The sequence below is a fragment of the Cupressus sempervirens genome, chromosome 9 (assembly GCF_028749045.1).
Source record: "Cupressus sempervirens isolate cs-2001-9-10 chromosome 9, ASM2874904v1, whole genome shotgun sequence".
In the NCBI taxonomy this organism is placed as follows: Eukaryota; Viridiplantae; Streptophyta; class Pinopsida; order Cupressales; family Cupressaceae; genus Cupressus; species Cupressus sempervirens.
In genome coordinates, this window is record NC_143126.1 from 690,555,920 (window position 1) to 690,628,008 (window position 72,089).

A 72,089-nucleotide genomic window follows, 5' to 3' on the forward strand; every position below is an offset into this window, starting at 1 on the left:
TTCCAAACTGTATGATGTTACCAAGTACACTAAGGAAATAAAAGAAAAACTAAATAAGATAGATGAGGATCTGGAGGCTAGTGCTCAAAAGTTGCAGCTTGACCCTAGCTCAAGTTCATACATCACATAAGGTTCAAATTCCTATCTAATATGTAGGCTGACTTGTTGAGAGAGGAAGCAAGGATCAGGTCTACACTTATAGACATCCAAAAAATGATCCTTCCAATCATGGACACAATGCAAAAGTACATTGCCTATTCAAAAACATTGATCCATGATAACAATTTTTCAATTGCAGATCATATGATTGAACTCTTAGCAGAAGTTCAAGTGGCACTTCATACCTACAAAATTTTGCAAGAAAACTAGGATAAGACATTATCTCTTATTCTTAAGGTACATTTTGAGTTTCTCTCACATTTTAGTGTCTCTGTGTAAGCATGTTGTGTATAAATGTTTGACATTATTGTAAAAAAGGGGGAGAATGAGATATTTGTGGAGAGACATATGTACAATACTGAATAAAAAGGGAGAGACTTTTAAGAGAGAAGAAATATTTGTATAAACACTCTGCATGATATTATAATATGTACATGGTATGGAGGAGATATGTGAAAATATATATACAATAGAATTACAAATATAAATTTTAAAAAATCAAAATCAAAATCAGCATGACACTGTACATAAGTTTTGGCTAATAAGTATTTTTATCACTAATGCCAAAGGGGGAGATTGTTGGCATTAATTTATGTTTTTCATTAGTGAAAAAAATTATTCATAATTCTATATGGTTACCAAGTTCATCATTTAGTCTCTAGTGTTTGCTGAGAAATTCAATGGTTACCAAGTTTGACAGTTCACACTGAGCAATTCAATGGTTACCAAGTGAGTTTAGCAAGCTAGTAGTTTAGACTGAGCACTTAGTGGTTACTAAGCTTCACAGTGTCTACTGAGTCATAAATTTCTATGATGTGAAGCTAGTGTCTACTGAGTGATGGGATGAGCAGTGTTTACCAAGTGCAAGCAAGGTGAACATAGTATTCAGTTCTTACCGAGTTACACTATATCTACCGAGTCTCCAATGTTCATCGAGTTTGAGGCTACATTGAGTGATTAGTATCTACTAAGCCTCTACTTCTACCAAATGCATGATGATGCCGAGTAATGCAGTGGATGCCAAGTATCAAAAGGTCACTAAGTCAACTTACAAAACCAGAGTTTCTACATTTGGGCCAACTTATTAATATTGGTGTTATCTTGTGTTTTGTCCAACCTTGTAAATATGAGAATTGGGATGGTATATATGTAATGTATTGCATAATACCCAAGTATAAAAAAATAAGAAGTAATGTTTTGAGAAGAGTGAATGCGAATGTGAATCAGTAGTAGAGGAGAGTATTCAACAAGGTCAAATAAGGACCAATCAAGTTAAATCTTTCACAAAGTTGTGATCAGAATTTCAAGGATCTAATCAGCAATTAAGTTATAAGTTAGATCTACTATTTCATTCTAATAGGTGAATTAGATTCAAATCCTTTAACAAGGTAGACTTAATAGTCTTTTCTTTAAATCTCTTAATAGAGTGCATACTTCATTGTTTGTTTGTAAAACCTCTAACAAGGTGGACCTAGCCATCCTAATTGCTCCTAATAGGGCAGATGGTCAAAAGTGATCATTGTAAGCCTTAATAGGCCAAATTTATACTATAGTATTGAAGTTTTGTGGGTATCATCCCCACCCTAGTTTTACTTTCTATTTGGAAGGTTTCTGAGTCACCAAATATTGTGTTCATGTGTCGTGAATGTTTATCTTTTAGTTTCTCATGCATGTAGTAGATTAGATCAATTAATGGTGAATGGATTATGTTAAGTTCTAAATTTGTTAAAAGTTTTGAGGTTACTGATTCACCCCTCCCCTCTCAGTAACCTAGCTAGTCTTGATTATTTCCAACACAAAGAGGTAGAGGTAATAGAGCTTTCAAAAGTAGGGACAACTTTGACAAAGGACAAGGACCAATTAGGCCAAAAGAGAATTAGGAAAATGATAATGGGGGCATTTAATACATGAACACATTTCAAAGAGGGGGATATAGAGGAAGAGGATCACCTAGAGGTAGGTTCCAATCCCAAGGTATGGGAACTTCAAGTTTCATTGGAAAATGTTATAATTGCAATCAAGTTGGCCACACTATGGGTAGATGTCCTAAGAAGGTTTCCACCTCATCCATGGAGGAAAGGAGAAAATAATTGGTACAAGAGGATGAAACCCAAAGTATCACATCACCTATTTCCAAAGAAGGACCATTATTGGATGGAGAGAATTCAATATTGAGAAGGACTTTTTTAAGGTACCTAATGTGGTTGAGCCACCTCAAAGAAAGAGATTGTTTAAGACTAGTTGCAAGTCGCATGGGAATATTTTTAGAGTGATAGGGGACTCTAGTTCCATCAGAAATATAGTATCCATAGAGATGTACATAAATTGAACCTCAAGAGAATACCTCATGCCACTCCCTATAAGGTGTCTTAGCTGAATAAGGGTTAACAAATTCTGGTGAATGAACAAACCTCTATGGAATTTGAGATAGGGGAATATAATGACCAGGTTCTATATGATATAATGCCTATGGATTCTTGTCATCTCTTGTTAGGATGTCCATGACTGTATGATGTGAAGGCTATACATGATGGGGAGAAGAATAGTTATGTGATCACCAAGCAAGGTATGAAGTTCTAGATGGACCCTTTGATTAAACCTAAGGAGAAACATGTGGGGGAAAGTGAAATTTTATTGAGTGGGAAGGATTTCCTAAAGACTATGAAGAAGGAGAAAAGATTTTTTTGTGTAGTAGTGGTATGACCTAGAGAAGAAATAAAGGAGAAGGACTAGGTACCTCAAGAGGTGTAGTAATTATTAAAGAAGTACCATGAAATAGTGGACAATGGGCTACCTAGTGCATTACCACCTATGAAAGAGTTAAGTCATCAAATAGACCTTATACCAGGAGCAAATCTACCTAACAAGGAAACTTACAAGATGACTCCAAGTCAGAATGCTAAGATTGTAAAACAAATAGAAGATTTGTTGGAAAAAGGCCTAATCAAGAGGAACTTAATCCCTAGTGCTATATGAACTATTCTTGCACCTAAGAAGGATGGAACATGTGTACTAGCTCTAAGGAAATAAAAAGATCACCATTAGATATAGATTCCTTATACAAATGATTCAGTTTTTGTTAAATAAGTTGGGAGGATCCTACTACTTGTCCAAGGTGGACTCGAAATCAGGGTATTAGAAAATTAGAGTTAGGCCTAGTGATGAATGAAAGATATCCTTCAAGATAAATAAAAGGCTATATGAATAACTAGTAATGCCCTTTGTCTTGAAAAATGTGTTAGAAATAGATAATACTGAGAGGGGGTGGGGGTTGAATTATTATTCTACAAACATTTTCCCACAACTAAATATTGTTAATTACTTTATAACTTGCATATGAAAGTAAACCAATGATTCTAAACGATAAATATAACCATACATATAGATAGCTCATAACACCATTATTTGTTAACAAGCAAAAACCCCGGTGGGGATGACCCTATTAGGAGTCTATGAAGTACATATTGTGTTTGGAGTCCCTGTTAGGAGACTAGGCCTTGTTAGAAGCCTCAACCCTATTAGGAGTTGGTGGAACTAATACAATGTATGAAAGAAGAGCTCATTTCCCTAACATGAAATTATTCAATTTAGTTCCTCACAAGAATAGATATTCATACAATACTTCTTGTCTCTTGTACTTTTCACTTGTTCTAGTCATACATAAGAATTTGTGTCACACAAGGGCCACAAATATTTCAAGCTCTCTATACACTAATTCACATCACATAACACTTGCTCATCTATCATAGATAACACACTTATTTGCACAAGATAAGATATTTACTTATACCTTGCATAATTACAAAACTTTGCTTAATTGGCCTTCATGTGTTTACATGCTTGACATAATATAAGATACCTTATGGAATAATATCAACATAGTTAGCTCATCGTAACTTACTAATTATTTAGTGACCTAAATAATTGCAAAAATTGTACTATCCAATTCTTTGCTATGATCTGTTTTGCACTGTTAAATAGCTGTACTGATATTTTAATCATAAATCATGTTGTACTATCCATACACATTTATGCACTAGCACACATCATCATGATACTATCATGAATATTTCCTCAACTCTACATGATAACTCTCAACGTGTCATCTGTACACTAAACATTTGTTCTTTGTGTTGTTGTAAACTGTCTAACACTTAGACAATTTCCTAATTCTAAATACATAAATGAAATGTTGAATGTATGTTTCCATAAATTAAAATCATCAAGAAACCTATCTAACTATATTTCCAACAATCTCAACATTTGGGAAAATTGGCTAAGTCCCAAAATGATGTCATACATAACAAAAAAAAAAAAGTAACTACACACAATTGCTTTCAAAACATAACAATTTTATTCATTTTTTGATGGATCATACATACATAAGCTCCCCCTTACATATACATTTACATCTATACATTTTTCCTTCTACATAATACTCCCCTTTTGACATCAATAAAAAAGGTGTCAAAAACTGTATATATAAAATTTTGTTACCATTGGTTTAATCACTAGTCATTCTGGAAATGCAATCTACAAAATCGTGTTTCAAATTGTCAACGTCCTTCTAATAGTTTACTTTGACTATATCAAATATATTGATGAGTGGAAAAAGTGCATAAGATGAAACTCCAATTGTGCTCAAGTTAGTATAGAAAAACTTTTCATAGGATGTCTTAGCTACAAAACACTCCTCCAACTGCCTTTGCAAAATGACAACTTTGGATGACAGGTGTTCTCTGAAAAAAAAGAACCTCCTTAATACCTTTTCCTTGTCAAAATCAATGCTTCTGATAGCATTGTCGATATTTTTTATCTCATCTTTGAAATTTTTAATTTTGGCCTTTGGTTGTTACAATTTTTTAGTGAGTATATGAAGCTCAATCATTTGGCCTTTGATCTTGTTATAAAAATCTAATGGGTAATTGTACAACATTGCACATTGTCCATGCAAATTATTACCTTCATCTATGCTTCACCACAAATCTTTGATGCAAACATCTAAGGTTATCAGATCATTTTTGACATTTTTGCCTACTATATGAAATAGTGATGCATCATGCTTCACATGTGCTGGCTCTGAAGCTACTTTTGCTAGAGTTGTGAATTCCCCATTAAAGGTCTTCACCAACTCTTTGGCCTTTACCTGCAAGTCTGGATTGACTATAGTTGTGGTAACTATCTTTTTCATATGATCAAAGTCTTTAGTTAGAGTCTTCTCCAAAGACTTCATATATTTTTTCATTTTTAATAGCTTTCTTAAGGTGTTCATCAAACCCTTCTGATAATCATCATCATCAGATGGTATTGCTAGTGTTATTGATGTTGTTGTTGTTGTTACTAGAGCTATTGTAGGAAAGAGTGGTGTATATGCAGAATGTGGCCTCAAAGTTTACACACACACTTCAACATGGTCCTTATATGTGGATTCATCCTAGAATTAACATGAGATTGTTCACCCAAGATGAGTCCTACAAGGCAACTTGTTACCTTCTAGCTAGGTGGATTTTCCCTGCTTATTCTCTCAGATTTGAGGTATAAGCAATTAGATCATGCTAGAACAAAGGGTTTAAAATGATTAATCTATATGAATATGAAAGTAATCTAAATTTTATGCAAGAATTTATCTAAATAATAAAAGAAATTAAGCTATATGTAATTCATTGTTTAATCTAAATGAATACTAAGATGTTTAAGAAAAAGCACATATAAAGCTATGAAAGTGGGTATGCAATCCAACATCAATTCAATAGCATAAAAATCCAACCTTTGTAATGAGGAATTATGAGTCCCTTAAATAGAATCTAGCAATGAATCAATGGCCATGATCAACCTTGATGAATGGTTAGGATTAAATAGAACATTCAGTTGAAATGGAAACTTCCTTGTGTAGGTGAAGTTAATTATTTCTTATCTAAGTGTAATAAGTAGTTAATTAAACTTGTCATAAGTGTGAGAGCAAGTTAACTACATTGTTTCCAATTTTGAGAAGTAGTTCACTTAGAGTTTCCATTTTAGAACTGAAGAAATGATTTTGAAGATATTATTTAATTTAATAAAGTGAGATATGATCTCATAAATGCATTCTCTATTTAATTGAATAATCATATTCAATTAATTAAAACAAGCATACTTATTAAATTAAATAAATTTAATCCCTAGTACATTAGTCTTAGGATATAATTTAATTTAATTAAAGTATAAATACTTTAAATTAAATTAAATCTTAATCAGTAGGTTTAATGTGACTAATATGAGTCAATACTTTGGGAATTAAATAAAGAGTATGATTAATGCAGATTAGGGTTTTTTGCGTTTGACAATTAAGTCAAGTAGCGAATATCAGAATAAGAATTTCCTATTGAGATAGGACTTTAGGATTGATCAGAATAGACTAGAATTGGTGATCATGGCAATGAGCCAATTTTGGGGTATTATATTTTTCCCCTCTTTGAATGAATGCGCAAGCAACATGTTCAATTCAAAGAAAATCAAAAAACATGATGTGAAGATTAAGAAATGAGATTGGTTTTGAAACTAATTATATGGAGACCAATTGATAAGCTTTTAAGGACCATCTCAAGAATGAAGATTAATCCCAAGAATCCAAGCAGAGCACCTAGATACCCAAAATGATAAGCATTCTAAAGGTTTTCATTAGAATGAAGTTTATCCTTTAAGGATCTAGAAAGAATGTCTAGATACCCAAGATCAATAGCATTTAAAAGTTTGTTTCCAAAATAGAGCTTAATCTTTAAGGATCTAGATAGAACATCTAGATACTTGAGATTGATAGCATTTAAAAGATTGTCTCTAGAATGAAGCTTAACCTTTAAGGATCTAGATAGAACATCTATATACCTAAAATTGATAGCATATAAAAGATTGTCTCTAGAATGAAGCTTAATCTTTAAGGATCAAGAAAGAACATTTAGATACCTAAAATTGATAACATTTAAAAGATTATTTCTAGAATGGAGCTTAATCTTTAAGGATCTAGATAGAACATCTAGATACCTGAAATTGATAGCATTTAAAAGATTATCTCCAAAATGGAGATTAATCTTTAAGGATCTAGATAGAACATCTAGATACCTAAGATTTGATAAAAGATAGCACGATCAAATTATGAGTCTCAGAATCATCCCCAGAATGAGGCTTGATCCTTAAGAGTCGAGGTTTGGATAATCCTAATACCTATAATCGACCAATTGCAAGATGAAATAGATGCCAAAAGAGGGAAACAAGTTGCCCCTAGTGATGAGATGCCTTGAATGATGAGGACATAAGATGGGAATGAGATGCCTTGAGCAATAAGGATTCAATGATGTAATCATCTTGCCCCCTCAGGAGTGAAATCAAAAGATGACAGACTAGAAATATGATGTAAAGCAATATGTTGAGAGATAGAGAAGAAATCCAAGATTTAGCAGAATGTAGAAGAGATTAGAATGATCAAAAGAAAATTCAGAGTTGATTTGAAATGATTTAGAGGTCCAGAAGACCAAGTTTGACCAAAAGTTTACCAGATTTGATTGGAGTTGACTTCTTGTCAGATTTTGGGATGAAATATGAAGAAATTTGAGGTGAAAAGATTCCAAGAGTCACCAAGTATCAACAAAAAATTGGACTACACAAGCATTGGATTGCGTTGGTCCCAAAAAAAATTAAATGCATTTTTGAGCTGCTTAGGTGTTGTAGATTTCAAATTCGATCCCAAAAATGGATTCAAAATGGTCAAATTAGCTAGGGGTGATTTTTACACAAATTGGAGCACTTTGTAAAATTAGGTCAAACCCTATATAAGGGCCCAAGGGGTCATTTTCAAATCATTTGAACCTTTTTTCCTATGTGAATAGGAGCTCTAAGAGGAAGATGGTAGTGAATGTAAGATATCACCGTTTTGAGTGCTCCTGACGACACAGCCAGCTGTCAGACTATGGACCACTGGTGAGTGATCAATAATCATCCTTCATACTTTCATTTTCATGCATTTTGAGGTCATTTATTACATTTTTAGAACATGTTTAGGAAGCCCCAATTGGTCTTCGTGTGAGACTATCCTTTCTTGTGTGAAGGTGGTCTCTTCTCATGTGAAGATTTATGAACCTGGTATATCTTCGTACACATTAGTGGGGGTTATTTTGTTGGATATACCAACTTCTTATGAAAAGAATGTGAGAATTTTGCATATGTGGTTGTCGCCTTTCACACAAGACTATCTCTCTTTGCATGAAAACTTTTTTCTTCGTGCGACAGAGTCTCTCTTCACGTGGGGTTTTGATCACTCACGTGGGCTCGCATTTTGTCACGCGAGGAATTTTTTCCTCACACAAAGATGCATAATCTCACATGAAGAAATGAATTCTTGTGCAAGGAAATGAATCATTGTGTGAAGATCCATGACAACAGATTGTTGAAAAATTGTGTTTTTTAACATTTTAGCATGAATTTTGTATTCATTTGTTCATTGGTCTAATTTGTTGATCAATTATTGACCATTTTATTGTTGCTATTGTTGTTCATGTGTGTAGGAGGTATTTGGTGATGTTTCATTCATATCCCATTATCTATCATATGGGGCTTTGTTGTAGAGTCTAGATGCGGCTGACATGGCTCATATTGATAGATTGGGGCTCACTTCTCTTTGTCAGATCCCAACATTGCTAGTGAATCACGGCCTACTGACTACCTTGGTGGAGCATTTCCAGTCAGAAATGAACACCTTCCACCTACTTCAGGGAGAGATGACTGTGACTCTCAAGGACATATATAGAATTCTATGCATACCATTCCATGGATCGAGGGTATCTTATGACATAGTGCCCCAGGAAGGTACAGAGGCCTTGTGTGCCTTTTTTAAGAGGGATCTAGCTATTGGACAAACTATTACCTAGGATGAGCTCATCCAAACATATGGGTAGATGGATACATTGGCTATGGTTTTAGCCATATTCATTAGTTGCTTCTTAGTACCTGATAGAGGATAGCACAGGTTGGAGTGTGGATAGGGGATTATGCTTCAGAGGATGTTGGATTCTCTAGAGAGATTCAAATGGGGCTAGTACATGCTCACCCATATATTTTACAAGATGCATGAGATTGTATACCATGAGTAGAAGAGTATGGCCACTGGTGTGTATGTTCTATAGGTGTGGGCATGGGAGCATCTGCTAGTCACACAACCTATTTTTGAGAATGCTCGAGAGCCTACAAAGCCATATATTTGTAGATATCGAGCGTAGATTACCCAAGTAGGCCTAGGTAAGATGGAGCACTAGTGGGCCCATCTTGATGACTTGGTCTCCTTCGTATGGTGGCCCTAGTGAGAGATAGAGGATTGGGATGATGCTCCTAGGGAGCTACGATGGATGTTTTGTTTGTAGCTATTGGTGGGGAGGATGACATGAATTATTGAGTGGTTCACCATTACTATGGTATCGAGATAGTATGGGAGGTAGTAGGACATCTCCCAAGAGTTTTGTGCCTATGTACGAGTTGCGAAGGATCCGACACGGGGATGGTCGATGAGGTTAGATGTAGGGTAGTCTATGATCAATGTTTGCAACTTAGTTGTGACACTGTGGGACTACCATCTAGAGGTAGCAAATGCAGGGGTGATGCCAACATATTAGGCATATCTTATTAGTCACCTGTTCCCATGATTCATAGATCCCTTGGGGGGAGCAGCACCAGCCCTACAACAGGCACTAGCACAGTAGTGTAGGCTCTCCTACAATAGGCACCAGAGGTATGACAATGACTTAGATAGGTGCAGAAACCTACATGATAGATGGGGTTAGACCCTAGTGCAGGAGGCAGTGGTGGAGAGTAGAGATGACAATAGAGGGCGAGGGTGGAGGAGAAAGCACCCATAGAGTAGGCACCTGAGATGCTCGATGAGGAGATGTAGGAGCAGCCTACCACAAGATCCTAGGATGTGTTTTAATGATAGAGGGAGAAAATCTAGCAGGCTTCCTAGCAGATTAGAGAGCTACAGATCGTGGTAGTAGTGAGGGATGCACGACTAGCTAAGGGGGATTAGGAGATCCTAAGACTATAGGAGTAGATAAAAATAGCTAAGCAAAGAGCAGAGATGCTATAGGATGAGGTCAAATTACAGATGGCCTGACCAGCTTACTACTTTTTAGCATACTCTATAGTTGTGCCTCATAAGGCTTAGCAGGTGCCGCAATTATCCTAATATGCCTGAGATTTTGGGGGTGCACATCCTCCTGCTAGACGAGATATGCCAAATCCTCCCCCTCCTCAAGCTGTTGGGGGTGATGGTGTAGGTCATAGTTAGGTACTGATTTCTTGTGCCCCCAATTTTGATTCTAGCTATCTATCCATTGGTTTGCAAGCATCATTTTGTATCATTTTGATCAACAATGCTTAAGTAGCACCCATTTTTTTGTACTGACACATTTTTGATATACATATATATGATATTTTGAGCCAAGTATTCCTATGTACATGTCATTGTTAGTGTCTATTCTTTACTTTAATGTACATGAGATGTTTATGTGATGATTATGAGATGCATGTGTTATGTTATGAATGCATGTTTGATTTGATATGATGCGATTATGTAGTGTTGCATATTTTTTCTTGACAGTAACAGATACCCCCTCAAGGAGTGCAAAAATACAAACCAAAGAACCAAATGCTTGTGCAACCATGGAGAATCCTGATACATTTTTAGAGATCCATAATCCCCCATCATGAAGGATGAAATAGAGTTGCAATTGAATCACATGCTTATGCAAATGAAGTATGCAATGTGTGACTATGTTAAGTGCAACCCTAGGTCTGATTACCAAGCCTTGACCATTTACCATCACTAAGTATAGGATGAAATCCCATATGTCATACAATTCCCACTAACATTGCAATCATGTTAATATGAATAGGACATACATTGTAATTTTGTCAAGATTAAATGTAAGAATTTGAGGCACGAGAAACCAGAATGACTAGAACATTTGTCCCTTTTATTGTAGCAAGTTAACATAAGCATAAAAACATAAATGTTAGGATGACTAGAATTTTTCTTGCATGTTAGAAACACCAAACACATGAGAGATCCATCGTATGCTAAGTATTTAGCAAGTATTTTGTCCACAATGACCCTTTCTTTTGTAACCTGAGACAAAAGTGTGCTAGGTATACTCATAGTGACCCATACATTCACTTAGTAGGATGAGTATTGGTTTGGACTATAGCATGAAGAGTTCACTCTAACAAACAAGGAGAATAAAAAACATTATTTATATATTAATGTAAAAGGAGTCGAGGTACACCCGACCATCCAATATGATATGGAGGCTCTTATAGTGGACACCCCTCTTATAGGAATTTGTCAACTAATTGGAACTAAACTATAGATAGAAAAAAAAAAAAAGACCTTGCCCCTAGTCATTACTTCTCTAATGAAAAATGACATCATCAAGTTTCTTGAAGGGACATGATAAAGCAAAAAAAAAGAAAAAAAAGAAAATGCTCAACATATCCAAACAAGTATGTCATTTTGAGTTCATTTTTGGGATTGATGTCAAGTGTTAGTGTCTAGAACATGTTTGAAAGAAATCTCTTCAGTAGGGTGACAATAGTAGGCAGACATAGTTAGAATGATTGGTGACTAAGGTCAAGGAGGAATCTTTGAGATGAAGAACCTAACAGGATTGAGTGACAATAGACAGACACAGCTAGGACAACTAGTCACTAACGCAAGAGAAATCTTTCATAAAAGAATCTGGAGATGTGACCCAAGTAATAGTAGGTAGACATAGCTGAAACAACTGGTGACTATTGCAAAAGAGATTCTATAAGGAGAATCTCGAAAAGAGTGATATTGGTGATAGTAGGTACACAAAGTGAGGACCAGTGGTGACTGTCACACAAGAGATTCTGTGAGGAGTATCTCAAATAAGAGTGACACTAGTGATAGTAGGTAGATGCAGTGAGGACCACTAGTGACTGTTGTGTAAGAGATTCTATGAGGAGAATAAAAAATAAGAGTAAAACTAAAGGGGAATGCCCCTGAGCTATGAGAAGACTCAATCCATGGATACATGAGTAGAAAGTAGGAAAAGCAGTAAAGAAACTATACAAAAAGCCAGAAGATGCACAACAAGATGGAGCATTGGGAACAAGAGGTGCCTATTTGCCAAGTTTTCACCTTCTTGGTAGAGCTTTCATTTTTTTGCTACCATGATGCCTATTTCCAGGTTTTCACCAATGACACTTTTATGTTTTTCAATTTTTTTTGTATTTTTCTCTCTTTTTTTTTTTTTTTGTATTTTTTTGGATTTTTCAATTTTTTTGGTATCACCAAGGCACCTATTGCTAGGTTGTAATGATTTTTTAAGGACTTTTTGCAATTTTTAGATTTTTTCATAATATTTAAATATGTACAAAGAGCTATTGATATCAAATCAACTATAAAACTGCTTTAGGTGGAGAGTGTTGACAGGTTCCTTGAGAACTTCTCTTTAGTTGTGGAAATCTGATAAGCATTGGATCCATATACTAAAGTAATGATGTAAGGACCAAGTCAGTTTGGTTCAAACTTCCCTTTTTGAATTCATTGTTATTGATTCTTAGGGTTCTCTCTCAGGACGAGATCGTCCAGCTGGAAGTCACATGGCCTAACTTTTTGATTGTAGCTTCTTGACATTCATTGTTGATAGGCTCGTAGATGATCACATGCCACTTGTTTACATTCATCTAGTAACACTAGTTCTTGAAGCCGAGCTACCCTATAATCTTCATTAGTAATAAGGCCCTTAGAGAGATTCTCAAGGTAGGAATCTTGACCTCTATTGGAGAACAACATCCACTCCATAAACCAAAACAAAGGGCATCATACCTATTGGAGTCCTAATGTGTGTCCTATATGCCCACATGGTTGGATTAATCTAGAGATGCCAATCTCTCCTAGATTTTCTAATAGTTTGATGAAGGATTTTGAGGATTACCTTATTGGATGCCTTAGCCCAGACATTACCCTAGGGGTAATAGATGGAAGACCAATGCTGTGTGATTTTGAATTTCTTGCATAGTTCCTTGAGGTCTGTGTTCTTGAATTGTCCTCCATTGTCAGTAATGATTGAGGATAGTACACCATATTTGCAGATGATGTAGTTTGTTATGAAAGGAGCTACAGTTTTGCCATTGGTGACTATGAGAGGTACTACCTCTACCCACTTTATGAAGTAATATGTAGCTATGATAATGAACTTATGTCTATTAGAAGAGGTTGGGTGAATCTGACCCACCAAGTTGAAGACCCATTGTTGAAATGGCCATGTTGTAGTAGAGGGAATTAGCTCTCTAGCTGAAGCATGGATTAGATTCCCATGAAGCTAACACTACTTGGAGGACCTAGTGTACTTAATAGCTTCTTGCTCCATTTTAGGCCAATAGTAACCAACTCTAAGGAGTTTGTGAGCTAGTGTCAGGCCATTTGAGTGGGATCTGCAAATGCCCTCATGAACGTCAATTAGTGCATGTTTGGACTCTTTAGATTCTAAACACCTAAGGAGTGTTCCATTAAGACCTCTCCTATACAGATCATTAGCAATAATGACATACTATGAAGAATTATAGATTAGGTAATGTTTCTCATTTTGGGTTAGACCTTCCAAAATAGTTTGATTGTAGAGATAGGAATAGATGTGATGGTAGCAAGATGACTCTTGTCCTACAATAGAACAAATCATCCTAGAATCAGATGTGTCATAGGTTGGCTAGCATAATGCTTCCACCAAGAACTCATGTCAGAGATCATTTTTAGGCATTTGTAGCAGGGAGGCCAAAGTAGCCATGGCATCAATTGCTTTATTATCTACTCATGGAACTTGCTGGAAGGTAATGTGTGCAAAATACTTCTTCAAGTCATCAACCATTCACTTGTACAAAATTATTTTCTCATCCTTTTTTTGGTACACATCATTAACTTGATTGATGAAAAGTTGAGAGTCGCCAAAGATGTCTAATTGATCCACTCTCCATTCAGCTACAATTTTCATGCCATTAATCAAAGCCTCATATTTAGCAATGTTATTTGTACAAGGAAACAAAATCTTGTACGCTTTGGGTAATGATATCTCTATGGTGTTATGAAAAGTAATCCAACACTAGATCCCTATTGTGTTAAGGACCCATCAAAGAACATGACCCACATTTGGTGTGCAAGTGCCAGGATTGACTTATCAAGGAAATCAATGTTCATTGGTGGGAGACTCTGCATAGGTGCATCAACCAACTGATCTACAATTGCTTGTCCCTTAATAGCTTCATGTTCAACATATTAGATGTAAAATGCATTGAGTATCATAACCCACTTAGCAAATCTTCCTATGAGAGCTACCTTACTAAGCAAGTACTTTAATGGATCTATTTTAGCCATGAGCTGCATAGTGTGGGCAAGCATGTAGTGTCTCAACTTCTGAGAAGCAAAGACAATTGGCAAGTAGGATTTCTCAATGATGTTGTAGTTCCTCTCATAAGAGATTAGTTTGTGACTCAAGTAGTAAATAGCTCTCTCTTTGTTTTCATTATCTTCCTGGGCCAATAAGATTCCTAGAGATGTTTTAGTTGTTTGAAAATACAAAAGCAAAGGCTTCCCATGGATAGGAGAAATTAGGATTGGCAGATTGAAAAGATATTGTTTGATCTATGTGAAGCTTTGTTCACAATCCTGGCTCTAATTGAATTTCACATCCTTATGTAAAGTCTTTGTGAAGGATTGTGATCTATCTGCCAATTGTGAGATAAACTTGTGAATAGATTGGAGCCTACCTGTCATGTCTCCTTTTCAAACAATTAAAAAATAATAATATTTTCTAAGGCAAGCAAGCCAAAAAAGGTGAAGTTTCAAAAAAAGGGGATAATCTTTGGAAGATAATGGACTAATAAATAAAAATTATTATTAAAATATGTTTTATTAACCCCTCTTGGACATGATTTAGGGTTATGCCCTCTTTTAAGGAGTTTGGAGGCATTTTGGGTTGATTCCAGAACTTGATTTTTGCTCATTTCTTTGTTATTCTTCAGAGGCTGCCAAACTTGTGGAGAAGGAGACCCAAGAACGGGAGTTTGCAGGTTTCCAAGGAGACCCAAGAATGCGAGTTTGCAGGTTTACAAGAAGGCTAAGGATGGGATTTTGAAGCCATTCCATGTGCATGCTCATGCAGAGTTTGCCTTTGTGCTGAACAGTGCAGATTTGTGAGTTTTCGGGTGTATATTTTGTAAGAGTTTGGTGTTTCCAGTTGAGTATTTCATATCAGTTTGGGTTGCTGCTGTATATCAGAATTTTAAATTTTAAAATAGAGTTGAATATATGTATTTGAATATGATTATACTTCTGTGATAGATTATTAAGTTTTTGTGGTGATTCTGGGCTATTTTGTGCTATTTTCGGGAGCCCGATGAGCATTGTTTTTGTCCTCCATTTGGGAGCTATTGTGTGCATGTTATATAGATCTGGAAATGTAATTTTATAGGCTGTTATGCTGAATTTTTTTTTTTTAAAATTTCCACTTTCAAATTTATTAATAATAGGTGAAGCTGTGAAGCTTTTGGCACCATTTTTTGCATACCCGATTTGGGGTTTCTTGAGAAATTTGGTGGATCTTTGTGAAATTAGTTGTTTGATCTTGAAAATCTGATTAGAGGTTGGAAATATCATACAAAATCAGAAAAGGGACATTTTAGTGGTATCAGAGCCATGATCTTGCCAGCCTAAGGGTTTGTAGAAGTTTGCATGTCAGTTTTGACAACTACTGAGATCTTGCATGTCAGTTTTGACAACTACCCAGATCTTGCATGTCATAATTTATGGTTGCATGTTGCTTCTAATCAGATGCATGTCAAAATTTATGGTTGCATTCTACTTCTAATCATTTTCATGTTAGTTCTTGGTGAATTTGGTGGTTGCATGTTGCTTCTAATTAGCTACATGTCAAAATCTATGGTTGCATGCTACTTCTAATCAATTGCATGTTAGTTCTTAGTGTTTGAAGAAACTATAACCTATTTGGGTTACACTCTACTTTATTTAGAATGGACAAGTATAGTACAGAGTCTTAGAGGACACGATCTTGGACAATTGATATCCAAAGTTAGAATAGTAGAAAGGATGGTTATTTAGACATTCGAGATAAACTTAAGAAAATAAGCCATGACATGTCTGAATAGTTGGTTGAGCACCACCGTATGATGAATGACATGTTTTCCAACCCAGCTAAGGTGGATAAGTTGACTAGATTTCTATTTGGCAAATTTTCTCACAGGGCAGATGACACAATTACCAAGAATTTGCATGAGGAGTTTGATAAACTAGCTTATAGCCAGGCAGGGGTTTCAGATTCTACTCCACCATAGGAGGTAGTGAGAAAAGATACTACACCGATTGATAGTAATGCTCAACTTGATACTCAAATTGAGACAATTATATACAAGTCGTTAAAGGGTGATATCATAGGTATTCAGGATGGTATAGTTACAATAGGTAGTGACTATAGTGTAGTGGGTTTAGATGATGATTATGAGGATATTGTTGTGCATGATGGTGAGATACCTGGTAGAGATGAGAAGACATTGAGAATTCATGACTTTTTTGAGAAAGAGTACTAGGCATAGTTAGATGCTTCATCACATGAGGTTGAGGCTAGTAGTACTTCACACGATTTGTCCAACTAGCTGAAAGTGAACAAAGACAGTATTGTGACTTCATTATCTCATCATGATAGGTATGTGGAGTTAGTTGGTATTGGTCATATTACTCAAGTGAGGATTTTACTTGAGTTACCAGCTGATTCTAGTTTATAGATATGGACTCAAGATTGTTATATTGGCGTTTGGGATTTAGTTGACTAGAGATCTTTAACACTTTTTGGTAGCAGTGCTTGTTTGGGTGCTATCATGGATTTGATTAGCAGATTGCATGATATTGTCTTTTCTTGTGCTAGCAGCTTGTCCGATGTTGGTATTAGTTTTTATACACTGGTGTTGGGCTTTGTTCATATATCCAGTCAACCATACTTTCTAGAATGTGTTGATGATCTTTCATATTTGGCAGTGTATATAGATGAGTCCTAGGATCATATTGGCATTGATGACATCCAGGAGGATGCAGTGGGCAGTTTTGAAGACTTAGTTTCCTTGGGTACAAAGGAGTTGGACAACAGTGCTACAATTTTTGATACTCCGTATGTTGATATGAGCTTTAGAGTTGATTCACAGGATATGGATGGTAATACTCTAGAGACTAGTAACTTTGAGGATACTCCTTAGACAGTGCATCAGAGGAGGTTTGTAGGAGACAGTCAAGCCAGTGCCATCATGTGTCTAATCAATTGAGAGTTAGTGAGCGAGACATTGCTATTGCTTACAAAAATTTTGATGTTGCTCGTCAATTATTATTAGTTTATGGATGGGGTTCTCCTACTAGTGATGAGCAGGGAGGCAATCATCTTTCCTTGACAGAGTTCCACTCTTTATGGGAGGCTTTCCAAATTCTAAGACAAGATTATATGCAGTTGGTAGCTGATAGAGATTATCTTATGGAGTGGGGCAGTACAGCATATGATGCATTGTTGGCCAAGGAAGATGAGGTGAGTGAGCTTACTGAGTAGCTTGAGGTGACTTCTGAGATTCTTGAGAGTACATAGTTGGCTTTCAAGGAGTCACAGTTTCATTTGGCTAAGGTGACCATGGAGTTAGAGTGACTACAGTCTTTACTTGATTCTATACAGTCACAAGCTATGGTGTTTGGTGATTTGAGGATGTCCATGAATGAGATTGTTAGAGACAATGGAGATGGGGATGCATCCATCCTTGATACTAACATTGGCATATCAGGTTCATCCCCACTAGAGTTAGGTTTAGTTGAGTTGGGTGCTATAGCAGATTGTTGTGGTATGCCTGACACGGTGGTGACCTCTAGTACTAATGGCATGGAGACTAGAGATGTATCAAAGATCATGTGTGATCTTGGTGAGTCAGCAGTTGGCGTGGTTATTGCTAGTAATACTACTCCCTTGGTGATGTCTTCAGAGGTAGTAGTCAGTTCCAACTTGATTAGTAATCAATTGCAGTTAGTTAGATCTAGATTGCAGTCTGAGCCATCGACTTAGATTGGCGCATTCTATCAACATTACATTGTGAGGTATGCTCATCAATTCACCTTTGATGACCATGTTGATGAGATGATGATACAGAGATGTACTTTGGTTCCTAGTGCTTATCATCAATTATGGGATAGTTTGACACCTTAGGATGAGAGTTGTGATGGGCATGACATGGTGATAGGTTCTACAGTTGATAGCTTGATAATACATGACTTAGAGTAGGACTTTTGGAGTGATTCTTTAGCAGGTGTTGTTATTGATTCTACTCCTTTAGCTATGAGATCTCTTGACTTATCTGGTGATCAGTCACAATGGGTTGTATCACTTGTTCATGGTGAGCTATTGACTAAGGTTAGTTTTTTTTATCAACATTATATTGCAAGGTATGTACATCAGTTAGCATTTGATCCTTGTGTTGAGGAGTTGATGGCAGTAAAATTTGGTTTGGGTTCCATTTCTTGCTATTTATCTTGTGATGGCTTTTCACCATCAAGGGTGCATGGGAGTTATGGTTATGAGATAGTGGCCAATGATCTATAGAGTTATGTTGACTATAGGAGTTGTACAGTGTGTGGATTCTCCATACTTGGTATAGTTTCATTCAGGAGCATTCACCATTGTTGCAGAGTTGGATTGTACATTCCGTATAGGCCAGTGGAATGCGTTGATGGTATTTACTATGTTGGTAGTTTGATTTGTCCAATTTACTTGGGTTTTGATGTTCTAAGAGTTTGTGTCTCGTGGGTTTCTAACTGTGGAAGTTGTGACTTTGGAGTTTGGTTGAGTAGTAATTGTCAGTTTGATTATGGATTCCTCTTAGTTATATTGTAGAGGATCTTGCAGGAGCATGTGTTAATTGACAATAATATAGTTCATGACTACATTTGGGATCCAGGTGGATTGATTGGTTTATTGTTCAGCCATTTCTTGAGAACAAGCAATATTTGGAAGGGGAGGACTTGTCATGTCCCCTTTTCAAATAGTTAAAAAATAATAATATTTTCTAAGGCAGGTAGGCCCAAAAATGTGAAGTTTCAAAAAAAGGGGATAATCTTTGGAAGATAATGGAATAATAAATGAAAATTATTATTAAAATATGTTTTATTAACCCCTCTTGCACGTGATTTAGGGTTATGCCCTCTTTTATGGAGTTTGGAGGCATTTTGGGCTGATTCCAGAACTTGATTTTTGCTCATTTCTTTGTTATTCTTCAGAGGCTGCCAAACCTGTGGAGAAGGAGACCCAAGAATGGGAGTTTTCAGGTTTCCAAGAAGGCTAAGGATAGGATTTTGAAGCCATTCCATGTGAATGCTCATGCAGAGTTTGCCTTTGTGCTGAACAGTGCAGATTTGTGGGTTTTCGGGTGTATATTTTATAAGAGTTTGGTGTTTCCAGTTGAGTATTTCATATCAGTTTGGGTTTCTGCTGTATATCAGACTTTTAAATGTTAAAATAAAGCTGAATATATTTATTTGGATATGATTATACTTCTATGATAGATTATTAAGTTTTTGTGGTGATTCTGGGCTATTTTGTGCTATTTTCGGGAGCCCGATGAGCATTGTTTTTGTCCTCCATTTGGGAGCTATTGTGTGCATGTTATACAGATCTAAAAATGTCATTTTATAGGCTGTTATGCTGCTCAATTTTTTTTTTAAATTTCCACTTTCAGATTTATTAATAATAGGTGAAGCTATGAAGCTTTTGGCACCATTTCTGGCATACCCGATTTGGGGTTTCTTGAGAAATTTGGTGGATCTTTGTGATATTAGTTGTTTGATCTTGAAAATCTGATTAGAGGTTGGAAATATCATACAAAATCAGAAAAGGGACATTTTACTACCTTATAGACCTCTCATCTAACTAATGTTCCAAGGTGGTGGCATATCCATTGTTGCTTGTACTTTCTCTAGATCCACCTTGATTCCTTTTGGAGAGACAATGTATCCCAGCAACTTTCTTGATGTGACATCAAATGCACATTTCTTTGGATTGAGCTACAAGCTGATTTTTTCCATGCAATCTTGGATGGGTCCTAAATCTTTCAGATGGGTATTTCATTTGGCACTTTTGACCAAGGTATCATCCACATAGTCCTCCATGGTCTTATGCATCATGTCATGGAAAATTGTAGTTACTACTCATTGATAGGTTGCACCAACATTTTTCAAGCTAAATGGCATTACATTCCAGAAAAAGGTTCCCCACACACATGTGAAATCCCATCCATAAGTTAGTACATCTCATAGCCAACTATCATGTCCACTATCATATCAATATTGGGAAGCAAAAAATCATCCTTAGGACATGCCAAGTTGAGATCACAGAAGTCAGTACAAACCTTGATAGATTTATCGTGCTTGGAGACTAGAACAATATTGGATATTTGTTTAGCATAATCAATTGCATGAATGAAACCAACTTTTAGAAGCTTCTCCAGTTCTATTTTGATGAGTAATGTAATGTGAGTATGCATTTTGTGAAGTTTCTTTTTAACTAGTTTGATGCCTTGTGCTATGGACAAGTGATGCATGATAAGATTAGAATCCAGTCTTGGCATGTCAGAGTATGTCCAATCAAAATTTATCTTCCTTTCTTTGAAAAAGGCAATGTACTCTTCCTTTTCTTTAGGTGATAATGACTATGCCAAATGCATCATATGAGGATATTCTTCTCTACCTAGGCAATTAATTGTGTTGTCTCTATCAATACTAATGATCTCTCCTGAAAGTGACTTGGAAGTACATCAAATATCTCATCCACAGGCACCTCAGAGAGGTTTTCACACTTGGATATGTCCTTTTTAAAAACTTTTTTGGGTTCCAACACTACCACAATGTGATTTTCACCATCAAACTTTTTTCTTTTTTTCTTTTGAATTATATGACTAAGATATTTGATATTAGCTTTAGTCATGTTGATGCACTATTCATTGGTGGAAGATATTATGCATTTGAAAACATTTAGGTAGCAGGCAAGAGCATACTCATTCTAAAATGTGAGAACTTCATTAGATGCATTAGGGTTCTAGTCTATAAGCTCAGGATGTGTGAGTGAAAGAGTAGTGGCTGGTTTAATTGTATTTACATTATAGTCATTAAGTGCTTGGACTAGCAATTCGAGATCTACAGTGACTTTTTCCACAAATGTGTTTGAACACCTATAAGTACTAACATTAGCAATTGATGACTCTAGGACACTAGTTGGATCAGATCCATCCAACCTAACCCTAGATGTTTCACCCACTTCAATTTGGTTTTCATAGACATGAACTTGGTCAATGTCTTTATTAGTAGTTGCTTCTAAAAGAGAGTCAAACTCATATTCCTTAGAATCAGTGCTACATGGTGAGAGACTATAGAACTCCCCAATAGTGATAGGGACATACTTGCCTTCATCATCTAGGTTCTTACACATATACTCAATAAGTTATGACTGACTAGACTCTACCTTTTTTGAATGATCTTTGGGATCCTTAGTATTGTCCTCAGAAGAATCACTAGTATCATCCATGGTGCTAACATCTGGCACAAATTTATGACTCAGCAAAGAGTTTAGTGAGATCATGAGGAATAGGATAAGGATAGGGATCCTCATCATCAAATTGTTCCTCTTGATTATCTAACTCAACTTGTGACTTATTTCTAGATGAACTTTCAGGTTTTGGTATGAATTTATTAGGTCCCAAATGGAAAGGAACCTTCTTAAATCCTAGGCCAGTTGTATCACTATTGCTTCAATCAGTTGCCTTGATAAGATCAATTAGGCCATTTTTATTGCACCCAATAGGGCCAGTTCCATTGTAACTAAAATGCTTCATGAGCCTAAGACTAGGCCCATATTTCTTAGGAGTGATTTCTCAAGCTTGCTCTGTTAAGTCTACTAGAGTCTCTTCTCTGTAAAGCCATGCAACAATGACTCTATTTTCACTTTCATCCTTTAGGGGAACTGTAGCCTTGACAAAAGTGCCATTATACTTGGTCTGAGGTGTTAGCATGAACAACTATTTTGCCTCTAAGGGTGCCCCATAATGACGAGGAGACTCTAGAAGAGATGTTAATGACAACATTGGTTCAATATGGTACTCTACCATGCTATTTTCTTTCAATTTGAATGACTAATCAATTTTTTTGAGCTTATTGTCATGATAATCAATATATTGCTGGTTAGTAGGGATGAAAGTTTCAGCAGCTTTGAGCATATTGTAGGTATAGCTAGTGGTGGAAAGAATAGTAACTTCGGAGCCATGCAATAGGAGTTTGGTGCATTGGTGATGTGGATGGTACAACATGCATCTCATGTATCCATTGCCATCCTAACAAAATGTTGTAAGCCAAGGGAATGTCAAGCATCTAATAGGTGACATCCCTTTCTATAGGACTGACATGAATGGGTAAGACCACAAGACCTAGAGACTTTTGTTCCACTTTTTCATATGCTTTGATGGTGATCTTGCATGAAGGATCAGTAGAGTCCTCAACATAATTCAATTGTCTAAGAAAAGGAGCAGAGACAATGTTTAGGCTAGCATTTTTTTCGATGAGTACCTAACGAACACATGTCTGATGGATCATAAGCTCAATGTGTAGAGGTTGATTGTGTGGGTGACTATGTGAGTTATCATCCACCTCAAAGAAGGTCATAAGATAAGGTGAGGTCAATTGACCTACCATGGATTGAAATTGCTCAAGATCAAGATCTTTAGGAATCTTTACCTCAGTGAGGGCTTTGTCCAAAATTTTCCTATGAGCAGGCAAGATTTTAAGTAGCTCAAAGATGGATATTTGAGCATTAGTTCATTTTAGTTGATCAAGAACACTATAACTGGTTTCTATTGAATTAATTGTGAGTTTTGTACCTTTTCTAAATGGACCAGCATGGGCTTTGTCTTTATGTTGTTTAGGATTAGGAGTAGAAGGCACAAGGCCTTTGAGCACCAACTTGGCATGAGAGTGAGTAACAACATTAGAACAGTGTTGCAAAGGTGTGTTATCCATTGTGTTGGAAGTAGGGCTGCTCAAGACAAATGGTATCTTGGGTTTGTCATTATCTTGTTTTCCCTTAATTGTAATGACATCATAGTAAACAAAATCTATAGGTTCAACCATGCTAATCACATTGTCATCATTGGAATATGCATAATTGACCTTGTTGTTAGGCTTTGGTTTTGAAGTCTCTCCTTTTTCATAGGCTAGGAAAGGCTCTTTGAATGTCTTGTGATCTGAGTTCTTGTTATGTTTATCTACCACAAGTTCACTAGCATCAATCATGTCCTTGACTTTATGTGAAAGTTTATGTAATTGCTAGTTTTGTGTCCCTTATTTTGGTGATACTCACAAAATGAGGTTTCATTCCACCATGGTGGATGTGGTTGTGGATCATAGGGACAAGGGTTTTCCATTGGTGAAATAAGCTTGTGTTGTAGCAATGTTTTGTAAACCACATCCAAAGGTTCACCCAAGGGTGTATACTCTCACTTAGGGCATGTCGCCCATGATTTTCTCAGTTTGTTCCTAGATGTCTTGTTGTTAGGAGGAGCTTTCTTAGCATTTTTGGCCACATTGAGACCATCTATGAGATTAAATGCTATCTTAGCAAGTTTGGGAGTGACATTGTCAACAACTCCAGCATGTAAAATTTTTTGGCTCTTGTTGACATATTTGGTTTTATCCCTATTGGAGGTGGAACCTTGTTTTGTGTCCTTTTGAAGAGTAAGTTCACCTTTCTTGACCATAAATTCCTTGATGCAGATAGCTTGTGTGATAATGTCTTCAAAGGTACACAGACCTTAAAGCTGGACTCTATATTTGAAATCAAGGAGGAGATTATCAGTGAAGATGCCAAGCTTTTTTATTTCTAGGATTTTGCATGAATACTTAGTGCAAAGTTGTCCCCACCATTAGAGGAATGTGAAAAAATATTCTCCAACTTTCTACTTAAGGTTGCATAGATCTTGAATGTTGATAGGGTATTGAATGTTATGAGAATACTACTAGACAAATAAGTTGGCAATTTCATCAAATGTCTTTATATCAGGAGGTAAGTGTGAGAGCCACTCCATAGCTTGACCACCTAGGCTCCTAGGGAATAAACACATGAGGTATGTCTGATTGTGTATAAACTCCATAGGCAAGGTGCCAAATTATTGCAAGTGATCTTGGGGATCAGTGGTGCCAAAGTACTTGTCATACTTAGGTAGCTCTATGCCTCATGGGAAAGGAGGCATGTTTATGCTCTTGTCAAATGGAAATAGACAAAGAGCATCTAATGTGTAGATTTTGGTGGGTTTGTCTTTCTCATGCATCATCTGAGCCAGTTGGTCTTGCATAATTTTTAGTTATTTTTAGAGATTTTAAGTCTCAGTTTCTTCTTCAAGTGTGATGATGGTTTCCACATTGAAATGAGAGGGCATCTTAGCTCACTCTTGGGAAAATTCAAGAAAGTACTTTTCTTTCTCTTCATTGAGTAGGATTCCCACGACCTTTTGAAAGTTTTTGTCTCTTCAAAAATTTTCTATGTGTTTAGCGAGTACTTCCACCTCTTCTTGTTCCTCATCAGTGTCATGGTCTTTCTCTTTCTCTTTGTCATTCTTTGGTTTTCTTGATGTCTATTGTGACTACCATGTTCAGGTTCATGATTAGTCATTGTAGGGATGTGTTTAGTTTTAGTATGTTTTATTTCAAAAGGTCCTTTGAAAAGGAATTCAGACATTGTGTTTAGAGATATAGGACCTCTAATAGTTTGAGGATCCTCTTTATACAAAGGATTCCTAGTTTGTTACAGGATTATGAAAAATGTTCACTAGACTCAAGGTGACCTAACGGGTGAGGGAGATTGTGAAGATGCCGCACTAGACAAACTGGATGCAAACTATGTAACAAAAGGTAAATGACCTCTACCATGATTATGACCCCTAGCATGACCTTGGCTAAGTCTAAGAGGATAAAACACATTTTTGCTCCTTGTTGTGATAGTCATAAACAAGGACAAAAAGAAAGAACTTGGACAAGGGATGCACTAAAGTTTAGTCTCAATAGGACAAGACAAGAATGCTATATACTAAGGCACAAATTGTCTAATTTGAAGACTAGAATAGCCAAAGGTTATGACTATTATAACACAAAGTATGAAAAGCACTAATGAATGAGAATCTAGAGAACTAAAGGACAAGACTAGTTAAAATATGGATAAAAAATCTTCAGTTAAGCTAAATGAAACTATTTAGGAAAGTGTATAGATAGAGAAGGGAAAACTCAATGTAGGAAGTATATTGAACGCAAGTCACAGATTGGTCAAATAAGCTAATTTTATAGTTTCAGAAAAAGGTCACACATGAAGATCCTCTGTGAGTCATGCAAGAAAGATTATTGGGTCATGCTATGACTTTCTGTGGCTCGTGTGAAGAAATGACATGACCAACAGAGATAGTTGGTGAGATCTCACAAGAGTATATACAAGTTATCATGTGAAGACTTGAACTGGCTTGTGCAAAAAGATGAGTTCTCGTGTGAAGAAATGCCAGACTATGTGTGAAAATCAAGACTAGATTGATAATAGTGTTGGATTTCGAAGAGATTTCTTGACTATTTGGACATATTGGATAGACTAGTTGGACTAATTTGTTTAATGGATAGCAAGGTTAATTCTGAAAATTGTTTGGACAGTGTTTAAGTTTCAACCAAGGCAAAGTGGTTTTGAACAAGACATTAGGAAGTAATCAGTTTTTTGAATACAATTTAACTGAGGGTAAAGCAACTTAGAGGGATGAGGGACTCTTGACTTTTAGTTTGTTTGAGAAAAATTGAACATGTTTTGGACTCAATAACAAACACACTTTATCGCTAGAAATAGAAAATGGTAGAGAAGGAAAAAACTTTGTCCCACATCTTATGCGCATGCATGTACCTCACATAGCCATGTCACCCCCTAGAGGGCACCCGTGTTTTTGGTATATTCAAAGGACTCAATAGTATACACTGAATGAGTGCCCTTGTGGTAGGGGACAAGCATGTATACTATCTTCAAACATCCAGTAGCATGCTTATGGTGAGTTCTACAAGAGAGATTCTTCTCCCTTCTTGCACAAAGATTATGCCTCCTTTCAGAGGTTAATCAGGTGGCTTCTAATTAAGAGGTCTTTACTTAGCTTCCATTTGTATTAATTCCCAATGGCTCTACAAGCAGAGTTGAGACTAGTAGCCAAAACCAACATCTGAGAGTGTATACACTTGCTTAGCAAAACTGGGGCTAACATTGACCAGTGCAACAAATAGAGCTTCCCCTTGATATATGATATCAAGAATCAAGGGAAAGAAATTAATTCAGCTTTGGAGTCTTTCACTCTACAAAGCATCTTGATTATAGTGAGTTGGAATCTCTGGCAAAAGGAGTGTGCTCACTTGGGTCATTCCTAGAGGTTGGATCACTTTGGCAGGTCCTCTAAAGAATTGACTCAGACTGGTGATTCAAATGCAAGGGTCAAAGTTTCTAATTTCCCTCAAGGGGAAAGAGTATACTCCTCTACCTTACTTTCTCATCCAAACACACAAAACAAGTTGATTACCAACTTAGCTTAATCAATCCAAAATTGTCTTTTCTCAATATTTTGATTCCCTAAAAGGAAACCATCATCCCTTCATAGAAAAAAACCCATACTAGAGAACCACTAAGCTACTTGCCTTCTTCGAAATGCCATCTAACAAAAGCATCTAGGTTTCTGATTCACCTTTGGTCATGACCTCCAAGTGGTGAAGAGGATAATTCTCTATTATTTTGTCTTGCACCCTAGGAATTTCACAAGCCCTAATTAATCTATGTTTTAAAAACAAGAAAGAAGACACACTATTTTATGGGTTTTAAAACTAGTCTTCATCAAATGTATCTTCGGCAATCCTCCTATAAATAAAGGGTCATTTTTTGTTTGAGTGGGTTTTGTAAGGAATCTTTGACAAACATTCTATAGGCAATAGTTAAGCTGCACAAAACCAAAGAAACAGAATGATAAAGATCCAAAGAAAAAAATGTTAGAAAAAGTAAACAAACAAAATGCTAAAAAGTGATAAATTAAGCTTGCTATTGCAGAATCTCATGCAAAATCTTGCACAAGGTCACACGAAATATTTCATCGAATTGCATAATAAAATGATGTGTCATGTGAAGACTTATGTAATGTGGTACTTTTTTGCGCAATATGGTTTAAAACTTTGCACGAGAACCTTCAAATCCTTACACAAAAATGGAATGTCTCGCACAAAGATTTGAGTGAATGTACGGAATAGTACAGATAGAATGCTAAAATAACAAAAAAAATGTAGATGAGGCCAAAAAAATTGATTTCCTTGGCCCTACTGTGGGTGCCAGAAATGTATATGCGGAATGTGGCCTCAAAGTTCACACACACACTTCAACACGGTCCTTATATGTGGATTCATCCTAGAATGAACATGAGATTGTTCACCCAAGAGGAATCCTACAAGGTGACCTATTGCCTTCTATCTAGGTGGATTTTACCTACTTATGCTCTCAGATTCAAGGTATAGGCAATCAAACCATGCTATAATGAAGGGTTTAAAATGATTAATCTATATGAATATGCAAGCAATCTAAATTTTATGCAAGCATTTATCTAAATAATAAAAGAAATTAAGCTATATGTAATGCATTGTTTAATATAAATAAATACTAAGATGTTTAAGAAAAAGAACATATAAAGCTATGAAAGTGGGTATGCAATCCGACAACAATTCAATAGCATAAAAATCCAACCTCTGTAATGAGGAATTATGAGTCCCTTAAATAGAATCCAACAATGAATCAATGGCTAGGATGAACCTTGATGATTGATCAGGATTAAATAGAAGATTCAATTGAAATGGAAACTTCCTTGTGCAAGTGAAGTTAACTATTTCTGATCTGAGTGTGATAAGTAGTTAACTAAACTTGTCATAAGTGTGAGAGCAAGTTAACTAGATTGTTTCCAATTTTGAGAAGTAGTGCACTCAAAGTTTCCATTTCAGAACCGAAGAGAGGATTTTGAAGATATTATTTAATTTAATAAAGTGAGATATGATCTCATAAATGCATTCTCTATTTAGTTGAATAATGATATTCAATTAATTAAAACAAGCATAATTATTAAATTAAATAAATTTAATCCCTAGTACATGTCTTAGGATATAATTTAATTTAATTAAAGTATAAATACTTTAAATTAAATTAAATCTTAATCAATAGGTTTAATATGACTAATACGAGTCAATACTTTGGGAATTAAATAAAGAGCATGATTAATGTAGATTAGGGTTTTCTACATTTGACAATTAATTCAAGTAGAAAATATTAGAATAAGAAAATCCTAATGAGGTAGGACTTTAGGATTGATTGGAATAGACCATAATTGGTGATCATGGCAATGAGCCAATTTTGGGGTATTACAAGTGGAACTACTTTTAGTTATGTACTCTTCTTCTCTTCCTCAGCCTTCTTCTTTTCTTCAGCTACCCTTTCTACTTCTTTTCTTGCTCCCTCTTCAAATTTCTTCTTATTTTCTTCTTCTCTCTTTTTTTGTTCTTCCTCTTCTCTTTTCTTCCTTTCTTCTTCTCCCTTTTCCTTTTCCTCTTCTACTTTTCTTTTCTTTTCTTCTTCCTTCTTTATTTCTTCCTCATCATTATTAGAGCTAGTGTATGTAGTGATATTTCCAATAATGGATTTAGTACCCATAACAATGTGAGGTGGTAAAGGTGCCCATTCTATCTCCTTTGCTTCATCCTATTCCCTAGAAGGTGTATGTACTTGAACATATACTAGTTTGTTAGGATTTGACTATGCACTCACCTTAGGCACTATAGTCATATATTTTACAATTGCCTCCTTAGTTTATTTCCTTGCATCCTTATAATTTCCTCCCATCAGAAGAATTTCTCTTCTTTTTTTCCTCAGCAAGGGCTCAATATTCTTCAAAATTTTGTTCGATTTCTCCTTATATTTATTGATGTGATCCTCATACTTAGATCCTCTTCTAACACTCTCTTCTTCCTATTAATTAACCTATTGTATAGGTCTTCAGGTATCTTATTTTGTATATTTTCAAACTTCTTGTTCCTCAAAATCATATTCCTTATAATAGAATTCTCTAACTATCTTCTATCCATACTACTATACATGTTGTAGTAATTATTTAACTGTAAAAAGTTATCATCACTAATTATCTTCATATTCAAATTCTCTACCTTGGGTTTCCAAGCTTATTTTCTAGGTACTATTCTGGCTTCTTACACATCTTGTTTAGCAAGTTTATCTTCAACTTCATCTTCAAAAATCTCTAAATTTCTTATTTGTATTGATTTTCTCCTTTTTCCTAGTCCACAACGCTAAATATAGGATTCAAACTTTGCAAAATACCTTAAAAATGTGATTTAGAGCTTCTACAACTTTCTACTTTACAGTCTTCACTTTACACTTCAATTCCCTATCAAATTGCTCTAAATTTTCTCAAGACACTTGACATGAACAAATGGTACATACAATCTTTCTTGTGATCCTTAAATCATTTTGAATTGCACTGTGCATCAAATGTGTATCTACCATAGATTCAAATACTATCTCTATTTCCCAGTAAGCTTGATTTCTCAATCCCTTCTCACTGCAATCATATCAAAACTTGTACATTTGACCACAACCTTCATTCTATGCCCTTAACCTCTTATTAACTACGCATCTTCCAATTCTCTCTTTAACATTTGTTCTAGGCAACTGATGCATTGCCACAACTAAAATTACTTAATTTAGGTAGGATGAGTCACAAATAATCTATGACTTCAATGTCTTATTAGTTGCATCAAAAAATGGTTCCTCTAAAATAGTATAAGAGCTTTCTAGATTTTTAGTTATCATGAATGCTTCTTTGAATTCATCAACATGTTCCTTAATTTCTTCCTTCTAGCTATTGTCACTTCCATTAACATCCCTTCTATCATTTCTATTGTTGTTTCTTTTGTTATTTAGATTCCTATTAATGTCCTTTATGTCCATTCTGCAATATCTCACTATGTGAATTTCTCCTTTGATTTCCATTCTGATTCTTTGGCACTTTGTAATTCATTGCAATGTATCCAGGATTGTTACACTTGTAACACATAAACTGGTTCTTTTCTCCATTAGATTTCTCTCCATCATTGGATCTATTTTGTGATCTTCCTCTTTCATTGCATGCAGGGTTAGTATTCCTAGAAATTCTACTATTTGCATTATTACTATCAAACTTATGTTTCTTACATTCTACTACCTTATGTCATGTAGAAATTAGAAATGGGTTTAAAAGACTTGCTTATGCAATCTCTTTTCATGTGTCTAGCTTACATATGAAGCATGTACCTTTGAAATCATGTCTTACTTCCTTGGGTGGTTCATCTAGCTTAGGTTTATCAATGTAATTCACTTTCTTAAGCTCATAAGGTCTAGCTGAAAAATCAATTAACTCAACTTCCTTTAATACTTTAGTAGATGTCCTTTATTCTACCTTACTCATATTAGATTCCTTAGGAGATTTAATATCTGGATCTACTTCTCTTATGATTTTGACTTTCTTGTCTGGTTTCTCTCCAATTAGATATCCAAGTCTTGTCTTTTCATAAGAAGGTCTCTAGTGAAACATCTTTTGATCTATCTTTTCACTATTGGAATATGGTTTCTCTAACTATTGTTTAGCTTGTGTCAATTCTCCTTTCATAATAATGTTGTACTTTTCTAACTCAACATTTTTAATCTTGATAGTATCTAGTTCAAATGTAACTTGACTTAACTAGGATCTAAGATTTGCATTCTCAATTTTTAGTTCTAGTTCATTCTTTCTACCATTTTTCTTAAGACTTATCTTATGTTCAATGATTTTCAGTTCATGTTTCAAGATATAATTTTCCTTCTGAAGGTCTCCTACTTATCATTATCACTAGTTTGTGCAATTGATTCCTTGCCAAATTCCAAACCATCAATCTTGTCTTTTAACTTACCAATGAAAACTTTTTCATCTTCATATCTATCTTTCAGGTTATCTCTTTCTTTAGTAAGAATGCAAATCTTCTCAAGAGCTTCTTCTAGGTTTTTCTTCAATTGTTTCATATCTTTAGGGATCTTACTTAAGCTGTTAAACTTCTTCAAAGTAATTATTCTTTGATACCAATTGTTAGAAATATATAATACTGGGGGGCGGGGGGGGGGGGGGAAGGGGGAATCAGTATTCTATAAACTTTTTCCCAAACCTAAATCTTGTTAATTACTTTATAAATTACATATGAAAGTAAACCAATAATGTTGAATAGTAAATATAACCATGCACATAGATAACTCATAACATCATTATTTGTTAATTAGGAAAAATTGGGCCAAGGGAAAACCCTGGTGGAGATGATGCCCACTAGATGATTCACTAAACAATAGGATCCTATTAAGGATATTGATCCTATTAGGAGTCTATGAAGTACATATAGTATCTTGAGTCCCTATTAGGAGACTAGGCCTTGTTAGAAGCCTGAATCCTATTAGGAGTTTCTTCAACCCTATTAGGGGTTGGTGGAACAAATACAATGTATGCAAGAAGAATCCATTTCTCTAACATGCAATTATATAATTTAGTTCTTTACAACAATAGATATACATACAATACTTGTCTGTTGTACTTTGCACTTTTTCTAATCATACATTATAATTTTCATCACAAAGGGATAACAAATATTTTAAGCTCTCTGTACAATAATTCACATCACATAACAATTTCTCATCTATGATAGATATCACACTTATGTATGCAAGATAAGATCTTTACTTATACCTTGCATAATTACAAAACTCTTCTCAGTTAGCCTTTATGTGTTTACACACTTGAAATAATATAAAATAACTTTTGGAATAATATCCACATAGTTAGTGTATATGAGAAATATGTTAGCAAGTAATACTAATCTATCAAGAAACCAAAGCATTAACTATCATAAAAGACATAACATATATGAGAGACAAAGTGAAACCCTCAAATGAGAATATGAACCATGGAATGGCTCTCCCAATGAGGATAGTCACTTGATTTAGGGATGAGTCTATTTGATAGGATTTGGGATGTATGCTCAAGCTTCAAACTAGCTTCAATGGAGATTTTTGGGATTTTTGGTGTGGATGCATGCAAAAGTATGGATTTTGGCTTCAAAATGGCATTATAACTTTACTTGATGGATTGTGATTGAAATGGCTTGGGAGGGGATTCAATTTATAGGATAAGGGCTTGAGAGATGGAGGGCTAAGATGGAAGGAAAGATGAAAGCTTAAGGAGGGCTAGGATGCACTCAAAAGGGAGCACATGGATTGTGCTTGTTTAGCACCAATTAGGGAGTGACACATGTCACAAGGTGAGTGGATGGAGGAAAGGGGAAGGATGAGTCAAAAAAGGAGGCTCAAAGGATAATATCTTCATAAAGACCCTGCATTATGGCCTGTAAGAGCTTGTAAGAGTCTTTATGGATTTTGTAAGAGCATTCATTGTTGGGTGGTTGGGATATTTTGGAGGGAGTTGAGATTGTTGACTTTCTTTGGCTTACAAAAGTCTTAAGCTTGTTTAGGGAATGTGACAACATTAGGGGGTGGATTAGGCTTGGGTTTAGGATTAGATTAGGGATGTTAGAGATTTGCAAGTGGATGGCATTCATAAGGGTGGGTGAGTTAGTGGCTAAGCTTGGTTAGTATGGGTGGATGGGGTGGATTAGGCTAAAAAGGGGATTTAGGATAGGTTAGGGGTTATTAGATTTGAGGGTTTTATTTATCAAATAGGTTTATTTAATAAATGGGGATTTTGGATTTAGATATAAGAATAGGATTTAATTGATAAATAATAGGTTATTTGATTTATTAATTAGGACTATAGATGATTAATTAAATTAATTAGCTAGGGGATGGCAAAGGATTAATTAAATAGAAATTTAATTAATGATTCCTTTAGAGATAACTAAATAGGATTACCAAAGCAATGTAATCAAATTTAGGTGTCTACAGTTAGCTCATTAGAACTTACTAATTATTTCATAACCAAAATAATTCCAAAATTTGTACAATCCAATTCTTTGCTCTATTTTTCACTATTAAACACCTACACTATTATTTTAATCATAACTCATGCCATACTATTTGTACACATTTGTGCACTAGCATATGTCATCATGATACTATCATGAAGCTTTCCTCAACTATGCATGAGTTAATTCTCAAAGAGTTGTCTATACACTAAACATCTATTATCTATGCTTCTATAAACTATCTAACACTTAGAAATTTTCCTAACTCTAACTACATAAATGAAATTCTAAATGTATTTTTCCATAAATGACAATCATCAAGACATCTATTTGACCATATTGCCAACAAAATGCCCCAAGTACCCTCATGAGACTAATGAATGAGGTGCTAGTAGATTTCATAGGTAAGTTTGTTATTGTGTATTTGGATGTCATTTTAATCTTTAGTAGGTCCAAATAGGAGCATATGAAGCAGTTGGAGATGATCTTGAGGAGGATACATCAAGAGAAGTTGATGATCAATCATGAAAAGTGTGAGTTTCTAAAACTAAATTAGTATACCTTGGGTTTGTTGTTTCCAATGGGTGTATTAAGATGAACCCTAATAAGGCTAAGTCCATATTGGAATTACCAACACCTAAATGAATAGGAGATGTTAGGTGTTTTCATGGTTTGGAATATTACTATAGAAAATTTGTGAGAAGATTCAGTCATGTGTGTTCACCTATTCTCAACACTATCAAAGGAGGTATGAAATGTTAGTCCAAGTGGATTGCATCCCTACCTAACCTATGGTTTCCATATTTTAATCAACTCTTTGTGGTAGAGTGTGATGCCAATAAGCTAGTCATTGGGGCAGTGCTAAGCCAAGAAGGACAACCTATGATATTTTTCTCTAAAAAGTTAAATAAGGAAAAACATAGATAATCCACTTATGACATTGAATTATATGCAATGGTCCAAGCCTTGAAAAAGTAAAGGCACTACCTCCTACCAAAGGAATTTTTGGTGTACATAGAAAACCATGCCCTCAACTTCTTGAATGGGTAGGAGAAACTAAGTTAGAGACACCTCAAATTGGTGGAATATTTTTAGGTATTTACCTTTGTGATCAAGCACAAGACAGGTGTGAGCAAGAAGGTTGGTGATGCTCTCATCAGAAGAGTACTAGTTACATGGGAGATAAAATTGCAAAGAGTGGGCATGAAAGATCTAAGAGACCTCTACAAGGAGGATAAAGACTTCAAGGAAGCCTATGAGGTATGTGAGAAATTCAAGAAAGGTTTTTAAGTTGATTTTATTGATTACATGTTGCAAGAAGGTTTTCTATTCAAAGAGGTGGTCTGATTTTTCACAAGTAAAAATTAGATAAGTTTGTATCCTATAGGTTAGGGTTTGGTTTGTGTAAAGTTTCATTTAAAAACTAGGTGAAACCCTATTAAGATTTTTTTTTGCCCTAAGTAGACTTGTTAGGTCATCTGCGTCCTTTAAAATTTTTTTTTTGACAATTCAATTTTGAAAGTAGAATATTCTTTTGGGAGTCATTTAAATTCTTTATTTTTAGTTTCTTTTTCCCAAAATTATTCCTACCATCAGATCTCCTTTAGATCTATAGTGGTCTTCATGTCACTATAACAAACTGCAAGGATTTTATCATATGTAACATGATGACCATCACAAAATAGAAAGATGGCGACGTGAAGTAGAAAGTGGGTGCCAAGTTTTTAATTATTTTGAAATTTTTGGTAGTATGACTAATATCAGAAATGTCAATACTAGAAAGGGGACTAGTTGGAATATGTTTCATTTTCCATTACTAGTTTTGGTAGTATTTAGGAGGCCACTATGTTGTGACCAAAAAATACAAGAATCCTACTGGTAGCAACATAGCATGTTGCCATGAAAATGAAAAAGGTGAGATTAACAAACTAGATGGGCACTGTAAAGTTTCTCTATTTTTAATGTGGTTATGTGATAATTATGTATTGTCAAAAGCATTGAATATAGTGATAACAGTGGAAACATTTGATTTTCTTGACATTGGAATTTCTCAAAGCCCTAAGGAGGTCACTATGTCACAATTGGGAAATAGAGGAATCCTACTAGTAGTGACATAGTGCCTTGTCAAGAAAAGTGGAATGTGACAATAGTTTATATTGAAAGGTAGGTCCAAAAAGTTCCCTAGTTAGTAATAAGCTACATAATCATTGCGACGCATTGGCATCAATTAAGAACATGTGTGTTTTATGTGTCATATTTTTTTAAAGAATGTGGTGGTCTCTATGTCATGACTAGATAAAACATATTTTATGCTAGTAGCAACATAGCGCCTTACCAGAAAAGACAAGACATGGTAGGGCTTGATTTTATTATGTTGTAAAAAGGATTAAAATACTATATATGATTTTCCAACATGTCAAAGTGTTGTGAAGTCACATATGACATGGAAATGCACTCAGGAAAAAGGCAGATGAAGAGTTGTGACTGTTAGATCTAATTTCCATCAACGGTAGGTGCTAAGTCATTATGAGAAATTGCTTGCTTTTTAATGGTAGCAATGTAGTGACCAAAGGGAGAAATGGAGGGACCCAACATAGTCATGTTGAAGCACTAATCAAATGCATATCATTAGATTATAATGAATCAACTATGGTCATTATGTTGCATAGTGAAGTTGCTCACTATTGATGCATGGTGACATAGCGAGAAGATGAAATGTGTCTACAAGTGCCTGTGGGTCCAATCCAAGTTGCCAATAGTAAAAGAAAGTCATATGCAGAGAAAGCTTATTGGGTTGACTTCCAACATGGCAAGTAGAAAATGAGTCATCTTTTATTTTGGTCCTAGATTGTGAAATTTTTTCTGATCGACGACGTATTTTCAAAAATAGAAGGTGGTGCCACTCTGTTCTACTTATAGTTCATTTATGAAGATTAAAAATTCTTTGTGCAAACTAGGAATAGGGTATATTGCAGAAATCTTGCTATTTCCTTCATAAATGAACAAATTTTTAGGCTTCCAAAGAGTTCAGAGCTATTAAGAAATTGCACATGGTGTGATTAGAATGCAAAAGAATTTCCATTTTTCCATAGTATATTGTAAAATTGTAGGGAAAAGGTAGTAGAGAATTAAGTAAGTTCCTAAATTCACCATATATATCAAAGTGTTCTTGTTTTCTATGATTTTTATTCACCATGCCTCCAAAGAAAGTTTTCTCAGGTGAAGAAGACTATTTGTCTAGAAATATTCATGATGACCTCCTTGAATTATTGCATAAGTCCATAAACAAGTCTACTCAACTGACAACATTAACTTCTCTAAACCCTAGACTCAAAATTGCCAATGGATTGTATGATAAGGGAAATTGAGTTAGAGATGCTACTACTAGAATAGAGTTGTACCTTCTCAAAAAATGGTTCTCAGTAAGGAAATTATTTTCCCCTCATGGGAACATCTTGAACTTTGACTTGGGAAAACTAGTGGTCCCTAGTGTTTTCATGTATTTTGGCCTATTAATGGCTATTGCCAAAATTTATGATCCAACAATTAGAGTAGTGAGAAGAGAAGATGGTGAATGTCTCATCACAGTAAGCCCTAAGGAAATTTGAGAAGTTTTTGGTCTATTGACACTATCAGATTATCATATACCTATTAACCTACTATATTTGGAGAAGGAATATTTATCTAAGAAGGATATGATCAGGTAGGGTGCACTGAAGGCACACATAGGCAAAATTAGGAACTTTCTAGTAATCATAGCATCTATTAGGGAGCCTTTTAAAAAAGAATATTTTAATTCCCAGGCTATGGAGATATATATGACTTTGTGTAGGGTTTTTGGTGAGGATGAGAAAAATTTCATGCCTATAAATTTTATGTATATGATGGTTCAAATTTCTTCTTTTAGTGTCGATATTATTTTTGATTTCACCTCCTATTTAGTAGAAGAAATTCATACAAGCCTAGTTGGAATTGCCAAGGGCAAGGTAGAAAAAAACTTTTGGTCACTACTCACTACTAATGCATATGTTCTTGTTTAAAAGTGTAACATATTTTGGGAAAGAAATGGTTTTGAACAGAGAATAGGAGGGAGAAGCTCTACTAGTTTAGTTGTGGAGTGCATATATGACCTAGGATGCAGAAAAGGTTAGTTTCATTAGGTTTGATAGGTACTTTGCCTCAAAGTTAAGGTGCATCTTATTAAGGGACAATCCCAGAATTCCTAGGGCACTAATAAATTTTATTGGGCTCATGGATAACCCCTCTGGTTTGAAAGTATCATAGAATTGGGGAGATATTATACCATACTCTATTTAAACTATTTTTAGAATTTATGGTTTCAAAGGGACCCCTCACATATTTCCCTATTAGGTGCCTCTAAAAATAGGAATAGATGAGATATTGTGGCAGCTGGCAAGATTGGAGGAAACCTAATTGGTAAGAAGACAAAGACACTCATTTTTCCCAACTTGTATTGTAGACCACCATTTGGTAATTACAAAAGGTGGTTAGTTGTTTTTATACAAATTACTAGACCACTATGAAATGGTTGTGTCTCATCCCCACTTTTGTGAGATTGAGAGATTTTATGATTTGGTTTTTAGATTTAGAGCTAAGCTTGGTTCCATAAAACATGAGCCTTATTACCCTGAGGATATAATAAGGAATGAGTTATCTTTGTAAGAGCAAGAGACCAAAGAGTAGAAGTGGAGGGTTTTTTCAAGAGTTTTGGAATTTATTCATTATTTTGATAAAGATTATGAGCCTCTTGATAATGCAAAATAGAGACAAACAAAATAAATAAGATCATGCTTACCGTTCCTGAGATAATGGAATCAATGAATGAGAAGAAACAATTCTTCATTAATTCCTATCAAAATAAGGCCAAAGAGGTCGTGAGGAGATTGAAATTCACTCCTAATATTAGAATAGGGTAGTTAATTGTCCAAAAAAGACCATGCTACAATGTGATCCAAAATAAGAAGGCCATTATGGACAAAGGCAAGAAAATAATAGGATCAACTAGTGTTGTTTTGGAAGAGAGACTTGATGAGCCCTCACCCAAGAGGCAAAAAATAATAAAAGAACAAGGTCCTCACATTGAGAAATATTCACCTACCCAATCCCCTTTGTAGATTGGAGAGGAGAAGCTCACTAGACAACAAGTGGAATAACTAAAGTCCTAAGGGGGAGTATTTATTACCCAGACAGAGCTAGAAGAGGGAAATCTTCAAGAACCTCCTATGCCAAGCCTTGATTTGATAGTGGAAAATTATAAAGGAAGGGAATTGGACCCTATATTAGAATAGGCTAGCCACAAATTTTTGTTAGATGATGATTTTGTTAAGTCAAGAGCCTTCTATTAGTTTGCTTCGATAACAAATATAGGAATTTTTGAAGAAAGGTGCAATAAATTGAGAGTAGAACATCTAGAGATGAAGGAAGAAGATACACAAAACCAAATAAAATAGGAAAATTCACAAGAATTTAAGAACTTAATCCCTAAAAAGGGGAGATAGATGGTAAGAGAATACAATGTTTTGCTACAATCCAATTGGGATATAGATGATGCTCTAGTTTTAAATATGTTTCTAGTAAACTAATCATATAGGATTAGAATAAGAAAGAAATAAAATGTGTGACATCCATTGTAGACCATGTTGCCTTAGTCATTTGGTCAATAAGAAAAGGATCCGAGATTGTCTCCTCATATTCAGATGATATTGGATTAAGGGGCAATATAATTGTGAAGAGGGGAGAAGATACAACCAATGTGGAGGTTGTTGGTCTTAGAATGGTTTTAACATTTGAGTGTCAAAACACTTAACCACTTTTTATATTGAAGCAGAGTACACTATGTATGCCAAGCTACAATATGTGCTAAGTTAGAATTCCAACAAGTGTCGAGTGACTTTAGGTTTCAATCATTATACAGGTGCCGAGTGATATATAGTTGTCGAGTCATAGTTGATGCCGATCAAGTCAGACTGCTACATATTCTAGGTGAACTAGAGTTATACATATGCTAAGCAAGGTAGAATGCAATAGGTGCTAAGAAAATTAGGATAGTATATATGTCGAGCACCAGTAGTCCATTATGTGCCAAGTAACACAAAATAAACATATGAGTTTGTGCCCTCACAAAATCATATGCAAACTATTTTTGGAGCTGACATATAAGGATTTCAAAGGATGATAAGGATAAGAATGAATCATTTACATTTCCTATGCAATTAGCATGAGCCAATCAAAAAAATGGAGAAGGCTTGCAACCAATGAGAAAAATGCAAGGAATGAGTAGGAATTCAAGATTCAATATGGATCGTAGATCCATACCTAACCCTAATTCTATTAAATCATTATAAGAAGACTTAGACCCAAAAATTGTATGTTGCTAAAGAGAATTTAAGGAAGTTGTTAAGCAGATAAGCAAAATTGCAGAACAGGGCAAACAACAGGGGCATCACAGACGTAGTGAATTGAGCAGCAATTACACATCCAGTTGATTAGAGAAAAGGGATACAAATAGATATCAAATCAAGCAAGGATCACATTAGAATGAGAAGATCAAGTGCCTAAAATCAGCTATTGAATATTGTAAGCAATTAGGTCAAAAGGTTTCTAATACTCTCTAGCAATTGTATTAGATAGTGAAAATTCTATGTTGATAGGTTAGCCTAATAACTATTTTGTAGATCCTTTGAAGAGGTGACTAAATCCTTTAATAGGGTGATACTTTATGTAAATTGTTTATAAATCCTTTAACCATATCAATATTAACACAGTGTAAAGCCTTTAATAGGGCAGGCCTTTCACAGGTCAGATAATCAAAAGTGGTCAAACAATTATTACTGCAGTGATTTTTGTGGGTATCATCCCCACCCCAGTTTTACCTTCTTATTCTTGAAGGGTTTCTAGGTTACCAAATCTAGTGTTATGTGTGTTGATACATATGTTTACTTTAGGTTTATTTAATATGTTTACATGCTTGTAGTCTACTTTTTGTTATAGGTTTTAAAGGAGTTGAAATGGCTAAAGTGTGGTACTTCTGATTCACCCCCCCTCTTAGAAGTACTCTTCCCATTTTGAATATTTCAACAATTGGTATCAGAGCAAAGGTTCTCACAAGGAGAAGCCTAATAGCTTAGATAAAAGGTCTTAAGATGGAAGTCTTCAAACTTGGAAAGATCATAGACAATCAAGTGATTGATGTGCACCTCGCTCTAGACAAATTGGAGGAACCCAGAGAAGAATTGAGAAAGTCCTTAAAAAGAAGGAAGGATATAGCCATAGCTGAAAATGACATACACTAAAAGGAGATTGATACCAAACAAGTGTTTTCAAATGGAAATTCCAAGGAATTTGATGCAGTAATACCTGACTTGATAGAGAAAAATAGAGCACAAGTTGAAGAAATCAGAATACTTAAGCTTGAACAAGAGTCACAAGCCATAACGCTTTGTGAAGTGACTAGAAAAAAGAAGAAAGCCATTAAAGACAAAGCCATGATAGAAGATGATAAGAGAAATCTTACCAATAGACTAAAGGAGAAGACAATTGAGTTTGAAAGAATCTCAACATGCAGCTGGACACGTTAAGCCAAATGATGAATGCTCATCATGAATTGAATATGAAGGACATTAAGATAACTAAATTGAAAATATAAAATGAGAAATTGTAGAATGAATTGAAAAGAGAGACAGAGATAGAAGAAATCTTCAACAAACCCAATGAGGCTATCAAGTACTTTGAGCAACTATTGAAATCACCAAGAGCTAGTAATGATACTTCAGGACTTGGTTACACTAGCACTGAGCAAGGAGAATCATCAAGGACTACAGAAGAAAGGAGTAACAAAGGTAAGAACACTAAACCTACTTGTTATTTCTATGGTAAAAAGGGACATACTTCTAATGTATGTAGGAGAAAAAATAATCATCAACATGATAAGTCTAAAAATGCAAGTGTTTGTGACAAGTACAAAAAACAAGGACATCAAGCACATGAATGTAGAACCAAGACCATGAGGACACCAAGATTTGAGGGTCACTTCTACAACTGCAAAAAGTATGGACATAAAGCATTTGAATGCATATCAAAGCATATGTGGACACCTAATCAACCTGCAAAAGGAAACAACCATGCTCATCACTACAATTGGGATTATAACACTAGGTATAGTTGTCACTATTGTTAAGAGTATGGACACATTCCTGAAAATTGCATAAGGATGCATTTTAGAGGGAATTGCAGTAGATGGTTGAGCAAAACTACATGTTTTAGTTGCTTGAAGATTGGTCATATCAGCAAGAATTTCCCACCAAAGTCAAAAGCATCCAAGGCAGAAGTCAACAAAGGAAAGGAGAAGGTTGATGTTGAACAAATAAGAGGGCAAATAAAAAAGACTTGAAAGAAGAAAGATGAGTGTAGCACATCAAATGGAGAGATCACTTCACCGAAAAGGTCAAGAGGTCACATCTCATCCAACTAAGAAAGAATAGGTGTATGGGACTAATATACAATGTTATATAATACATTAGTTCCAAGACAAAGAAGTACTGCAATGAAGAAATCTACATGAGCAAAGATGCCAAGTAAAAATTTTAAGTTTCTACAAATACTGCCAAACTATCCTTAGATGCTGAGTAAAGCTCCAATGGATGCCAAGTTTCTAATATCGACCAAGTTGATAGTTGAAGTCAAGTGAAGTAGAAAACTAGTGGAAGTTGAGTAAAAATATACAATGGGAGCTGAATCATGATGAAAACTTCAAGTGATGAGTTTACAACTATATGCACTAAGCATTTAATGCTAGATTTTGATAGGTATAAGGTCAAAATTTAATCATTTTTATGCCATTCAAACATAGAGCAAAAATGAGAAAAAATTAGGAGCAATCATACAACAACTTTGAAACCATTTACATCGATCTCAACAATGATTCAACATACATTTCAACAATCTAAGGTATTTATCGAGTGCTAAGCTATGTAGTGTTAAATTTTTTAATATATTAAAACCCTAGTTATGTATAATGGCTTCTAGTTCAAGAAACCCCAAAGGAAAGGAAGTTCATGAGGTCTAGTTAGTTAGCAGTGAAGTAAAACAACTCAATTTTAGGCCAATCCTTGAAGTTGCCTACAAAAATGATCCAGCTAGCACATTGTCCATTATCCCACCCAAGGTTGTCATGGTACATGATGTGAGAAAGTGTTATAACTACAAGATAGGTATTTTTGGTGATCTTGAAATATTCCAAGCCTATGACAAACTATATGAAAACAAGATTCTGAAAGACAAATTCCAAATAGTTGAGAAAAAGAGTTTGACCAATGCCCTAGTTTACCCTACAGGTTTCAAAACTGAATGGATACAGATTGTCCTCAACAAGATTCAAAATGGATGTTTTTGGTTGGAGATAGGACTAGTAAAGATTACAAAAAGGATAGTGCATAGGGTTACATGTTTCCCAACCCTAGATCAGCCTAAGACCTTGCACAGTGATTCCAAAGAGATCATTGAAAGGAATACATGAGCCAAATGGAATAAGAGGGGTATGACTATTAACATTGTAACTGATCCTCTTCAAGATTTTGTAGTGAGAGTGATTTCACATAAATTCTACCAATCTACAGATTGAACAGTGTTCCATGCATAGCTATTGATGTAACCTACAAATTGGTAAAGAAAGACCACACATATGATTTGTCAAAACTAATGTTGCAGAAAATAAATGAAAATCTAGGAGAAATAAAGAGTTCAAAAGGTTCTCAATTCAAGTTTGGTTCAGTTCTTATGTGTATATTCTTTTATGTTATGGAAGAGTTTCCTTCTATTGGAAAGGTGAATTAGAACCCTAACAAAACTATGATTATAGAAATCAATGAGTTAATTGATTAGATGGGTGATAACTTTGAGGCCCAAATGATAAACTATTTTGAAGATTTTAAGAAATCCATGAAGCAAAGGGTGAGAATACCAATTTCCCTAGTGGAAAAAAACATCAATGACATATGCTCCTTGGTTAAAATTGATTATACCTACATCTAGGCAGCAATACCAAGAGTAAGATGGCTAAGGCCATTAGGATATGAGCTTGATATAGATGAAGCCTCAATAGCAATCACAACATTGGTTGTAGAAGAGATAGATAAGGAGGCTCCTCACTTTGGCATATATGATGTTAAATCAAAGTTGAAACTAAATTGAAGACAACCTCTATTATTAAGAGGAAAGATAAATTAGTAAAGAAGATAAAGAAGAAATTTGGAGAAAATATTGAAGGAGAAGGAGGTGGTGAAAAAGAAAATAGAAGAGAAGAAAGGAGAGGAAGAGAAGCAAGAAGAAGCAAAAACAAATAAACATGAGGAAAAGAAAGGAGAAGAGAAGGAAGAAGAAGAAGATAAGGGAAAATATGAGGGGGAAGAAATATAAAAAGGAGAAGATATGGCAACAACCGAACAACAACAAGAAGAGGAATAGAGTGTGAAAGACACACAAATGCCACCTCCCAACCCTCCTTATGTAACTATCACACCTGTAGATACAATAACTATCAAAGATGTTCCTAAAAATTCAACTTAGAACATCAACCCCCTAACTGTAGAGGATCTCTCCAAGATCCTTCACCAATCCACTCTATGGGCACAGTTATGTAGTAACCCTGTATTAGTGAGTGTTGATGAGCTATAGAAGGTAGTACAAGAACTAAAAGGAGACAATGTGAAACCACAAGAACCACCTTTTACTTATACAACTACTAGCACTAAAATTTTAATGCTTCCACCACCTCCAAAAATTTCTATAGCAACAAGTGATATAGTACAAAAGCCAAGCATAGAAGAAGGGAAATCTAATGAGAAGGAGGATCCATCAAAGGAAAAGGAGTAGGCCGCTATATAGACATTGGTAGAACTACCAAAGAAAAGCACTGCTACAAAGATCCTTCAAAAGATGAGCACTGAAGCCATTCCTTTGCAAATCTCCACACCAGGCTTAAGCTCAACCATAGTGGCTAGGGTACTTCACTATGGAGACCCTGAGCTAGATGAGGACATTGTAATACCTTCCTATGACTCCAAGACTATTACAATGGAGCAAATCACAGAAATGCAAGATGCATTAAATAGAAGTAAGAGGCAGGAAATACTCAGAAAGGAGTATAAACACAAGAAAACACTACATGAGATTAAGGACATCTTTATGTATGTCTTTAGCTTGCAATCACCAGATGAAGCAAAGCCCATAATAGAACAACTATCTAATATAGTTGACCAGGTGACTAGTGAAAACCAGGATACCAATGTTAAACTTATGGAATGGTCTGAAAGGAAATTTTAGGGGAAGGTGAATGAGAAAATATCAAGTGGTATAGCACTTGAATAGGTTGAATTGGTCAAGAAACTTAACAAGGTCAAAGCTATACTTGAGAGCATTTTCTCAATGTACAAAAAGTTGTGTGATTTTTCCAACTTCACACAAGAAACAAGTCAAAGGATATTGAGCTTGAAGAGAAATTTGAAGATTTCTAGTATGCAACTACCAAGGGATCCAGCTCAAAGTGAGAAGCATTTTTCTCAATCGCTTCACACTCAAAGAGTGTTAGCTCCATTAGCAAGTGAAGAGGCCAATATAAAGGCCAAATTAATGCAAATTTAATCCTCCATAACCCCACATTTGGAGGTCTTTCACAAAGAACAAGTCTATGCTAAAACTATCTTAAAGAAAGATCCAAATCTTTCTACATTGGATGGACTTGTACATCTTGCCGCAGAGACTGCCATCCAACACAAGTCACTAGACATTGCTTTGGAGAATTGTGATGCATATTTAAAAATTATAATGGAGGTAGACAACACATTTTTGGTGAAATATGGTATTACTCCTTAGAGAACTTTGACATAAGTGTCAAAAAAGGGGGAGAAATAATAGAAGCAGATAGGGGGAGAAATAATAGTAAGGAAGATATATCCAAGGAAGAGAATAATAAGTTTTGATTACATTATTTCATGGGGAGAAATAATGATTAAAGACAGAAATTAGCACGCAGGTACAGATTACACAAATAGGGCAAAGGTAAAGAGTATCAGATACATCAGCACAAGAATTTTGGTTGCAAGAATAACAAGGCACAATCAACTTAGGGGGAGTTATAAGGTATTTTGAACAAATTTTTAAATTTTGTGGATAAGGTACTTATAAGGAAAGATTAGCAATGTTTAGTTAAGTGTTTTTGACACTCATGTCGAAGGGGGAGATTGTTGGTCTTAGAATGATTTTGACATTTGAATGTCAATACACTTAACCACTTTTTATATTGAAGCTGAGTACACTATGTATGCTGAGCTACAGTATGTGTCATGTCAGAATTCCAACAGATGTCGAGTGACTTTAGGTGCTAAGCATTATACAAGTGCCAAGTGATATATAGGTGTCGAGTCATAGTTGATGCTGAGAAAGTCAAAATGCTACATATGCCAAGTGAACCAAAGTCATACATGTGCCAAGCAAGGTAGAATGCAACAGGTTTCGAGCAAAGAAGGATAGTATATGTGTTGAGCAACAGTAGTCTAGTATGTGCCAAGTAACATAGAATCAACATATGAGTTTGTGCTCTCAAAAACTCAGATGTAAGCCATTTTTGGAGCCAACATAGAAGGATTTTGAATGATGATAAGGATAAGAATGAATCTTTTACATTTCTTATGCAATCAGCATGCAACCAATTAGAAAAATGGAGAAGGCATGCAACCAATGAGAAAAATGCAAGGAATGAATGAGAATTAAGGATTCAATATGGATCATTGATCCATACCTAACCATAAGCCTATGAAGTCATTATAAGAAGAATTAGACTCCATGATTTTATATTGTTGAAGAGAAGTTAAGGAAGTTGCTAAGTAGATAAGACAAATTGTAGAATAGAGCAAACAATACGGGCATCACAGACTTAGTGAATTGAGCAACAATTACACATCCAGATGATCAGAACAAAGCAAGAGATATGAATAGATATCAGATCAAGCAACGATCACATTAGAATGAGAAGATCGAGTGCTTGAAATCAACAATTGAAGATTGTAAGCAATTGGGTCAAAAGGTTTCTAATACTCTTTAGCAATTGTATTAGATAGTGAAAATCCTATGTTGATAGGTTAGCCTAACAACTATTTTGTAGATCCTTTGAAGAGGTGACTAAATCCTTTAATAGGTTGACACTTCATGTAAAGTGTTTGTAAATCCTTTAAATAAGTCACTATTGACATAGTGTAAAGCCTTTAATAGGGTAGGCCTTTCATAGGGCAAACCATCAGAAGTGGTCAAACAATTATTATCGTAGTGATTTTTGTGAGTATCATCCCGACCCCAATTTTACCTTCTTATTCTTGGAGGATTTCTAGGTTACCAAATCTTGTGTTATGTGTGTTGATGCATGTGTTTAGTTTATTTTTATTTATTATGTTTACATGCATGCAGTATACTTTTAGTTATATGTTTTAAAGGAGTTGAAATGGCTAAAGTGTGGTACCTCTGATTCACACCCCCCCAAGAAGTACTCTTCCCATTTTGAATATTTCAACAAAGGCTACACATTTTATGGTACATGTAACCTAGCTTTGGCCACTGTAGAGAGAGATGAGCAAGAAAGGTTGGAATTGCAAGATAAGTATGAGAAAGTTTTGGAGGCCTATAATAAAGAAGCTCAAAAAAGAATTGACCTTGAAAATAAAATGAAGGGACAGTCTTCTAGGCCAAGGATCACATACCCTCACCCACTAGTGGAACCTTTTAAATCCACTCTACTCATCGAGATTCTTGACACACCATAGAGGCCATAATATTATACAGCTGATGATTCTGAAGAGGAGAAGAGTAAACCGTGGGCATTGCATGTAGAGTTAAATGTACAATATGAGGACAAACTGAGAAAGGCTCTCATGTATTTGGTTAATGAAATTGAAATTCAATTTTTTTATGATCATTTAACAAGGGTAATAAACATATGGGAGGAAATAAAAGAAAGTGATGAAATTTTGAAAGCCATTGTCAATAAGTGGAGCAAGAGAAGGAAAGAGGTCACTTTTTATGTTATTTTTTCATAAAAATTTTACATGACCACATAGAAAAACTTATGATGTTAGTAATGATCTTCTAGAATTTGATGATAAAATATTTGAGTTGTAGAGAAGAATTTTTAGTTACTTGGATAAGTATAGAAGTGAAATTTTTTATTTGTTCCCATTTTCTATGGATAAGAAGAATAGATTGAAAAGTAAGGATGAATGGGCCAAAGAATTAGATGACATTTTTTGTTTGAGAATAAATAGAGTCATTAAAGAAAATGGACATGCATGGTGGGCAACCACATTAGAGGAAATTATGAAGTTCCAATTATTCTTTGATTCTTTAAAACAAGATTTTGTTAGCATTAAAAAAGTGGTTGAGTATTTGATCAAGAAGAAAAAAGATATTCTATAGTTTAACTAGCTAGATGACACACTTTTTGAAAAGTGGATCGTAGATATTGCTTCTGATGAGTAGTGGGAGGAAGTTGTAAGTGATAATGATGAAATGGATCAAGATGAAATATAGATCATTGATATAGCTACATGAGATTAGAGGAAAGAGGAGGACAAAGACAAGAAACCAATTGTAGTTACAAGTTCAGAGGCTCAAAATGATGACATGATAGAGGAAGAAAAAAGAATAAATGTGGTTTTATTAGTTGATGATAAAGCTAGTGGAGATCTCCAAGTTGAGGTTAACTTGTGAATATCAGAAAAGGACACAACATTAGCAAGTATGATAGCTATATATTTTGAGGAATTAGAATAGCACAAGAGCCAATCATGGAATTTGTAGCATTTGGAGATGTAACAGAAGAGGGGTCCACCAAAAGAATAGTCTAATGTAAAAGTTTTCTATTACACTTTTTCTTTTTCTTTTTGTGACAACAGAATGTAAATATATTTTTTTTTATAGGACAACTATCATTTTCTCTAAGCCTGAAGCTTGTTGCATCTCACCCTTTATAAGTGAGCTTCTAGGGCTAGAGAAAGGGGGTTCGAATAGTTGTATCATTTTTAGCTTCTATTAAGTATATCTTTAAGTGTATTTGGTCCAATACCTTGATGTGAACATTATGATGTATTCCTCTATAATTTTTTGAGAATACATTCTATCTTGCAGGTTTATGTGGTTTCATTTTAATTCATCTTGAGTTTCACACCAATTGTACCTAGTTTTTAGAAGATATTAATACAAATTGGACTGTATCCATTAATGTTTTTGTTGAATCTTATCTCCATTCTATTATCTAGTTATTGTGAAGTTGTATAAGAAAAGCTTATCGAATTGAATGCAATTAAATAAAATTGCATGTCAATTCACTATTGCTATCAATTTGGTGAATTAAATAAATGCTTTAGTGATATTGATAGGGTCTCCATGATAATAGGAAGGATTATTTTTAGTAAGAATTGTTGATAATATTGATTATAAATAAATCAATCAGATCTAGGAATTAAGTGGACTCTAAATCCAAATGGATAACGCACTAATTTGTCAAATTCAATTTGCATATGAAGAAATCATAGCAAGCATCAAGCTCAAATTTAAAATCAATTTTCACTTTACTATTTGAAAAATATTAATGTTGGTCAACACTTGTTTGCATTTGATCTCTAAGCCTTAGTTAGCTACTGTTGCTAGAAATACTTATAAATATGAGAAGAATTTGACCAAATCTACTTATAAGGGAAGTGTATCATTTTAAAGTGTCATGGAATGAGAAAGCTATGTATCTGATATTGTATAAAAGATATCTTTCATCCCTCAAGTATACCCACCTTGGTTTTCTAGAGCATAAAGAGTTGGAAATATATCTTGATTTTGTTGCAGTTGGATCCATATGAGAAACACATTCAATTGTTTATAGGAAGTAGCTGATCCTTAGATTATTTGTTCTTTTATTATCTTGGTATTGAGTATTTTGTTAGTTGAAAAAAACCAACACAAAGGACACCTATTTTGCATTCCACAATGTTCCATGAGGGAGAACATAATAAAAGAAAAAAATCAAGGCATTTTAGGGGGACATTTTGGAGTAGACAAGACATTTGAACATGTCACTAGATACTATTACTGGAATAGGTTGTAGACTGATGTAAGGGGGTTTGTGGAGAAATTTCATGTGTGTCAAAGGACTAAAGGACATAGAAAAAGTGCAGGGTTATATTGACCTCTCACTATACCACAAAGGCCATGGGAGTGCTTGAGTATGGATTTTATTTTAGGACTTCCTAAAACACCTAGAGGACATGACAATGTATTTATGGTTGTGGATCATTTTAGCAATATGTCACACTTCATCCCATTCAAGAAAAGAAATTATGCTTCACATATAGTGGGTCTATTCTTCAGAGATATAGTAAGAATCCATGGGTTTCCACTCAAAATAGTGAGTGATAGAGATAGAAAATTTATAGGTCACTTTTGAAGGACCCTTTGGAAGATGCTAGGAACCAACTTAGCCTTTTCTTTAGCTTACCATCCTCAGTCTTATGTGCAAACTAAGGTAGTGAATAGATCCTTGGGAAACCTCTTAAGGTGTTTGACCAAGAAACATGGTCATAATGGGATCATATAATAAGGTAGGAAAAGTTTTCTTATAATGAGTCCATTAATAGGAGTACTGATAAGAGCCCATTTGAAATTGTATATGGGACTCACCCTAGGAGTGCATGATGAGATTAATTTTCAAAAGAAATGAAAGAGCTTTATGAAAAAGTTAGAAAGACCTTGCAACATCAAGGGGAAAAGTACAAGACAAGGGTAGATAACACAAGGAGGGACTTGTAGTTTAAGGTGGAAGATTTGGTGTCTGCCTACCTCAGAAAGTAGAGATTTCCAAAAGGACAATCAACTAAGTTGTTGATGAAGAAGATAGGACCTCTAAAAATCTTGCACAAATTTTAAAACAATGCCTATGAAGTTTAACTTCCTCTTGACTAGGGAATTTCACCTATTTTCAATGTATGTGACTTGTTTCCCTACAAAGATACTCATACTAATACTAATCAACACACTCTTGCAGACTTGGAAGGGATAGATTGGGTTCAAAACCTACCAACTCCCCAACCTTTGAAACTAGACATCATAGTGGATTCCAAGGTGCTTAAGAAGACTAGGAAGGGAACCTAGAAGACCTAGGATGACTAAGGAAAATATACTAAAGCATGGGGTCACCATTGAAGACCTCCTAATTCAAGGGACTTCCATTCTTTTTCCTAGGGGAGTATGGTGCAGGACGCCTCCCTACTTTTGATTTTTGGAGTTTCTTGAAGTTAGCTAGGAGTTTATCTGTGCTTAATAAGTTCCAAGAGTCCTTGGAAGGTAACTAGTCCAAATGTAAGAGCCAAATTTCTCACTAGGTCCTAAGTTGGTTAAAAGTTGCTCAATGAGCCACAAGTTTCTCAATAGGTCAAAAGTGATTAGGGATGGGAAACTAAGGTATTAATTGCCTAATAGATCCTAGGAATCTTATCTAGGGTTTTAGAATTGTCCTAGGTGGACCCATTTGACCAAATGATGTAGAAATTTTTTTCTTAACAGTTAAAAATGGTGTTTTGGGAAGTTGTAATTACCCATGCTATGGTATTTGAGCATGGGGATCATATTTTGGAAGCTAAGAAGGTTTCTAGTTATATTATGCACATGTGGACCTATTATACAAATTTTTTCCTGAGTTTTCTATTGTTTTTCAGTGTTTAATGCCCTAATATGGCTGTATAAGGATTTGCATAGATGATTTGACTCCAGGAAGTTGTAGAGATTTGTTTCACCTTTTTCTTCTTTTTTCATATTTACATTCCATTCCAAGTTGTAGGGTTAGTGTGTAGTGAAGATTTCTTGGTGACTGGTCTATGATTCTCTTACATAGGGCTGCTCCCACAATAATAGCTCTAACCTAATCATCCATGGTAGAAAATGTGTAAAACCTTTTGGGATGATAGGTTAGACATTTTACATTATGTTTTTTCTTGTTTTTAATTTTTTTGATTCATTACCTAGCATTGGAGTGATACCCTAGGCTGACTATTGGGAGTAGGTGAGCCATGATTGTTTGAAGATGTTGTTGTAGATCACACCCATGATCAATTTTGGTCAAACCTCTTAGTCTTGATTTTCACATGTTAATATCCTTCAAATTTTTTTGTGAAAAAATCCAGTTGTTATTTTGTGATTAGGGATTGTACATCTTTTGATTAATTATGCCCTAGAAAAATCCCTAATTATATTTCCCTAGTGCTTATTATGCCCTAGGTTTCTAAAATTTTGTTAACATTGTTATCATTTTCAAATTATGCATGGGAGGTTTTAATAAAGCCCTAAAAACCTTCAATAATCTCATATTCTATAGTTTTTGCATAGCCTTTTAAATATTTTTACGAAATCTTTGTTCTACCCTAGCGCATAACTCTTTTTAACCTAAGGTTATCTTGTGGTTAGCTTGTGTATTATTTTTGCCTTACTCAAACCCTCTTGGTGAGTTTCATAATTTTTGATCAGATTAAGATCTACAATTATCTCTTTCCTTCATTTTTAAAGTTGCATGAAGTTAAGCTAAAGTGAGAAAGTGATGCTTTGACACTTGTCCCTATGGGGACTTGTTTTGGGTTTTGAGTTATATAAGATCATGCATCTCCTTAGTCATTGAGTAGATGAAGATCAAAGCTTATCGCTTTCTTGCACTTTCAAATTAATCAAAAATTTTCCAGAGTGAGAAAGAAACATGCAGCCATGTATAAATTGTTGGACTAGACTAAGTTGTGGGCCATAATAAGAATGAGTTAGAATAGTTCTCCAAATGGCATATTTTGGTTGGTCATAGTTATTGATTGTAATAAAGGACTTTGATTTTTTGAAGTAATCAGATCTAGTTTAATCAATGACTATTGCATCTTCAAAAAATAGAAGTGATTGAATTTTAACTAAAGCAAGGTTGCAACATGATGCCACATGGAGATGGTAGGGCCAACCCATGTTACAAGTTGCCAAAGGGTGCTATCAATATGAGATTCTAGGTGGTGTACTCTAGTTTTCTATGAGTATAGAGTGTAAAGAAAGGTATTTTTTTTCTTAGCCATCAAATCATTAGATGATCAAAATCCATTGCATTCTTGTATTTAAATTACTTGATGATTACCCGAAGAAAGAATGTGAGAGTTTGGCATGTGTCCATGTGGGCCACACTTTTCATATAGTCGCAGGTAGAGATCTTGATCCTTTCTTGAATTCAAATCAACAATTGTCACTTTATTGAAAAATGAAGGTGCATGATGTTTAACTAAAGTGAGAAAGCCACAAAGTGACACAGGTCTTAGTAGGCCCAAATTCTAAAAGAAATGCAGTGACATACATGATTTTTCTTAATCATTGATTAAATAAATATCAATGATTATCTCTTTCTCACATTTTGAAGGTTCTCAAAATTTAGCCAAAGAAATAAAGTGACATGACAACATGTGTCCAACTTGCCAAAAAGGTAACATAGTCTTAACATTTAAAACAAGACTGTTTGATCTTGCCCAGATCGACAGCTGAATTTTAAATTCTTGGTGCATCACAAAATATGACTATTAGAACATTAATGCTAATCAATGTGAGTTTGTGTAAAGAGAATTTGTATAAATTTTTTGATTTGGTTCATTATCAAGTACCAAGTGAAGAGAATTCAAAGTACAAAAAATGAGAGCTTACTATATGATTTTTCTTGAATAGAGCATTGTTGTAGACAAATTATTGAGCCAAAATTTGTGGGTAAGTACTTGAAACTCTTGATCATATGGAAATTAAAGTTTGAATTCTCTTAGATAGATAAGACGCCTCCATGAAGAGATTTCTTGGGGAAAGTATATTACCAATAGAGGAATGTACATGATGATTTCCTAGATTAATTGTCACTTTCTACTAATGAAGTAGCGAAAGGAAAAAAATTAGTCCCTAAAAACCCTAGATTACTAGTTAATGAGGGTTTTTATGATAAAGAAAGCTGGTTAATACATGCTAAGATATCAACTGGGGTTTGGAGTTATTCAGAAAATGATTTTCTGAAAGGAAACATAACACTCCTTTAAGCAATGTTTGGCAGTTCAACATTAGAAAACTAATTGTTCTTAATGTCTTCTTTATGATGATCTCTTGACAATGATAGCCAAAAGATATAATCTAGCAATAAGGGTGATAAATACTCATGTGGGAGACAACCTATTTAGGGTCACACCTGAGGTGATTAGGGAGGTTTTTAGGTTAAACCCTAATCATGTGTTGCATGAAAAAAATGATTTAAATGACTGATAGTAGGGTAAACTTTAAGAAAACCGCCTCTAAAAAAAGATATAAAATATTGGTGAATCTTTCATTATTTTGAAAAAAAAAAATAATTTCTATTGGCGAGTCTCTCAATTTTTTATTCTAAGTATGATTAATATTGGTGATTATTTTTGAATCATAGTTTTTGTTGTATAAAATTTTGACGAATCTCAATAATAATAGGAAGTTCATTAATCACCATGGAATATTACAAATCAAAATTGAATATTTGTTTAGCTCATGGAATATTATGTGAATTGTTACATATACTTTATATCAATGGTGAAAAATAAATATTGGCGATATATCCCTAAAGTAACTAATAATTATGATAATTATTGGTTAGTTCAATTTAATTTTTGCAATAATATATTATATTTAGGTAACTCAAATCTATTCATGTAATGAATATTATGGCAAATATTTGAGTTTAAATTTTTTAACAAGATAAATTATTGAGCGATTTTAAATATTCTAGAACTGAATTTTATAAAACTATGGTGATTTAGGTTGTATCAAATCTTAAATTATTAGCCAAATTACTAGCCAAAAAATACTAAAATTAGCTAAATTACAAATATTAGCCACTAAATTATACCCTAACTGATAGGTAAGGTATGATGCTCAGAGGGAACATCTGAGGATAGGGCCATTGTAAGAGCATATTGTGAAGATAGGGCACTTTCCACTAGTAACACCCAATACCCTAGAACCATTACTAAAGAAATATTTTAACCCAAGGGAATAGACATTGTATTTTTGTCTCTATAGATGTTTTGGGATGGATGAGCATGATTATAACCAAGGATCCTTAGTCTTCATCATTGCTCAAACCTTATAGTATGATATGAGCTCCATTTTTAATTTTGCCTCATATTTAATAGAAGAAATCCATAACAACTTGATTGGTATAAGAAAAGCCAAAGTTGAGAAGCCCTTCTGCTGGCATTCAATGTTAATGTACATGTGTTTGTACAATGAGGTTTCTATTTTCTCCAAGGAGATGAAGTTGGAATTAGAGAAAGATGTAGAGAAGCTGCCTATCTAGCTATGGAGTGTTGATATGACTTGGGAGGTGAATGATATGAGTTTTGGAAGATTTGATAGATATTTTCCTCCAAGTTGAGAATTCTGTTGACTGGAAACAATCATAGAATACCTGAACCCTTGATAGAATTGATTAGGGCCAAGGATCATGCCAAGGGACTAAAAGTAAGCCACAACTAGGGAGACATCATCCCATATTATGTGTCCACTATTTTTAGAATATATGGTTTCCAAGGGAAGCCCCATTTCCTGCCTTATCAAGTGCCATTGAAGATTGGAATTGCAAAGTTCTTATGGTAGATAGGAGGATTAGAGGAAAAGGACCCAGTCGGTAGATCAAGAGGTACAATTTTCCCCAACTTCATGATAATAAATAATGTGGTGATTACCAAGGGGGAAGTAAGCATTTGGGTAATTTTTTGGAAAGATATCAAATGCCCCAATCCCACCCACATTTTATTGATCTTGAGGGATTTTATGATATGTTCAAGGATAGAAATAAGGCTAAGTCTTATGAATATTTTATTTAGTTTCCTAAAGATATAATTAGGAATGAATTTTCATTACAATAGCAGAAAGTTAGGAAAGAAAAATAGAAAGCTTATAGTAGAGTTCTTGAATCTGTTAATGTTTTGGATAGAAGTTATGATCTTTTGGCTAATATAAAGTATTGGGGAGATAAGATAAATAAAATGATGAACAATTTTGTTGGCTTCATGCAAACCTTAACTGAAAAAATAAAATTTGATTCAAGCCCATCCATACCAATCTATTGAAATAGAGAAGAGATTGGGAAGAAAAACCATCATAATCCATGGTCAATATACATCACAAAAGAAGAAAGAGTATGTTGTGGCAAGAAATTTAAATGTACAATCTATGCCCCTCTATAAGAGATAGCTCTTAGAGAGTTCTATTACAATGACTACTGCTAAAAAATAGAAATTAGATCAAGGATCTTCATCAAGAACAGAGGATTACTCCTCTTCATAGACCCCCATTTGCATAGATGATGAAGACTCCTTGAGGGAGAAATTGAGGCATATAGGAGGCTAAAGGGATATTGTGATAACTAAAAAAGAGGTAGAAGAAGGAGCACCTACAAATCCTCCCATGCCATTACTAGCCCTCACTATAGAGGATTTCAAAGGGAAAGAAATTGATCTTGTTGTGGAGCAAGCAATAATGAAGTTTTTTGAGGATGAAGATTTTTTCAAGTCTAGGGTATTCATCCAAATTTTGTGGAGAAATAATATAGAAAATTTTGAGGCTAAATGAAAACAAATAAAGGAAGATCAATGTACTAGACATGACTCTAAGATTAAAGAGGGGATTAAGGCTAACCTCATGGAGGAATTAAGTCAAATAATGCCTATAGGGGGAAGAGATTTGTTGAAAGACTTAGGAGTCCTAATACTACATGAATGGGACATTGCTAGTGTAATGATATTTGAAGTAGTGAGAAAAGAAAAAGAGACTAAGTTTAGGACTAAGGATGAAGTGGTGCAAGCCCATAAAGGGGTTAAAAATAGTGATGACCATAAAGCTTTATTCATGTGGTCCATCAAGAATAGAGATAAGGCTAGAATTTAGGAGTTCTTAGACTCTGAGAATACATTTAGTCTCATGGTATATAGAGTAGAAGAGGTAGATAGTGAAAATGTTGCCTTGATGAATAAGGATGTAGTAGATGTTGGGGTTGTGGTTGCTGCTAAGGATAAGAATAAATTATTAGAGTTAAATGAGAAATTTGAAAAGGTATTGGAGGCCTATGATGAAAGGGGAAAAATAATTTATTAGTTAGAGAATAAAGTGTCCAATATGAAGAATCATTTTACAAAGAGAAAGGTAGGCAAGTAGTCCAAATAGCTCAGAATTATAGCTGGTCCTCCCCCTATGCCACTATTTAATACTGAACCCATTGTATAGATCCTAAGCATACGTCAACAACCAAATATCTATATAGTTGATGAGCTAAATAAGGAGATGGATAAGATATTGTAATTACATTTTGAGATGGGTATCGAACATGAGGATAGAATCAAGGACACAATTTTGTTCTTAATGGAAAGAGTAGGCTAACCTCTATTCTACTTAGAATTGTCAAGGTTGTTGGAGATATGAAATGAATTGAATAATAGTGAATCCAACTTGAGACCAATTTTCAATAAGTGGATTAGTAGAAATGATGATCTCATAGCGATGTGTTGCTCTATTATTGACCATTCTCATGATCAGATAATTTTTTTTTAATTAGGTCAATGATCTGTTGAATTTTGATGATAAGAGGGACTTGTTGAAGAGGAGAATTGGAATTTTTCTTTCTAGATATCTTAGTAAAAAATGTTATCTATTCCCCCACATACTCAAAAGTGTAGGTATAATAAAATATAAAGAGGAATGACAAATGAATTGAAAGAATTAATGAAGATTAGGGTAAATAAAGTAGTGAATATAGAGAATTACATTTGGTTTGCAATGACCAGTGAGGAAATTTTACAAATGAAATTATTTTTTGATTCTTTCAAATAGGATTTTTTTGAGATAAAGAAGTTAGGGAAGGATATTTTGAGGAGGGAGAATGAAATATTTAACTATAATTAGCCAGATGACGCACACTTCAACAAGTGGATGATGTATTATTCTCTAGTAGTGCAACTATTATAGATGACATATGAGGAAACATTTGTGGACAAGACAACTATTACAAAAGAAATATAGTTGGTTGATAAAGAATTTCAAGAAGATGATAAAAAGACAAATCAACTAACTACAACAATGGATATCACCACCCAAACTAATGTTTTGGCAAGCAACCAATTAGTAATCATAAATATCTAGATATCAAAGCCTGAAACAACACATGAAGGTGAAGTGGTCCAACAACTTGAACAACAACATGCAAAGCAAGATCAATCATCAAGTGTAGTGGATATAGAAGAAATTACTACGATAAGATTGGCAACACCACAAATAAACCAATGAAGAAGCCATTCTATTAATAAAGCAAAATACCATTAATTTTATCTTCTCTCATGCAGTTTTTGATTATGATAGTTTTGTCTCTTTGTAAATATTTGGTCTTAAGGATAACTTTCCTTTTCCCTCTATGCCCAAAGTTCGTTGCAACTCACACTATATAAGTGAGTTCCCAAAGCTTGAGGAGGGTCTAAGTTTTATTTCATTTTGCATGAGTTTTTGTAAAGTTGGAATTGGTTACTGTATACTATAAATCAATTCTAAAATTGAGTACAAAAACTTACATTTGTTGGTCTATTTTGTTATCTTTTTGATAGAGATGAATATTGAGTTGTATACAGTTCAAAGAAATGAATACAAATATTGAGAATTTATTTCATTCCAAATCTTGTCTCTTTCCTTGTTTCTATTTTGTTCTTTGAGATATGATAGCAAAGTTTTTTAGATTTGTGTTGTAATTCACCTTGAATTATATTTAAATTTCCTTTTTCTAAAAATTTGATGGATTATGTAAAGGTGTAATGAAACTTGAAAGAACACTATGGTTCTAAGTAAATAAATGACAAGTATGAGGTTTGGAAATGAATATAGAGGAAAATTTTACACAAAGTATTGAGATAAGATCCAAAAGTAGGTGTGATCTCTATTGGTTATAGCCCAATGGTTAAGGCACTAGCCATCCTTGTGAGTTAAAGTGAATGGAATTTTTTGCATAATATAGAAATATTAGCCTATACTTGATTCATGATGTCTAGGTTTTTATGAAATAGCTAGTTATCATCTCTATATTACTGTTGAGTTAGAAGAAATAAGGCTTAATAATTTGTTATTGCTGGAGTTTAGGTTAAGAATTATGATTTTTAAAGTGGATAAAGTTGAATTCCTAAGGTAAACCTACTTGAATCTTGCAGAGTTCAAAGTGGAGAAGTCTTTGATGTCTTGTTATTTGGTCCTTTTATTTTGATTTTACAAAATTCCCACTATGGTTTTATCTAATTCCTAGGTTTTTGGCATCATAAAAGGTTGTTTAAATTCTATCAAATTAGGAGCCAACAAAATGGAAACTCTGTTGAGGAGTCTATAGAAAGAAATTAATTATGAAGTGTTGGAATCTCTAATGTAAGTTATCTATTTGTAGTCATATGTCCTCTGGTTTGTACCTATGTTTGATATTGGTTCCTTTTCAATGAAAAACCTTGAGAGTTTATAATAATCCCAATACCCAAGAGTTGTGTGACATGTGGTATGCTTACAAGTGCCTTATTTTCCATATAGACTTTACATTCCCGAAGTATACAATATTAGAGTTATCTAGGTTGGGTCCCTGTATTAGATCTATTTTTAGAAATACTTTTCTTGTGAATTTTCTTATATTTAGCCATTATAATTTATTTTTTCCCTATTAGGTGGAAACTTAGTCATAGGTTTTGCTAACTGGCGCTCATACCAAAGTAAAGAATGGCTGATAGGAGGAAGAATATGAGAGCATATGTAAGGGAAAAACTAAATATTCCTCTGAATATAGAATTACCAAAGGGTGGTAAGAAGAATCGGCCTAAAAATAAGGGAGAGTCTAGTCATGCATGGAAACCTAGACTACATAATCTTTAGTTCTAGCCTATATTTGAGAAAGAAGTCTTTTCCCATAGCTCTAAATCTGAGAGTACTAGGCTTTTGGGTAATCTTTTCACTACACCTTTTCATGAATTTCAACCTTACCAAGACAAAATGGTTTCATCCATGGGGGATATTACTTTTAGATCTAGTGATTTAGGAGGAATAAATCAACATCTTAGACCTAGAAGTATTCAATCAAGTAGACCTCACCCTCTGCATGATCCTTTCATTGAGAGAAACCTTGTTGATTTGAGAGACCCTATAGAATCATAAACAATGACCATAGATCTTGATGATATATTTAGTGAAGTAGAGATCTTAGAAAAAAGGTTGTTGAAGAAGAGTCCAAACACATATTTTTAGAGAAGGAGAAGAAACACATTACCATAGATACTCTCATTGAGAGAGACAATCTGCTTAGGAGAATGACTCCCTTGTAGGAACACAATAAGAAGTTAGAAGATAAGTCTAATTCCTTACATCCAAATCTATTTGGGGATATTGGAGAGATGAGATCCAAAGTCCATGAATATGAACAGATTTTGCATGAAAAGGAGAATTCAATAGTTGTACTAATCCAACCATATAACTTATTTGAAATGAAAGTGAAACCCAACTGATTGATCTTACCACTATGACCACTGATAAGGGTAAACTAAAAGTAACTAGCATCAAACTAAATGAACCAATAGCTAAATTCCCTACCATGTCAAAAATAGATATAGAATTGGAGAAAGCTAGGAAGGGATGAGAGGATCTAGACAAGGAGCCTAAGAAGGTAGAAAATGAAGCCCAATCAAAAGAAATGAGGAAAAAAAATTAGTTCCTAACATCTACCTCTAGTTTAAATACTAACCATAGTTAGCCCTAATTAGGAATGCCTTTTACTACACCCTGTGGGCCCATAGTAAGTAATACCACTAATTCTTAGCCTAGTCCATCTTCTTTATCTACCATAATAGCAAAACAAGCTACTACACAACTAGGAAAAATAAATGTTTAGAACCATGTTTTAGGATCAAGCTCTACTGGTGCTGTAGGTTTTACAAAAAGACCCATGTACATTGATAGGTATAGAAAAAATATTTTCTAGGTATCTTTGGTTATCAAAACCTTATTTCAAATTATTTGAAGGACAAGGCCACAAATTTTTCTATAAATAATGTTATTAATGGTAAAGAACACCTTAGAAAGTTCAAAGACATACTAAATAATTATGAAGTTGAGCATGAAGATGTGGTCATCAAATTTTTTATGCATTCACTTATAGAAGATGCTAGAGATTGGTTTAGAAGACTGCTCTAAGGGGAAATAAGAAAGAAGGTGACAAGTCTATTGTAACCAAGAAACCTAAGGATGATATAATGGGTCAAGTCTTGAATCTTCTTAATAATTTGAATCCACTAGCACACCATGCTAATAAACCAAATACTAATGAAAAAAAATTCAAAATCAAATACAACAAGAAAACTAGGATGCAAAATTATCCTTACACCACATAGTAGAAAGATGGTAGACCTATCTCAAATCCTACCCAAAACACCAAAGATAAAGGTACACCAGATCCACTACAAGGAAATTCTATGAACATGGTTGAAGATATGCCTTGGAGTATTGTGTACCAATCCCCTCATTCTCTTGATTATTGTGTAGTTGCTCTATTTTTTCAGCAAATCAACAATCACAATAGGAGGAAGAGGAGGAAAAGAAATTCATGAAGAAGTGGGATGATAAACTTATGTGATTAATCAAAGGAATGTGTATCAATTGCACCATCAACAAGTATTTTTAGATAATGAAGATCAAGATGAAGATATGATGTGCATTATGATATTAGATGTAGATCACATGAATTTAAGAAAACCATCTAATGTGGAAATTTATAGGATAACTTCAAAGAAGGTAGCCCAAGGGCATAGTATTTACAATATCAGAAACATAATAACAAACAATGCTACTGGTAAGCCATCTAGTATTTTCATCAAAGATATTACTCACAAAGTGAATAGTGAAAATAAAAAGGATAACCTAGTGATTGTAAAGATCCAAGACAGTAAGAGCAAGAAGTGGGATCCAAAAAAGAGAGTGCAATTTCAAGGTTCAAAAATAATTAAGGTCAGTGCACAAGAAAAGAAAATAGATCTTGATATCATAAAGCAAGTATAAAACCTTACTATTCAAGGACATGCAATGAAAGGTAATATCTATGAACCTATTGTATATGATCTTGTAGACATGGTTTCCATGTTGTCACAAATCACTATTAAAGTCCCATTATCTGAGATGTTTAGGATAGAAGAACACAAAAATAAGGCCCTCTCTTGGTTAGGTGGAATAGTAGGTAGTAATATTGTTGAACAAGAACCATTATTAAAGTAGAGAGTACTACTTATAATGAAAAATAAGGAAGGCAATGGAGTTATGTCGCAAATACCTTAGATGTAATTGTATATTTCATCTGCAACCTACATAGAAAAAATTGATCCTTTCTTTTTGAGTCTAATAATAAATGGGAAAAACTTAGAAAAATGTATGATTAATTCAAGGGCTTCTAATACTATCAGACCTTATATAATTATGGAAGCCCTTGGTTTGAAAGTGGATACAAAATAGTGTAGATGTAGGGGCATGGATGCAAAAAAGTGCCTATCGTAGGTACAATCAATGCATTTCCTTTTAAAGTAGTTGCATATCTTTATGTTGACCTAATTATAACAATCCTAGTAGTTGATATTCCTCCACAATATGGATTATTTCTCTCAAGAAAATAGAGTGTTGCAATGGGAGGTAGACTACAATGTGATCTACCCTATGCTACATTTTACATAGGGGACAAGGCCATTAAAAAAATTGATCCATATGCTTGAGGACAACATTGATACAAATGTCACATATTTCTTAGATACAAAGGTCATGCTTTGAGAGTTGAGCTCATTATTCAAGAAATTAAAAAACCAACCCCACTAATTGCACAATAGGCAACAAATTGTATAGATTCTTAAAACCTTTGGACCATGTACTTCGATGGGGAAAATTCTAAAGATGGGTTAGGAGCTAGGGTAGTCTTCATATCTCTAGATAAGAATAAATTTAGGTATTCATTCACTTTGAATTTTATGTGTAATAATAATATTGTAGAAGATGAGGCACTTTTACTTGGACTAAAAGTGGCAATAAATCATGGTATCAAAAAATTGCATGCTATTGGTGATTGAGAGTTTATTGTATCTCAAATTAAAGAGACATATGCTTCCAAAAATAGTATAGGAATCTTATTTAGGACCAGATTGAATCATTTGATGCTTTTGGTATTTCTTGGATGGATAGGAGAAAAAATAAGATGGATGACCTATTGAAAAATGTAGCAATCAAACTTGATGATATATCATTTACTAGTGTGTCTAAAATTGAGATGTAGAATAGACCTTCCATTCCTGATAATATAGAGAATTGGCAAGTGTTTGAGGATGACAAGGAAATTCTAAAATTTCTCCTGAATAAAAATAAAAATAATGCCCAAGAAATGGATTTTAGTACACTCATTGAGAAATTAGATGGAAAGGAAACCATTTTCTGGTCAAGAAATCTTGCAACTCAAAATAAAAATGGTACCTAAAGGGTTGGTAGTTTTAGAAAGCATGCTTCACAATTAGGATAGAGCACATTCATATGTACAAAACTAGAAACCACAAGAGCTTGAAGAAATAAACCTTGGAACAACTAAATCACCCAAGAAGGTATATATTTGAAAGACCTCTTCTCCTGCAATTAGGATGTCACTAATTGATTTGCTAAGAAAATTTAGGCATATTTTTGCATGGTCTTATGATGACCTTAAGGATTATAGGGAGGATCTTTTTCAGCATGTAATAACCCTTAAAGAGAAAGTTAAGCCTTTTAGACAAAAATAGAGATCTTCTAATCCCACTCTAGCCACTAAAATGCAAGAGGAACTTATGAAGTTAAAGGAAGGGAGAACAATCAAAACTATTAGACACTCCTCATGGGTATCCAACCTAGTACTAGTTTGAATGAAAATGAGGATATTAGGTTGTGTTCTTATTTTAGAAACCTGAATGTTACATCCCTAAAAGATATTTATGGATTTCCTAACATGGAAGCCATATTGCAACAAGTCACTAGTTTAGAGTTGATGTCAATGATGGATGGTTTTTCAAGATATAATCAGGTCCTTGTTGAGGAGAAAGAGAAGTTCAAAACAACTTTTACAACTCCTTTGGGAACATATGTATATGTCAAGATGCCTTTTGGACTAATAAATGTAGGAGCAACATTTTAAAGAGCCATAAATTTTGTATTGAAAGAATTTATTGACAAATTTATGGTTGTTTATCAAGATGATTTCAAAACATACTCAAAGAAGGTTGAGGATAATTGTAAGCATTTAGAAAAGATTTTTGTGAAAGCCTTGGAGTATGGAGTGTCACTAAATCCAAACAAATGTACTTTTGGAGTGATAGAAGGGAAATTACTAGGCCACATAGTATCCAAGGATGGAGTGAAAATTGATTCTGAAAGAGTAGTAGCAATGGATAAAGTTCCAAAACCAAAAATGTCGAAGTTGTATAGTCTTTCTTTGGAAAAGTCATTTCTTGAGAATATTTGTGACAAATTTTGCTAAGATCAGTAGACCTATTTCCAAGATTCTTTAGAAAGAAGAAAAAATCATTTGGGAAGGTGAGCCTACTATTTCTTTCTAAGAAATTAAAGATACTATAAAAAAATATACGAATGCTTAGGGCAACAGATTAAGAAAAACCCATGCATATATTTTCTTTTTCTTCTTTCCATACCGTTGTAGCCATTTTACTTCAAAAAAATGAGGAAGGCTTTGAGAAACCAATTACATTATTTTTCAAATCACTTCAACTAGCTAAATTGAAGTATGAGATAAATGAAAAGCATGCTTATCCTCTTGTCAGAGTTGTCAAATCTTTTGGATGTTATTTAGTTGGTGTTGTTGTTATTGTATTTATGCCCAATGTAGTAGTCAAGGATATATTTTCTTAGCAAGAGGCATCTAGCAGAAGGTGCAGATGGATAAATAGAATTGAAGAGTTTAACTTAGAAATCCAAATCAAAAAATTAGTGAGAGGCCAGGGGTTAGCAAAGTTAATGGTTCATTCAAATCTAGATGCTAATCAAAAAATCAAGTATGTAAAAACCTTAGATCAGACACATGTGATATGGATCAATGTGATTGGTATAAAAATGTGATACATTACCTACTACATATGAAAGCCCCACCTCATTTAACATACAATAAAAGGAGAACTATCAAGTTAAATGCCATTAAATATGTTACTATTAATGGAATTTTGTGGTGGATGAATTTTGGAGTAGTTCTCTTAAATGAATTGATCAAAATGAATCAGAAAGGGTACTAAATGATATGCATTTGGGAGTATTTGGAGGTCACTACATGGAAAAGATCAGTGCCCACAAGTTAATGAGAGCTAGTTTTTGGTAGCCTAGTTTATTTAGAGATGCACATAATTTGGTTAGAAAGTCTCATTCCTACTAGAGATTTTCTTAGAAGCTAATTTTTTTTTTGGGAATGCTCCCTTGAAATCAATGGAAGTACAGGCTCCATTTTATTAGTGGGGAATGGATATCAGAAATGAAATTTCAACCAAGTCTAGAACTAGTTATTCATGGATATTAGTGGCAATAGATTACTTCATAATATGGGTGGAGGCTATTCCCAGCAAAAAGGCTACTAGAAAAGTTGCAAATAATTTTTTGTTAAATAACATCATAACCAAATTTAGGTGTCCTAAAATAATTGTAACTAATAAGCCATGTGCTTTAGGTTAAATGGATTTATGAAATTTTGTCACAAATATGGTATTACTAAATCAACATCATCCCCTTATCATTCACAAGGAAATGCACAAACTGAATCTAAAAATAAAATATTTTTCAAAGTCATAAAAAGGACTTTAGATTATAATAAGAAGTTATGGGATTCTATGTTGTATTTGGTAGTTTAGGCTAACAGAGTAACTATCAAGAATGCAATAAGTGTATCACCTTTTGACTTAATATATAGAATCCAGGAAAGGATGCCTCAAAACAACTTGATAGGCCTATACAATTACATCTAGATGTATGATGATAACATCATAGATGATATGTAGGAAAGAATGGATGAATTGGTAGGTTTTAATGAATCTAGGAAAGAAGCCTCTACTAGAAATATGAAATTGTAGTTACAGTCAAAACATTTGTATGACAGGAAAGAAGTGATAGGAAATTTGAACTTGAAGACCTATTTTTAATGTGGAATGCAAGAATTGAAGATAAGGGTAAACATGGAAAATTTGATCCTATTTGTTTAGGCCCCTATTTGGTTGATTCTACATGGCATGAAGATTCTTATATTTTAAGGGAACTATTAGGTGACACTCTTGAATTGTCAATTCATGGACAATTCTTGAATTTTAGTACTTCTGTTGAAGGTATTTTTGTTCCATGAACAATAGTTAGGTCTGTACATTTAATAAATCCTTGTATATATGTGTTTTTTTCTCTATATATATTTGTGGTGTTCCTATTTTATGCATCACTCTCTAGAAAAGTTGTTAGTTTTTGTCAAGTATGTGGTCTACTTCTACCAAAAATTCTAGGCCCTCATATAAATTTGTTTTATTCATCATCCCTAGATAGAGACACTATTGGTCTGGATTTTCACATGTTATAATCCTTCAAATTTGGATGTGAAAAAATATAGTTGTTATTTTATGATTAGGGATTGTACATCTTTTAATTAATGATGCCCTAGAAAAATCTCTAATTGTATTGCCCTAATGCTTTTTGTGCCCTGGGTTCCTAATTTTTTTAAAACATTATTTCAATTTTCAAAATATGCATGGGATTTTTTAATAAAGCCCTAAAAACCTTTGAAAATCCCTTATTATATAGCTTTCACACTGTCTTTTAAATATTTTTACACAATCTTTGTTCTACTCTAGCGCATAACTCTTTTGAACCTAAGGTTCTCTTGTGGTTAGCTCATGTATTATTTTTGTACTGCTTAAACCCTCTTGGTGAGTTACTCTCATAATCATCAATCAGATTAAGATCTATGATTGTTACTTTCTCATTGAAATAGCATAGAGTTTAGCTAAAGAAAGAAAGCAACACTTTGACACCTATCCATGCCGGTCTCCCTTTTGGGTTTCAAGTTGTATAAGATCATGCATCTCCTTAATCATTGATTACATGAAGATCAATGTTTGTCACTTTCTTGCACTTTAAAAGTACTCAAACTTTAGCCAAAGAGAGAAAGTGACATGCAACCATGTGGAAATTGTAGGACCGGACTAAGTTGTGGGCCGCAAAAAGAATGAGTCAACATACTTGTCCAAATGGAATGTTTTGGTTGGTCTTAGTTATTGACTGTAATAAAGAAATTTGATTTTTTGAAGATACCAGATCTGGTTTGATTGATGGCTATTGCATTTTCAAAAAATAGAAGTGATTAAATTTTATCTAAAGTGAGGTTGCAACATGATGACACATGAAGATGGTAGGCCCAACCCATGTTATGAGTTGCCAAAGGGTGTTGTCAGTATGAGATTCCAGGTGGCATGCTTTGATTTTCAATGAGTACAAAGTATAGAGAAAGGTGTTTTTTCTTAGCCATTAGATCATTAGATGATCAACGACCATCACATTCTCACTTTTAAATTTCTCAATGATTAACCAAAGTGAGAATGTGAGCATTCAATATGTGTCCATGTCAACCACACTTTTCATATAGCTATAAGTAGAGATCTTTATCATTGCTTAAATTTAGATCAATGTTTATTGATTTTTGGAAAAATGAAGGTGCATGATGTTTAACTAAAGAGAGAAAGCAATAAAGTGACACATGTTTTAGTGTGCCCAAATTCTAAAAGAAATGTAGTGGTAGCCAATATTTTTTTAAATCATTGATTAAATAAAGATCAATGATTATTGCTTTCTCACATTTTGAATATGCTCAAACTTTAGCCAAAGTGAGAAAGTGATGTGACAAAAAGTGTCTAGTTTTCCAAAAGGTTATGTAGTCCTTAAAGTTTAAAATGGGACCATCTGATCTTTCCTAGATCAATCACTAAATTTGAAATTCTCAACGCATCACAAAATATGACTGTTAGAACATTAATGTTGATCAATGTGAGTTTGTGTGTAGAGAATTTTCATGAAGCTTGTAATTTAGTTCATTACTGAGTACAATTGTCTCTTTCTACTAATGAAGTAGCTAATGGAAAATAATTAGTCCCTAAAAACCCTAGATTACTAGTTAGTGAGGGTATTTATTAGAAAGAAAATTAGTTAACAAATGCTGAGATTTCTACTAGAGCTTTGGAGTTATTCAAAAAATGGTTTTCTAAAAGGAAACATGACACTCTTTTAAGAAATGTTTAGCAGTTTGAATTTGGAAAAATGATTATTCCTAGTGTCTTCTTTGACGATGCTCTATTGGAAATGATAGCCAAAAGCTATTATCCAATGTTGAGGGTGGTAAAGAATCATGTGGGTGACAACCTCTTTAGGGTCACATCAGAAGTGATTAGGGATATTTTTAGGTTAAATACTAATCATTAATTTAGATGACCTACAAGTGAGGTAGGATTCTCAAAGGGCATATCTAAGGAGAGGGTCATTGTAAGATCATCTTGTGAAGGTAGGAAACCTACCACTAGTGACAACCAATACCCCAAAATCATTACTAAGGAAATATTTTAACACAAGGGCATAGGCACTGTATTCTTCTCTCTATATACTTTGTGGGATGGATGAGCAAGATCATATCCAAGGATTCCTAGTCTTCTTCATTACTCAAACCTTGTAATATGGTATGAGCTCCATTTTAGGTTTTTTCTAAATAATGGAGTGATTTCTATAAGAAAATCCAAAGTTGAGAAGCCCTTATGTTGGTACTCAATATTGATATAAATGTGGTTTGACAAAGGGGTTTATGTTTTCTCGAAGGAGATAAAGTTGGAATTAGAGAAGGATGGGGAGAATCTACCTATTCAGCTATGGAGTGCTAATATGACTTGGGAGGTCAATGATGCCAATTTTATAAGGTTTGAAAGATATTTCACCTCCAATTTGAGATTTTTATTGAATGGAAACAATCCTAGAATACCTCATCCCTTGCTAGAATTGTTTAGGCCCAAGGATCATACCAAGGGACTGAAACTAAGCCATAACCAAGGAGGCATCATCCCACTATTTATAGAATCTATGGTTTATGAGGGAAGCCCCATGTATTACCTTATCAAGTGCAACTAAAGATTGGAATTGCAGAGTTCTTATGTCAGATAGGAGGATTAGAGGAAAAGGAGCTGGTTGGCACATCAAGATGTATAATTTTCCCCAACTTCACTATAATCAATAATTTTGCAATTACCAAGGGGGGATGGAAGCATTTGGGAAAGATATCAAATGGCCCAATCCCACCCTTATTTTATTGATCCTAAGGGATTTTATGATATGTTTAAGTATAGACCTAAGGCTAAGTCTTATGAACAATTTTTTTAGTTTCCTAAAGATATAATTAGGAATGAATTTTCATTACAATAGCAGGATGTTAGGAACAAAAATAAGAAAGTCTATAGTAGTGTTCTTGAATTTGTTAATGCTATAGACAGAAAGTATGATCCTTTGGTCAATATAAATTATTGGGGAGATAATATAACTAAACTAATGAACAATTTTTTTGGGTTCATTCAAACCCTAAATGAAAAGAAATCAATTTTGATTCAAGCCCATCTAGAGTAGGATATTGAAAAAAAGAAGATATTGGTAAGAAGAGGCATCATAAGCCTGAGTCAATATACATTGAAGAAGAAGGTAGGATATGTTGTGGCAAGAAATGTAAATCTACAATCCATGCCTCTCTATAAGAGACAACACTCAGAGAGTCCTCCTACAACACCTGCTACTTAAAAAAGAAATTAGAACATCAATCTTATTCAAGAGTTGAGGAGTAATCCCCTTCATAGACCCCCATTCACATAGATGATGAAGACTCCTCAAGGGAGAAATTGAGGCATATAGGAGGTTAATGGGATGTTTTGATAACTACAATAGAGGTAGAAGAAGGAGAACTTGTAGAGCCTCCCATGACATTAATAGCCCTCACTAAAGAGGATTTCAGAGGGAAAGAAAATTTATCCTACTGTGGAGCAAGAAACAAGGAATTTTTTGGAGGATGAAGATTTTTTCAAGTCTAGAGAATTCATCCAATTTTTGTGGAGAAATAATATAGAAAATTTTGAGGATAAATGCAAACAAATGTAGATAGATAAACCTACTAGACAAGCCTCTAGGATTGAAGAGGAGGTTAAGGCTAACCTCATGGAGGAATTCATTCAAATAACCCCCATAGTGGGAAGACAATTATTGAAATACTTGAGAGTCCTAATACTACCTAATTGGAAAAAGAGACTAAGTTGAGGACTGAGGATGAAGTGGTGTAGGCCCATAAATGGGTTAAATATAGTGATGACCATAAAGCTTTAGTGATGTGGTCCATCAAGAAAAGAGACAAGCCCAAAATTTAGGAGGTCTTAAAATTTGAACATATAGGTCGTCTCATGCTAGATAGAGTAGAAGAGGTAGATAGCGAAAAAGTTTACTTGATGATTAAGGAGGTAGCAAATTTTGGTGTTGTGGTTGCTGCTAAGGATAATAATAAATTCTTAGAGTTAAATGAGAAATTAAAAAAAGTATTGGAGGCCTATGATGAAAGGGGTGAAATAATTTATCAGTTGGAGAATAAAGTTTCTAATATGAAGAAGCAACCCAAGAAGATAAAAGTAGGTAGGCAGTCCAAACAACTCAAAATTGTAGCTGGTTCTCCCTTTGTGCCACCATTTTATACTAAACCCATTGTAGAGATACCAAGAACATGTCAGCAACTAGAGCACTACACATATGATGAGATAAATAAGGAGAAGGATAAGATATGGTAATTACATGTTGAGATAGGTACCCAACATGAGGACAAAATCTAGGACACAATTTTTTTATTAGTGGATAGAGTAGGCTAACCTCTATTCTACTTACAATTTTCAAGGTTGGTGGAGATATGGACTAAATTGAATAATAGTGAAGCCACCTTGAGACCAATTTTGGATAAGTGGATGAGTAGAGATTATGCTCTCATAGCCTTGTGTTGCTTTTTTATTGACCACTCTCATGATCAGATAGAAAATACTTTTGATCTAGCCAATAATCTATTGAATTTTTATCATAACAGGGACTTACTAAAGATGAAACTTAGAATTTGTCTCTCTAGATATCTTAGTAAAAAATTTGATCTACTCCACCACACACTCAAAAGTGTAGGTATAATAAAAGATAAAGAGGAATGGGAAAATGAATTGAAAGAATTAATGAGCATTATACTAAATAAAGTAGTGAATATAGAGAATTACATTTGGTTTGCAAGGACCACTAAGGAAATTGTACAAGTGCAATTATCTTTTTATTCTTTCAAACATGGTTTTGTTGAGATAAAGAAGTTAGGGAAGGATATTTTGAAGAGGGAGAAATAAATATTAAACTATAATTGGGAAGATCACACACAAATTAACAAGTAGATAGCATATTACTCTCCAATAGTGAAACTATTGTAGATGGCATATGAGGAAAGAATTATGGACAAGGGAACTGTTACAAAAGAAATATAGTTAGTTGATAAAGTAGTTCATGCAGATGATATAGAGACAAATCAACTAACTACAATAGTAGATGTAGCCACCCAAAAGTGATGATCTGGGAGACAGCTAATTAGTTACCATAAATATCAAGATTTTTAAAGCTTGACACAACACATGAAGGACAACTGGCCCCACAACTTGAAGAACAACACGCTGAACAAGATCAATCATCAAGTATAGTGAATGTACAAAAAAATACTACAATAGAATTGGACCCACCATAAAGTAACCAATGAAGAAGCCATTCTATTACTAAAGCAAAAAATCAGCAATGTTTGTCTTGTCTCGTGGAGTTTTTGATTATGATAGTTTTATCTTTTTGTAAATATTTTATTTTGAGGTCAAATATCCTTTTCCCTCTATGCCTAAAGTTTGTTGCAACTTACACTATATAAATGAGTTTTCAAGGCTAGAGGAGGGTCTAATTTCTTTTCATTTTGTATGAGTCTATGTAAAGTTTGAATCAATCCATGTATACTATAAATCAATTCCAAAATTGAATACAAAAAGTCACAATTGCTGGTCTATTGTGTTATCTTTTTGATAGAGATGAATACTAAGTTGTATACAATTGAAAGGAATGAATACAAATTTGAGAGTTGATTTCATTCAAAATATTGTCTCTTTCCTTGTTTATATTTTTTTCTCTTAGATCTGATAGAAAAGTTTATTAGATTTTAGTTGTAATTCACCTTGAATTATATTTCAATTTCCTTTTAGTAATAATCTAATGGATTATGTAAAGGCTTTATGAAACATAAAGAACACTATGGTTCTAAGTAAATATATGATAAGTATGAGGTTTGGAAATGAATATAGATAAATATTTTTCATAAAGTGTTGAGATAAGATCTAGTAGTAGGTGTGATCTCTGCTAGTTGTAGCCCAATGGATAAGGCACTAACCATCCTTGTGAGTTAAAATGAATGCAATATTTTTCACAATGTAGAAATATTATAATCAATCATTCTTTTAAA